Source organism: Triticum urartu, chromosome 4 (genome assembly GCF_003073215.2).
Source record: "Triticum urartu cultivar G1812 chromosome 4, Tu2.1, whole genome shotgun sequence".
NCBI classification, from domain to species: Eukaryota; Viridiplantae; Streptophyta; class Magnoliopsida; order Poales; family Poaceae; genus Triticum; species Triticum urartu.
In genome coordinates this window covers 372,931,938-373,004,026 of record NC_053025.1, presented here as the reverse complement: position 1 = coordinate 373,004,026, position 72,089 = coordinate 372,931,938, and the positions used below count along the sequence as shown (strand labels likewise).

Below are 72,089 nucleotides of genomic sequence, written 5' to 3'. Positions count from 1 at the left end.
TCTCGCTCTCTTTTGCGAACAGGTTAGCCACCATATATGCTAGTCGCTTGCTGCAGCTCCACATATTTTACCTTGCCTTACCTATAAGCTTAAATAGTCTTGATCGCGAGGGTGCGAGATTGCTGAGTCCCTGTGGCTCACAGATTACTTCCAAACCAGATGCAGGGCCTGATGATTCCGCTGCAGGTGACGCGCTTGAGCTCAAGTGGTAGTTCGACAAGGACTCTCAATGTTACTACGTGTCTTTCCCTGATGATCAGTAGTGGTGCCCAGTTGATGGTGATCGGGACCGTGTCGCATGTTGGGTTATCTTTTATTTTGACGCCGTAGTCGGGCCATGAGTGTTTGAATGTTGTAATGCTATTTATGTACTTTGTGTGACGTGGCGAGTGTAAGCCAACTATGTATCTCCCCTTTATTATTTATATTACATGGGATGTTGTGATGATTGCCTAACTTGCGACATTGCTTTCAATGTGGTTATGTCTCTAAGTCGTGCCTCGACACATGGGAGCTATAGCCGCATCGAGGGCGTTACATGCTCCTTGCGTGCTCCTTGGCTCGGGCAAGCTCCACCCGAAGGGTCTCCACGGTGGCAGCTCCATCTGCAGTCATGACACATTAAAGATACTGGCATCATGCTGCTCTTACTATGTGACGATCACCAGAAAAATCACTGACCCTGCGCCTCGTCAAGCCGCTTGTTGACAAGCACGATGTCGGCATCTGCCACATCCAGCTGCCGCCTTAGTTCGGCAAACCCATCGGTCCGGCTGTGTCGGGACCCCGATTCCAAGTCACATCGATCTAACTGGTAACACCTCATATCACTTTGCGGCCTCACGCACGGTATCCCCACGGTGTCGCCTTACCCTGGCCTGGGACCGTTTGCGCCTTTTGGCTCACGTATATGATTATGTCGCTAGCATCCGTATGACAGAGAACCCGGGCCGACATGGCTAGTCGTGAACCCAAAGCGGCACTAACCTATGGGGACAGGCATACATGATTCACATCGAGCGTGTCGGTCAGCAGCGTGTGAATCCAGGCTGTAGCACTGGGCTAACAGGACTCCGGGGAACCCGGGCTGTAGCAGGCTAGGCAGGACTCCAGAAGTCACCGCGTGACATTTCCCCGAAGGAACAGACACAGGAACAAAGTGAAACACATGCCGGCCAGTCAAGTGTCCTGAGCAGTAGTGTTGGGCTAGCAGGACTCCGGTGAACCGGGCTGTAGCGGACTACTATGGCTCAAGGAAACACTAGACTACATTTCCCCATAAGAGAGGCTGCCAAGGATAAACAACTAGATTGTCGGATCCCACACATAGCAATACACGTCACACGTACGCATAACATGCAAGTATGTGATGTACAACATGGCATCACAACATAACGCAAACTCATATAGATAAGGCTCAGAAGAGCCACATAGCATTAAATACAAACAGGGGTCACATGACCCATCTTCAGAGCATACAAGCAACGGAAGCATTACATGTCTGAGTACAGACAACTACAAAATAAAAAGGCTGGGAAGCCTGACTATCTACAAGTCCCTCCCAAGGGTACAAGATCGTAGCTGAGGTAACAAGTTACTCGTCGAAGTCCAAGCGGTACTACTAGTGAGACAGATGTCTCACCTGCAAAACATAAATAAAGCAAACGTGAGTACAAAGGTACTCAGCAAGACTTACATCAGATCCTATCATACATGCATTTGTATCAAGAAGGTAATGTGGGGTTTAGTTGCAGCAAGCCAGCTTTGACTCAGTGGCTATCCTGTTCTACGACAACGAGATACTTCTTTGAGGTGAGGCAGCGCACACAAGTCCACTAATCACCACATCAATACACTACTATGGATTCATCCCCGTCTCCTTACGAGAAGGCCATCCATAGCACTCACACTTGTCTTGAGCATTTTAGAGTATCCACTTTAGGTTGTATATGTACCACGTAAGCATCCAAGAAGTCCATAACCGAGGACACGGCTATTCGAATAGATCATGATAACCCTGCAGGGGTATACTTCTTCACACACGCTCTCACCACTTATCACCATATACACGTCATGTATCTCGGCAACCTTCAAGCGGAAGCCTGGCGAGGGTGTCGGCCACGACCTGACTAACCACACAAGACTCTAGTCCAGGTTTATCGCCTATTCGGGTTCCATCCGCAAGGAGATCCGGCCGGGGTTTCGCTCACGGTGCCAAACGATGTGTACAGGGTTCCCGAGCCCACCATCTGGGTGCCACTCGGTACACCGGGCCACGTGTTCCTAGTCTGTCCCAAGTCCACCCTGCTGGGTGCCACTCGGTAGAAAAATAGCACTACCTACAAACACCAGAAACTATTTGCAACTCCTGGACAGAGATCAAAGCGGTTAATAAGTCAAGAGAGCTTGGAGCGCCCAGAGCCCAATGTGCAGTAGTAGCTAGTCATTGGACAACTTACACAGAACTCAGTTCTTAAGGACGGTCCCAATGAGACAACCCACCATGTACTCCTACATGGCCTCTCATCGCTACCTTTACCAAATCGTGTTCACACGCTTAACTCTCAGCACCGGATCATATCATAACACTCCAATTCATTTCCGATGAATCAGACCTGACATACTCTAAGCAACAGCAGGCAAAACATGGTAGGAACACAACATGGCTCAATCAACTCCTACACATGCTAGTGGGTTTTAACTATTTACTATGGCAATGACAGGTCATGCAGAGGAATGGGTTCAACTACCGCAGCATAAAGTAGCAGTTGAATCGTTGTTGTCCTAATGCAGTAAATGAGAGCAGGAGTGAGAGAGTATGATTGTTTCGGAATGAACAAGGGGGGTTGCTTGCCTGGTGGATCAACAGGAGGTGCACTGCTCCTCAGACAGGTACTCTCGAACACTCTCCGGAGCAGGACCTATCGAGAAGGAACGGTGTCGGAAATCAAACACAAGTATATGCAACAATATGATGCATGATCATGGCATGAATATGTGATGTTGTTTGAGTTAATGCATCTAGCATTTATTTGGTTGAAGTCCATTTGAACCAAGGGTTCAAATACAACTCCAAATTAAGCTCTTAAATATGCCATAAGTGTGTTTTCATATATATAGCATGTATAGGTTGGTTTGTCATGCGTGAAAATGGTACAGATGGATAGATTGAATTTTTCTGATCATTTTTCATATATAAATTATTTCAATCTGAGCTACGGTTGAATTTCTATGAATTTTTGAAGTTTATATCATTTTCTGGAATTTCCAAAATAGAAATAATCCAGAATTCATTTATTGCATCAGCACTGCGTCATGCCTGCGTCAGCAGGTTAACGGCGCTGACTAGGTCAAACCTGACGTGTGGGGTCCACACGTCAGTGTCATAGGTTAAGCAGGGGGTTATTTCTAACTAAACTAAAAGATTAAAGCGCTAGGGCCCACTGTCAGTGTCACAGAGGGGGGTAGTTAGTGCCTAACTAAGATGCCATGTCAACTAACCGGCGATTAGCCGCCGGTGCTAATCAGAACGCAGCGGCGCTCCTCGTCCGGCCATCTCCGGCGACGAGAGCTCGCGTGGCTGGGCTCTACGGACGCGTCGTGGCGAGGCGCGTCATTTGGTAGCAGCGGGAGGTGCTGGGGTGGTCGGAATCAGCAACGGCGGCGAGCGAGGCGGCGGGCGGAGCTCGGGTGGGTGCGGGGTTAGCGCTGCGGCTTGCAAACAAGCTGGCTGTCGCGCTAGCGTTGCTCCACGGGTCGTTGCGAGTGCAACGGACGCACGCGTGGGGCCATTTGGTCACCGGGGTGACGCCGGCGTCGAGCTCGTGCGGCGGAGCGGCTCGGCTCCGGTAGAGGAGGCGGCTAGAGGAAGCGTATGAGCGCGGGGAGCAGGGGAGAAGATGGTGGAGCTCACAGGGAGTCGGATGGGCGGCTCGTTTGGCTCGGGGAAGCGTCGGAGCGAGCGGGCTGCGAAGGGGATCTCCGGCGGACCGAGGTTGAAGAAGAGGTCGGGGGAGCCGCTGCAGGGCGTGTCCGCTCGCGTGGCTTGGCGGAGAGGTTGCGGACGAGGTGGCAGAGCTTTTGGACACATCATCGAGGCGAGGGGAGCACGGTGGACATGGCAACGGCGAGCGGTGGCGACGGAGCCGTTCAAGGGGGGTTGAGAGAGAGAGGTCCAGGGGAGGAGGGAGAGCGAGGGAGAGGAGGAGAGGGTCGAGGGGTTTTCAGGGGGTGCGTGTCTCCCTCGGATGCCTCCAGGGGCGAGCAGGGAAGCAGGAGGTGGCCGGCGTGTGCTCGCGCACGGCGGCCACACGCGCGTCCTCCTGGCGGGAGGAAGACGACAGAGGAGGAGGCGAGCTGGGCCAGCTGGGCCGCACAGCTGCGCCGGTTGGCTACAGTGCTAGGCCAGCAAGTGGCCCAGGTAAGTCCAGGTAGTTCCTCTTTTTTTCTCTATTTTGTTTTTGTTTTATATTTTCTGACATTTGTTTTGATTTAATAAAAAATACCAAATCATTTTATTTAATTCTGTCAAATTTTGCAGGGACCTAAGGAATTAATCCAAAGCCCCTCACCAAAATTCAGAATTATTGGACAATATTTTGTGTATATAAAAATATTTATCCAACGCAAATAAATACTGGATTGATTCCAAATGCCCAAAATAAATACTTATGAGCTCTTTAAAATATTGGTTTGATTTTTATCTGTCCAATATTTTTAGAGAGCAACATGAGCATTTTCTTGGACCCTTTTGGAGCAATTTTTACTTGGGTCATTTTCAGAAATGATTCTGAGGGTTTCACAAATTCCCATTTCAAAATTAAATGGAATTTAAACATGATGCACAAATGACTAGCTGGTCTAGGTCATACCAGAACTAGGGATGTGACAGGCTAGCCACCAGAGCTTCAACCACCTGCACATAAAGGCGGTCTAGTTATTACCTGGGACTATGATCCTCTGTTTGCCGCCATTTTCGACGACAACCAGAGTCTCAGGGGCTACTATCTACACAGGGTACATGTAAAAATGTGTTGTACTGTCAAAAATGTACATCATTTCACGTACCTCAAAACCCGTCAGTAGACTCATAAAGGCTTCATGCAACCCGCTTTCGGCGGACGAAATCCTTTCAATCACCGAACCCATCAACGTGCGGTGCTCTTCTGAGATAGCCACTTTCTCTAGCAGATCCCTCAGTACGTCCGACCGCACACCAAACAGTGTCGGACTCTTTTGGTTGCTCTCTGCAAGAGCCAGATACTGAGGACTTCGGGTGGCCATAGGATTACCTTCTGGCCTTGCCGGATTAGGAGAAACCCTCCGCGACGACACCTCGGGGTCGCCCGCCTCGTGAGGCGGTGTGACAGAGGGAGGCATTTCGCTCTCCATCATCTCTGGAAGAAGATCCCCTGAAGACAAGCTCTGCTGAGAAGGGCTAAGATTCGAACTGCAAGATAAATGCTTCGGTTATTTTCCTCAGAAGTAAAGCGAGATATTTTCATTATTAAGTACCCTTTTACTTACAGCTCGGTGGAGGGCTGATCCCCTTGAGGGAATAGTGCGGCTAGGGTAGCCCCCGAGGCAGGACCCTCCGGCGAAGATTTCTTCCCCTGTTTGGAGACCATTGTCTCCAGGTCCTCAGAGGCGGTCCTCTTCCTTCCCTGGGGAGAGGAAGTTTCAGTCCCTCCTCCCCGGCTAACCTCCTTCGTGGAGGCGCTAACCTCCTTGTTCCCCCCTTTATCTTCTCCCAAGGGCGCTTGATAAGGCGGGGTCTCCAGCATCCTGGTTAGCACGGGATTTGGTGAGGTCTCAGGGAGGGGGACCGGACACCTGATCAACTTTGCCTTCGCTATCCAATCCTGGACCAAGAGCGGTTTTTCTTTTTTAGGGCAATGTTGCTATAAATAAAACGGACAGTGTGTTCGGATGCGGGGCTACTTACTTGGGTATCCGGGCGATTGCAGCTCAGACCTGCATCCTCAGTGATGTCCGGACACATTATTTGTGGTCTGAAGAACAATTTGTACATCTCTTCGTGCGTCATGCCGAGGAAATGTTGGATAGCTCACGGTCCTTCCGGGTTGAATTCCCACATGCGAAGGGGCCGGCGTTTGCAAGGCTGGACTTGAAGGACTAGCATAACTTGCACTACCATAACCAGACTAATATCTCTCTCGAGGAGATCTCGAATACGGCTTTGCAGTATTGGCACGTCCTTGGCTGGACCCCAACTCAGCCCCCTGCTGATCCATGACATCAGTTATGGTGGGGGCCTGAGCGGAAGGCGGGGGCAGCTACCCACTTGGCACTTCGGGGAGCTGTGATGTAGAACCACTCCCGCTGCCACAATCCGGACACCTCTGGGAAGTAACCCTCAGGCCATGAAGCGTCAGCAATTTTGCTTATTGAAGCGCCTCCGCACGCTGCGTGCTGCCCCTCGATCATCTTCGGCTTCACATCGAAGGTCTTGAGCCACAGGCCGAAGTGAGGGGTAATGCGGAGGAAGGCCTCACATACGACAATAAATGTCGAGATGCGAAGACGGGAATTCGGGGCCAGATCGTGAAAATCTAGCCCGTAATAGAACATAAGACCCCTAACAAAGGGATCCAGAGCGAGGCCTAGTCCTCGGAGGAAGTGGGAGATGAACACGACGCTCTCCTTGGGTTCAGGAGTAGGGACGACCTGCCATCGGGCAGGCAGCCGATGCGAAATTTCTGCGGTCGGATATCTGGCCTCTCTCAACTTCTTGATGTCCTCCTCTCTGACGGAGAAAGGCATCCACCGACCTTGAAGGTTGGATTCGGACATAGTTGAAGGTCCGAAGTGCCTAAACCTGAGCTTTGGGTGTTGGAACTCGATGCGAAAGGCGGATTCGATTAGGATCGAGAGGAAAAGGTCATGTTCCCTTTATAAAGAGGGTGAATATCAAGCGTCCTCCTCGTGGCCGTTTGGGACTTGCCTAAGATTTAGGAGTCCTACTAATAGGCACGGTTGGGTTACCCACGTCCGTATTAATGGGAATCCCGTAATAAGGGGACACGATCTCTGCTTCGACAAGACGTGCCAAGGAAACCGCCTCGCGAAACACGCTGAGATAGGTTAGGAAAAACGATTCGAATAAAGACCTGGCTGTGGTGTGATGTCACACTACGGGGTACGTTAGCAGATTAGATTTGTGTAAATATTATTCCCTCTACGGTGGTATGTGGAACTTATTTTGCAGAGCCGGACACGATCCTCGTGTTCAAGATCTTCTATGAAGTATTCGGAGGAGGAACCCGCCTTGCAATGTCAAAGACAATTTGCGCGCCGGACTTATCGTCATTGAAGCCTGGTTCAGGGGCTACTGAGGGAGTCCTGGATTAGGGGGTATCCGGACAGCCGGATTATATCCTTTGGCCGGACTGTTGGACTATGAAGATACAAGATTGAAGACTTTGTCCCGTGTCCGGATGGTACTCTCCTTGGCGTGGAAGGCAAGCTTGGCAATATGGATATGTAGATCTCCTTCCTTGTAACCTACTCTGTGTAACCCTAGCCTCCTCCGGTGTCTATATAAACCGGAGGGTTTTAGTCCGTAGGACAACATACAATCATACCATAGGCTAGCTTCTAGGGTTTAGCCTCTCTGATCTCGCGGTAGATCAACTCTTGTACTACTCATATTATCAAGAATAATCAAGCAGGACGTAGGTTTTACCTCCATCAAGAGGGCCCGAACCTGGGTAAAACATCGTGTCCCCTGCCTCATGTTACCATCCTCCTTAGACGCACAGTTCGGGACCCCCTACCCGAGATCCGCCGATTTTGACACCGACAGTTGTCCTTGCTAATGAAGGAAGGGTGGAGGGGTATATATAGCCTCCACACAAAATCTAACCGTTACACACAATTTACTAAACTCGGTGGGACTGAATCAGAAAACTCGGTCATACCGATTCAATTCATAATGTGACCGTTAGGCATTTCGGTGGGACCAATATGATCCACTCGGTGGGACCAATGTGCTAGGGTTAGGGTAAAACCTCATCTCAATTTGACTGATTACACAAACTCGGTGAGACCGATTTTGGCAATAAGCAAAACAGAGAGTTGGTCAAGCAAACTCGGTGGGACCGAAATAACGCAACAGGCAACAGAGAGTTTGCAAGCCTAGCTCGGTGAGATCGAGATCCCATCAGTGAGACCGAATAGATTAGGGTTTTTGGCAGTGGCTATGTCAACTGAACTCGGTGGCGCCGGATGGATCAAATCGGTGGGGCCGAGTTTGACTTTTGGTTTGGGACATATGTGTATATGGGAAAGTGGTTGAGGGCTTTGGAGCATATCACTAAGCACTTTGAGCAAGCAAGCCATTAAGCAACACCTCATCCCCTTTTAATAGTATTGTCTTTCCTAAGGACTCAATGTGATCTTGGATCACTAAACTGAAAATGTAGAGTCTTGTGCTTGAGCCAATGCTATGTCCTTAGCATCTTGAAGGGGTTCCACATCCTCTTGTCCACGCCACTCCATTTGTTGAACTTATCTGAAGTATACTAGATAAAAACATTAATCCAACAAGAGATATGTTGACATTAATTACCAAAACCACCCAGGGAGCACTTGTGATTTCACTTGGGAATCGTTTTCGTCATCCCTTGCATATTATAGTTCATCACGAAGTTCTAGTAACTTGGCGATAGTGACTAGAGAACTATGTCAATCACTGTCTTATCTGGAAGATTAACTCTCACTTGATTCAAGCGATTGTAGTACTCAGACATTCTAAGCACATGAGCTATTATCCTCCATCTTGTAGGCAAAGTACTTGTCATAGGTCTCATGCCTCTTGACTCGGGCATGAGTCTGAAATAACAATTTCAGCTCTTGGAACATCTTATATGCTTCATGGCGTTCAAAACGTTTTTGAAGTCCTGGTTCTAAGCCGTAAAGCATGGTGCACTAAACTATCAAGTAGTCATCATACCGAGCTTGCCAAACGTTCATAACGTCTGCATCTGCTCCAGCAATAGGTCCGTCACCTAGCAGTGCATCAAGGACATAATTCTTCTGTGCAGCAATGAGGATAATCCTCATATCACGGAGCTAGTCCGCAGCATTGCTACTAACATCTTTCAACATAGTTTTTTCTAGGAACATATCATAAATAAAACGGCGAAGCTATACGCGAGCAATTGATCTACAACATAGATATGCAAATACTATTAGGACTAAGTTCATGATAAATTTAAGTTCAATTAATCATATTACTTAAGAACTCCCACTTAGATAGACATTCTTCTAATCATATAAGTGATCACGTGATCCATATCAACTAAACCATGTCCGATCATCATGTGATATGGAGTAGTTTTCAATGGTGAACATCACTATGTTGATCACATCTACTATATGATTCACGTTCGACCTTTCGGTCTTAGTGTTCCGAGGCCATATATGCATATGCTAGGCTCGACAAGTTTAACCTGAGTATTCTGCGTGTGCAAAACTGGCTTGCACCCGTTGTATGTGAACGTAGAGCTTATCACACCCTATCATCACGTGGTGTCTCGGCACGACGAACTGTAGCAACGGTGCAAACTCAGGAAGAACACTTACACTTTGAAATTTAGTGAGGGGTCATCTTATAATACTACCGCCGTACTAAGCAAAATAAGTGCATAAAAGATAAACATCACGTGCAATCAAAATATGTGACATGATATGGCCATCATCATCTTGTGCCTTTGATCTCCATCTCCAAAGTACCATCATGATTTCCATCGTCACTGGCATAACACCATGATCTCCATCATCTTGATCTTTATCAATGTGTCATCACATGGCCGTCTCGCCAACTATTGCTATCGTATAGCGATAAAGTAAAGCAATTATATGGCGCTTGCATCTTATGCAATAAAGAGACAACCATAAGGCTCCTGCCAGTTGCCGATAACTTTAACAAAACATGATCATCTCATACAACAATTTATATTTCATCATGTCTTGACCATATCACATCACAACATGCCCTGCAAAAACAAGTTAGACGTCCTCTACTTTGTTGTTGCAAGTTTTACGTGGCTGCTACGGGCTTCTAGCAAGAACCGTTCTTACCTACGCATCAAAACTACAACGATTTTTTGTCAAGTGTGTTGTTTTAACCTTCAACAAGGACTAGGCGTAGTCAAACTCGATTCAACTAACGCTGGAGAAACAGACACCCACTAGCCACCTGTGTGCGAAGCACGATGGTAGAACCAGTCTCATGAACGCAGTCATGTAATGTCGGTCTGGGCCGCTTCATCCAACAATACCGCCGAATCAAAGTATGACATGCTGGTAAGCAGTATGACTATTATCGCCCACAACTCTTTGTGTTCTACTCATGCATATAACATCTACGCATAGACCAGGCTCGGATGCCACTGTTGGGGAACATAGTATTTCAAAAAAATTGCCTAGGATCACGCAAGATCTATCTAGGACATGCATAGCAATGAGAGGGGAGAGTGTGTCTATGTACCCTCGTAGACCGAAAGCAGAAGCATTTAGTAATGCGGTTGATGTAGTCGAACGTCTTCGCAATCAACCGATCCAAGTACCGAACTGTAACGCCCCGTATGTAACTTGCCATATTTGTATTCCAACTCTTGCCATTTTCGGCACTAAGTTATGATATTCCTCGTCGTTGGTTTTGTCTCCGTGTTGCTTTTGTATTTGTCATGCATTTCATATCATGTCATCATGTGCATCGCATTTGCATACGTGTTCGTCTCATGCATCCGAGCATTTTCCCCGTTGTCCGTTTTGCATTCCGGCGCTCCTATGTCCTCCGGTGTCCCCTTTTGCCTCTTTTCGTGTGAGGGTGTTAAACGTTCTCCGATTGTACCGAGACTTGCCAAGCGGCCTTGGTATACTACCGGTAGACCGCCTGTCAAGTTTCGTACCATTTGGACTTCGTTTGATACTCCAACGGTTAACCGAGGAACCGAAAAGGCCTCGTGTGTGTTGCAGCCCAACACCTCTTCAAAGTGGCCCAAAACCCACCTAAACCCCCTCCATCATCTCGGTCGTTCGATCACGATCGCGTGGCCGAAAATCATGCTCTACTTTTGCTATAAAATATTCCTGGCAGATTGTTTACATGTTATTCAATTTTGCCGAGGTTGTTGTAGTTGATCCATGCATGCTATGAGAGTGTTCTTGCCATGGTTAGCTTATTTATCATGTCTTCTTGCTGGGTGTATGCTTAGCTTGTCATGCAATGGCTTTTGGTGAATGCATCGAGCTCGCAAACATGCCTATGTAATTTTGTTTTTGCCATGTTCCAGTTTTCTGCCAAGTCTGAATCAGTTAACGAAACTTGCTATGTTTACATGGGTGCCATTGTATTTTCTGATCCCTTTTGGCTTATGGTCAGTAAGGGACTTTTGTTATATGATTTGTGTAGTTTCATGCCATGCCTTGCTTTTCCATGATATGTTCTTGTAGCATGTTGTTAACTTGCTCTAAACATTGCTTCCTGATGTTAAATCCTGACATGTTGCTATTTTCTCTAAGTCTGTGAACCTGTTATCTTTTGCACTTTTGCCATGCTTATTTGAACCTTCTATTCTGTGAATTAGCCGCAGCTCAGTGTTCATATTTTGTTAAGCATCTTGAGTGTATCACTTCCATGTGATTTGTTGCTATGTTAGAGTGCAGTAGCTTATTTTTCTTGATGCATTTAGATGGCCTCGTGCTGTTAATCGCAGCTTTGTACCATTATTGTTTTGCTTGCCATTTGCAAACCGTGCATCCGATTCCGGTGATCTTTATATCAATTTCGACCGAAATCAACTCATCTTTCCAGCGGCACTCTTGGTTTTCCAAGTTGAGGCCTGGTTCAATCTTTCCTTTCCGAAACACGCATATGCATTGCATATCACATCCCGCATGTCATCCCATGTTTTGCATCATGTTGCTTGCGCATTGCACCGTGGTTGATTGTGTCTCCCTTTGCTTGTGTTCTTGCTTTGTGTAGAGCCGGGAGACGAGTACGTGATCGAGGAACCCGTTGAGAACGTTTACGAGGATCAAGCTTACGTCAACTCGGAGAACTTTGCAGGCAAGATGACCATACCCTCGAAATCACTTCTATCTTTGCTTGCTAGTTGCTCGCTCTATTGCTATGCCTATGCTACGATACCTACCACTTGCTTATCATGCCTCCCATATTGCCATGTCAGACCTCTAACCCACCTCGTCCTAGCAAATCGTTGTTTGGCTATGTTACCGCTTTGCTCAGCCCCTCTTATAGTGTTTCTAGTTGCAGGTGAAGATTGGAGTTTGTTCCATGTTGGAACATGTTTATTGTTGGGATATCATTATTATATCTTGTCTACTTTAATGCATCTATATACTTGTTAAAGGGTGGAAGGCTCGGCCTTATGCATGGTGTTTTGTTCCATTCTTGCCGCCCTAGTTTCCGTCATACCGGTGTAATGTTCCTTAATTTTGCGTTCCTTACATGGTTGGGTTATAATGGGAACCCCTTGACAGTTCGCCTTGAATAAAACTCCTTCAGTAAGGCCCAACATTGGTTTTACCATTTGCCACCTAGCCTCTTTTCCCTTGGGTTCTGCGAACTCAAGGGTCATCTTTATTTTAAACCCCGGGCCAGTGCTCCTCTGAGTGTTGGTCCAACCTGTCAGCTGCCGGTGGCCACCAGGGGTAACTCTGGGCTGGCCTACCGGAACCTTGGACAATCCGGTGTGCCCTGAGAACGAGATATGTGCAGCTCCTATGGGGATTTGTCGGGACATTCGGGTGGCTTTGCTGGTATGGTTTTACCATTGTCGAGATGTCTTGTAACCGGGATTCCGAGTCTGATCGGGCCGTCCTGGGAGAAGGAATATCCTTCGTTGACCGTGAGAGCTTGTGATGGGCTAAGTTGGGACACCCCTGCATGGATTTGAACTTTCGAAAGCCGTGCCCGCGGTTATGGGCAGATGGGAATTTGTTAATGTCCGGTTGTAGAAAACCTGAAACTAAACTTAATTAAAATGGATCAACAGCGTGTGTAGCCGTGATGGTCTCTTTTCGGTGGAGTCCGGGAAGAGAACACGGTCTCGTGTTATGCTTGGACGTAAGTAGTCTTGGATCACTTCTTCATCATAGATTCTCGAACGTGCTTTGCCTTCTCTTCTCGCTCCCATTTGTGTATGTTAGCCACCATATATGCTAGTGCTTGCTGCAGCTCCACCTCATGCCTTTTTCCCTACCTATAAGCTTAAATAGTCTTGATCGCGAGGGTGTGAGATTGCTGAGTCCCCGTGACTCACATATTACTTCCAAAACCAGATGCAGGGACCGATGATACCATTCTAGGAGATGCGACTGAGCTCAAGTGGGAGTTCGATGAGGACTCGGGACGATACTATGTTTCCTTTCCAGATGATCAATAGTGGAGCCTAGTTGGGGCAATCGGGGACATTATGCATTTGGGGTTGTCTTTATTTTGGTTTCGTAGTCGGACCTTGATTGTATCTGGATGATTGTAATGTTACATTTATGTTATTGTGTGAAGTGGCGATTGTAAGCCAACTATGTATCTCTTTTCTATTTCAGTACATGGGATGTGTAAAGATTACCCCTCTTGCGACATTGCCTACAATGCGGTTATGCCTCTAAGTCATGCTCCGACACGTGGGAGATATAGCCGCATCGTGGGTGTTACAAGTTGGTAATCAGAGCCTTCCCCGACTTAGGAGCCCCCTGCTTGATCGAATCATTGGCGTTGTTGAGTCTAGAAAAATGTTTTGAGTCTTTTAGGATTTATATATATCGGAGAGTAGGATTCTTTTTACTCCTCAGTCCCTTCGTCGCTCTAGTGAGGCATCCTGACATAGAGTTTTGACTCTTCTCTTCTCAAATTTCACTAAAAAAATTTAGGATCACGCGGGTATCTTGGAATCGTTTTGATGGTTTTGTGACGAGAACATTGTTCTTGGTGCCTCCTGACATTTAGGGACTATGGCAGTGTCCCGGGGAGTTGAGCTCCGAGGTGTTGTCGTCACAATTTTATCGTTGCAATTCTGGAATACCTGAGTTTCGCCGACATCTAAAATCTCTTTTATGCAGTTGTTGGTGAGATAACCTCGACGCCACCCAGTACTGGGGCAGGAGTTCGGGAGTATTGCCATAACTCGTATAACGGATGCTTTTCGAAGGTTGAGGTAAATGATTTCCAAAGGTTTCTTGGTTATGTGTTGAAGGATGGATACAGCTGGATGTAGGATTTGCTAGCTTTGGGTGAGATATTATGCTTCCCCTGTATCCCCAACACCTGATTGCATAACCGGGATAATTTCAGGAGTTTCATAGCTGGGAATTCATGTAGCTCTAGTATTTCTTCCACAGATATTTGGTTTGTGATTGGGTAGCCCTAGAATTTGCTTGTCATTAGTTGCCTTAAAGCATCCATGCATCATGTTTATTTTTTCAATTAAAGTTGAAATCAGGATGACAAACCCTAGCACCAAAATTAAATCAAATAGGTTCAACTTAAAAACATTTTCAAGAACCCAGAATGCTCTTTAGAAAAGTTCGTCATTTTTGAATTGGTCTAGAACCTCTGACAAAAATGGTGCACACCTTTCTAGGTAATTTATGGATTTTTGAACATTTAAGTCCTATAAATAATTTTAAATGTCCAGATAATCTTGAAAGTATTTTAAGGTTGTTGGAAATAACCCAAACATATGCCACAATCATTTTCAAGATTTTTCAAAATGAATTAGTATTTTTACTAATTTAAAACAGAATAAAAGTAATAGAAAAACTGAAACAGAAATAAGAGAGAGAGAGAGAGAGAAGAATAACCTGGCCCACCTACCTATAGCCGGCCCAGCCCACCTGGCGCCTCCTGTCGCCTCCCTCCTCGCGCCAGTAGGCAGGGGCACGTGCCCGGCGCGTGCAGCCACACGCCGGCCACCTCCACCCTGCCTGCGTGCTCCCTCGTCGCCCTGGACCTCCCTCGCTACGCCACGCACCCCCTGGACCTCCCTCACTCTCTCCCGTGTTTCTCCCCCCTCCTCGGCTCTCTCCCGCGCCACACCCGAGCGCGCCTGTCGCCGCTGTTCGCCATAGCCGCAGCCACAGCCATCCCCGAGCCTCTCCGACGTGTCCACGAGCATCGCCACGCCTCCCTCGTCCTCTCCGTCCAGCCACGCTTCACCGGAAGCACTGCATCACCGTCCCGCCATCGTCTTCCTCCTCGGGCCGCCGGAGATCCCTCTCGCCGCCCCGCTCGCTCCGGTGCTTCCCCGAGCACGCCGAGGCCACCGCTGCACTCGCCGTGAGCCCCTGCTTCGAACCCCTCTTCTACCCCACGCATTCGCACCCTCTAGGCCGTAGTTCCACCATGGCCGAAGCTCGCCTCCGCTCGAGCTTGTCGCCGGTATCGCTCCGGCGACCATTTGGTCATCCCGTGCTGCGTAACATGTTTGCCGCCCCGCGCTGAGCCTCGCTAGCGCCTCCCCTTGCCCGCTTGCACCCCGCAGCGCCACCCGCGCACATCACCGAGCTCCGGCCGCCGCTAACCTCGCTGCTGCCATCGCAACAGGCCATCCCCGGCGGCCCTGCGGCCTCCCCTAGACGCGCACGGGCCTGGGCTTCCTCCTAGTGCCCTCGCCTGCCATCCCCGTGGCCTGCCGTGCGGGCTCCGCCGCGACTTGAGGTCGCCGGCGACTAATCGCCGGCAGTGCTGACATGGCAAGTCATTAGCCACTAATGACGCTCTAACTAACCCCTGGAGCCACTGCCATGTGGGCCCCTATATCTGTTTAGGTTAGTTTTATTTTCGGTTTAGTTTAGTTCATAAACAGTGGGACCCACCCATCAGCATTGACTCTGCTGACGTGGCCGTTGACCAGGCCCACCAGTCAGCGACACTAACTAGCCCTGTGTCACTGACGTGTGGACCCCACATGTCAGGTTTGACCTGGGGTAGCCCTGTTGACCTGTTGACGCCAACATGACGCAATGATAACGCAGTTAATCATTTTCTTGATTTAAAATAATTCAGAAATTCCAGAAAATGCCCAAAACTTCCAAAATTCATAGAAATTAAACCGTAACTCCAAATGAAATAAATTATATATGAAAAATGATAAGAAAAATCCAAAGAATCTGTTTATGGCATTTTCATGCATGTTAGAGCAACTTATATCCTCTGTTTGGGACAATTCAATTAAATGGTATTTAAGAAAGCACATATGGAGTTTGAATTTGAACCTAGTGTTCAAACCAACTCCATTTAACTTGTTGCTAGTTGCATTAGGCCAATCAACAGCATATTGCCATGTCACATTCATGCATCATATTGTTGCATTGCATTGATTGTGTCCTTCTCTGTTTGCCGGTAACCATCCCCTCTCAGTCGATGATGTTTCCGACGACGTGATCGATGACACCGATGAAGAACTATATTATCTTCAGAAGTGCCAGGCAAGCAAAAACCCCTTGTTCATTCTGATACAAACCCACTCTCTCGCTCCTGCTCTCTTTTACTGCATTAGGACAACAACGATTCAACTGTTACATGCTGCGGTAGTTGAACCCCTTTCCTTTGCATGACCTGTCATTGCCACAGTAAATAGATGAAACCCACTAGCATGAGTAGGAGTTGTTTGAGCCCTGATGTGCCTACTCATTCATGTTTGCTTGTCATGCCTGCTATTGCTTAGAGTTGTGTCAGGTCTGATTCATCGGGAATGAATAGGAAAGTTGTGAACATGCCCTACTTTGTGTGAGCTAAGTGTGTGAACACGATTTGGTGAAGGTAGCGGTGAGAGGCCATGTAGGAGTACATGGTGGGTTGTCTCATTGAAACCGTTCTCAGGAACTGATTTCTGTGTTTGTGATCCATGAAAAAGCTACTACCACACATTGGGCCCTGAAATATGACCCCGCTCGACTTACTGACCCCTCTCGTCCTCTGTCCAGGAGTTGCAACTAGTTTCTGGTGTTTATAGGATATGTGTTGGCGGCCGTGCGTAGCGCTGACCCTAGGGGTGGGCTATGATGCGGTAGATACACCATGGAACGGTGTACCGGGCGACCTTTTGGTGTCTCGGGAACCCTGCACACATCGTTTGGGGCTGTGAGCGAAACTCCGGTCGAATCTCCTCGTGGATGGAACCCGAATAGGCGATAAACCTGGACTAGAGACTTGTGCGGTTAGTCAAGTCGTGGTCTACACCCACGTCGGCTTTCGCTTGAAGTCTGCCGAGCACATGTCGTGTGCAGGCGCTAAGTGGTGGAAACATGTGTGACGAAGTACACCCCTGCAGGGTATAAAACTATTCGAATAGCCGCATCCGCGGTAAAGGACTTCTGGGTTGCCTATAATAGTTCATAGACAAGTAAAAGTGGATATTCTAAAATGCGCAAGATAAGCGTGAGTGCTATGGATGGCGTTCTCGTAGGTAGACGGGAGCGGATCCATAGTGGTGTATTGATTGGTGAATATGTGGACTCGTGTGCGCCACCTCAAAAGAGTTGCTTGCAGTCATAGTTCAGGTTAGCCACTGAGTCAAAGCTGGCTTGCTGCAGTTAAACTCCACCACCCCCTTTATTGATACCGATGAATATGTGGACTCGTGTGCGCCACCTCAAAAGAGTTGCTTGCAGTCGTAGTTCAGGTTAGCCACTGAGTTAAAGCTGGCTTGCTGCAGTTAAACTCCACCACCCCCTTTATTGATACCGATGCATATGTAGATAGTTCTAATGTAAGTCTTGCTGGGTACATTTGTACTCACTTTGCCTATTTTATGTTTTGCAGAGAGACGTCAGTCTCGCTAGTAGTTCTGTGTGGACTTCGACGTTTAGCTTGATACCTCAGCTATGATCTTGTGCCCTCGGCAGGATCTGGTAGATAGTCAGGCTTCTTAGCCTTTTTCATTTGTAGATGTCTGTACTCAGACATGTTAAGCTTCCGCGTGTGCTTGATTTGTATGCTATGATTGTTGGGTCATGAGACCCATGTTTGTAATATCTCGCTCCTCGGAGCCTAATGAATAAATACTTGAGTTGTAGAGTTATGTTGTGATGCCATGTTGTATTTACACATATCGAGCATATTGTGTGTATGATTGAAATGCTTGGTATGTGTGGGATCCAACAATCTAGTTGTTTATCCTTGGCAGCCTCTCTTATGGGGAAATGTAGTCTAGTGCTTCCATGAGCCATAGTAGTCCGCTACAGCCCGGTTCACCGGAGTCCTGTTAGCCCAGCACTACTGCTCAGGACACTTGACTGGCCGGCATGTGTTTCACTTCGTTCCTGTGTCTGTCCCTTCGGGGAAATGTCACGCGGTGACATCCGGAGTCCTGCCTAGCCTGCTACAGCCCGGATTCCCAGAGTCCTGTTAGCCCAGTGCTACAGCCCGAATTCACACGCTGCTGACCGACACGCTCGATGTGATTCATGTATGACTGTCCCCATAGGTTAGTGCCGCTTTGGGTTCACGACTAGCCATGTCGGCCCGGGTTCTCTGTCATATGGATGCTAGCGACACTATCATATACATGAGCCAAAAGGCGCAAACAGTCTTGGGCCATGGTAAGGGGACACCCGTGGGAATACCATGCGTGATGTCGCAAAGTGATATGAGGTGTTACCGGCTAGATCAATGTGACTTGGAATCGGGGTCCTGACATCAGAATCCGGAACCGCCGCCACCACCTCCACCTCCGGAGGCATGGCAAGCTGTGATGGCCGCTACCAACGCAAACACGCAGCTGATTATGCAACTCTTGCAAGAGTGCAACCAAGGAAATCAAGGCCATGGCAACAATCAGAATCAGTTTGCTACACTCAAGCAGTTCCTCGCAAACCAGCCAAAGACCTTCAGTAACTGTGTCGAGGCAACAGACGCTGATGATTAGCTCGTGGATATCTGCAAACATTTCGAGTACAGCAACGTCAGGCCTGAGGACTTTGTCAAGTTTGCTTCGTTCCAACTCAAAGACCAAGCTGCAGAGTGGTATCAGGAATACAAAGATTCTAGAGGAGGTCGTGTGATTACCTGGGATGAATTCCGCCAAGACTTCAAAGCTCACCACATTCCTCAGAGTGTTGTTGGGAGCAAGCATGAGGAGTTCCGCAATCTGAAGCAAGGCAGCTTGTCTGTTTACCAGTACAACATCATGTTCCAGAAGCTCGCTCGCTTCGCCAAGCAAGACGTCCCTGATGAGAAGAGCATGATTTATCAGTTCAGAGGTGGCCTCAGAGAAGATTTGCAACTAGCCCTTGTGCTTTTTGAGCAGAAGAAGTACGATGAATTCTACAACATGGCACTGAAGCAAGAGACTGCTCAGCTCAAGTGCGATGCTTCCAAGAAGAGAGTCAGGGATGCAACTCCTTCCTCAACTCAAGTGGCAGCTAAGCAGCAAAAGTATTGGTTGCCCCCTCCTCCGTTCGGTTAGCCTTATCAGCAGAAGAGCAAAGGTGGCAATGGATCTTCCCCCCCCCCCAACCCAGGCTTTCAGAACAAGACTTCGTCTCATGCTCCAAGATCAAGTGCTTCGTATCACCATCCGCTTTCAGAGGTCACGTGCAACAAGTTTCAGCAGAAGGGTCACTATGCAAACAAATGCTTCAACCAGAGGCTTCCTCCTCCTCCTCCTGTGAGATCTGCTAGCACTGCAGTGGTCAAGCATAATCCCAAGTTTGCAAAGGTCAACATGATGAACGCAGCTCAGGCAGAGGACTCGTCAGAAGTTATCATGGGTAACCTTCCTGTTAACGATATTCCTGCAAAAGTTTTCTTTGACACTGGTGCATCGCATTGTTTCATCTCGAGACCATTTGCATCTAAGCATGAGTTGGCTTCCCAAGCTTTGCCTAGTCCCTTAGCAGTTGTCTCTCCGGGTAAACGCATGAATGCTAACTCCATGGTTCCGGATGTTACCATCACGATGGGCAACTATAAGTTTATGTCTTCTCCTAATGTTCTTGGTGACTCGGATATTGATCTTATTCTCGGAATGGATTGGCTTTCTAAGCACAAGGCTCAGCTTGATTGTGTTGCCAGGCAGATTCAATTGACATATTCGTCTGAGGATGTAATCGTCTTTGCCGCTCGTGATGATACCATTCGACTGTTTTCTCTCAATGAGAAGGGCGAGTTGGATGCCATCTCTCAGATTCCAGTCGTTTGTGAATATCAAGACGTCTTTCCAGAAGAGCTTCCAGGAATGCCTCCTCACCGGCCAGTTGAATTCGTCATCGATCATGAGCCTGGCATGGAACCTGTTTGCAAACGTCCTTACAAGCTTGGACCTGAAGAGTTGAAGGAGCTGAAGAAACAACTCGATATTCAAGAGCGTATGGGTCTCATCCGACCAAGTTCTTCTCCATGGGGTTGTGGTGTTCTTTTTGTCAAGAAGAAGGATGGAACGGACCGACTTTGTGTCGACTATCGTCCATTGAACAAGAAGACCATAAAGAACAAGTACCCACTTCCCAACATCAATGAGCTTTTCAAACAACTCAAAGGTGCTCAAGTATTCTCCAAGCTTGACCTCCGTATGGGCTATCATCAGATTCGCATTCGTGAAGAAGATATCTCCGTATGGGCTGTCATGTCTTTCGGCCTTGTCAATGCTCCTCCAACATTCTCTCGCATGATGAACTTCATCTTCAACCCCTACACAAATGACTTCGTTTTGGTCTATCTCGATGACATTCTGGTCTTTTCCAAGAACAAAGAGGATCATGCCAAGCACTTGAGATCGGTGCTGGACAAACTCAGAGAACATCAGTTCTATGCAAAGTTTTCAAAGTGCGAGTTTTGGCTCAATGAGGTTCTCTACCTTGGGCATATCATCTCTGCCAAGGACATAGCTGTTAACCCTAAGAAGGTGTCTGCAATTGTGAATTGGGAACCACCTCAGAACGTGAAGCAACTCCGCACCTTCCTTGGGCTCGCAAGCTATTATCGAAGGTTCATGGAGAATTTCTCAAAGATCGCGAAGCCTCTTTCCAACCTCCTCCAGAAGCATGTGAAGTATGTCTGGTCGCCTGAATGTGGCATCGCTTTCAACACCCTCAAAGAGAAGTTAGTCACTGCTCTAGTTCTGACTCCTCCTGATGAATCCAAACCGTTTGAGGTTTTCTGTGATGCTTCCCTTCAAGGTCTCGGTGCAGTGTTGATGCAAGAGAAGAAAGTTGTGGCCTATAACTCTCGCCAGTTGAACCCCAACGAAAAGAACTACCCCACTCATGACCTCGAGTTGGCGGCAGTTTTCCATGCTCTTTTAACATGGAGACATCTCTTGTTGGGAAGAAAAGTGGACATCTTCACTGATCATAAGAGTCTCAAGTACATCTTCACTCGGCCCAACCTCAACCTCAGGCAGACTCGTTGGGTCGAAATGATTCAAGAGTATAATCCGAGTATTGAATACACTCCAGGCAAGGCCAATGTAATTGCTGACGCATTGAGCAGGAAGGCTTACTGCAACAGTTTGATTCTCAAGCCCTACCAACCGGAGCTTTGTGAAGCTTTCCGCAAACTTAATCTCCAAGTTGTTCCTCAAGGATTCCTTGCCAACCTCCAAGTCTCTCCTACTTTGGAAGATCAGATTCGCAAGGCTCAACTTCTTGATCCTATGGTGAAGAAGGTGAAGATTGGGATTGCCAAGAGCCAACCCAAGTACAAGTGCTATCGTCTTGATGACAAGGATACTCTTTTCTTTGAGGATCGAATTGTTGTTCCTAAGGGTGACCTTCGTAAAGTCATTATGAACGAGGCTCACAATTCACTACTCTCTATTCACCCTGGAAGTACAAAGATGTACCATGACCTCAAGCAGTCGTATTGGTGGACTCGAATGAAGCGCGAGATTGCTCAGTTCGTGAATGAATGTGATGTCTGCAGAAGAGTGAAAGCAGAACACCAACGACCAGCTGGTCTGCTCCAACCTCTTGCCATTCTAGAATGGAAGTTTGACCATATTGAGATGGACTTCATGACTGGATTTCCCAAGTCCAAGCATGGCAATGATGCTATCTTCGTTTTCATCGACAAGCTCACTAAAGTGGCTCATTTTCTTCCTATCAAAGAATCTATCACCGCAGCTCAGTTGGCAGAACTATATACCTCCAGGATTGTCTCTCTGCACGGCATTCCACAGTTGATATCTTCAGATCGTGGTAGCATCTTTACCTCCAAGTTTTGGGATTCTTTTCAGAAGGCCATGGGCACCAACATTCATTTCAGCACAGCTTTTCATCCTCAAACTAGTGGCCAAGTCGAGCGAGTCAATCAAATTCTTGAAGATATGCTCAGTCATGTGTCATTTCTTTCGGTATGAAGTGGGAAGATTGTCTTCCATATGTAGAGTTCTCCTACAACAACAGCTTCCAAGCGAGTTCGGGCAAGGCCCCATTCGAGATTCTCTATGGCAGAAAGTGTCGTACTCCTCTTAACTGGTCACAGACTGGCGAACGCCAACTTCTTGGAAATGACTTGATCACAGAGGCTGAAGAAATGTGCAAAGTCATTCATGAAAATCTCAAAGCTGCGCAATCGCGCCAGAAGAGTTACTATGATAGCAAGCATCATGACTTGGCTTTCGAGATCGGAGACCATGTCTACCTCCGCGTCTCTCCAATGAAAGGTACTCGTCGCTTCGGTATCAAAGGGAAGCTTGCCCCTAGATACGTGGGTCCTTTCAAGATCATTGGCAAAAGAGGAGATCTAGCCTATCAACTTGAGCTTCCATCCAACTTTGCAAACGTGCACGACGTGTTTCACGTGTCTCAGCTCCGCAAGTGTTTCAAGACTCCTGACCGCACCATCAACTTTGAAGAGATTAATCTCCAAGAAGACATGTCTTATCATGAGCATCCCTTTGCTATCCTTGAAGAAACTGAGCGTAAGACTCGCAACAAGTCTATCAAATTCCTGAAAGTGAAGTAGTCACATCATTCTGACCGTGAAGCCACCTAGGAACGCGAGGACCACCTCTGTTCCGAATACCCGGAGTTTTTCTAGTCCTAGATCTCGGGACGAGATCCTTTCATAGTGGTGGAGTGTTGTAACGCCCCGTATGTAACTTTCCATATTTGTATTCCAACTCTTGCCATTTTCGGCACTAAGTTATGATATTCCTCGTTGTTGGCTTTTGTCTCCGTGTTGCTTTTTTATTTGTCATGCATTTCATATCATGTCATCATGTGCATCGCATTTGCATACGTGTTCGTCTCATGCATCCAAGCATTTTCCCCGTTGTCCATTTTGCATTACGGCGCTCCTATGTCCTCCGGTGTCCCCTTTTGCCTCTTTTCGTGTGCGGGTGTTAAACGTTCTCCGATTGTAACGAGACTTGCCAAGCGGCCTTGTATACTACCGGTAGACCGCCTGTCAAGTTTCGTACCATTTGGACTTCGTTTGATACTCCAACGGTTAACCGAGGAACCGAAAAGGCCTTGTGTGTGTTGCAGCCCAACACCTCTTCAAAGTGGCCCAAAACCCACCTAAACCCCCTTCATCATCTTGGTCGTTCGATCACGATCGCGTGGCCGAAAATCGTGCTCTACTTTTGCTATAAAATGTTCCTGGCAGATTGTTTACATGTTATTCAATTTTGCCGAGGTTGTTGTAGTTGATCCATGCATGCTATGAGAGTGTTCTTGCCATGGTTAGCTTATTTATCATGTCTTCTTGCTAGGTGTATGCTTAGCTTGTCATGCAATGCCTTGTGGTGAGTGCATCGAGCTCGCAAACATGCCTATGTAATTCTATTTTTGCCATGTTCCAGTTGTCTGCTAAGTCTGAATCTGTTAAAGAAACTTGCTATGTTTACCTGGGTGCCATTGTATTTTCCGATCCCTTTTGGCTTATGGTCAGTAAGGGACTTTTGTTATATGCTTTGTGTAGTTTCATGCCATGCCTTTCTTTGCCATGATATGTTCCTGTAGCTTGTTGTTAACTTGCTCTAAACATTGCTTCCTGATGTTAAATCATGACATGTTGCTATTTTCTCTAAGTCTGTGAACCTGTTATCTTTTGCACTTTTTCCATGCTTGTTTGAACCTGCTATTGTGTGAATTAGCCGTAGCTCAGTGTTCATATTTTGTTAAGAATCTTGAGTGGATCACTGCCATGTGCTTTGTTGCTATGTTAGAGTGCAGCAGCTTAATTTTCTTGATGCATTTAGATGGCCTCGTGCTGTTAATCGCAGCTTTGTGCCATTATTGTTTTACTTGCCATTTGCAAACCGTGCATCCGATTCCGTTGATCTTTATATCGATTTCGACCGAAATCAACTCATCTTTCCAGCGGCACTCTTGGTTTTCCAAGTTGAGGCCTGGTTCAATCTTTCCTTTCCGAAGCACGCATATGTTTGCGCATTGCACCGTGGTTGATTGTGTCTCCCTTTGCTTGTGTTCTTGCTTTGGGTAGAGCCGGGAGACGAGTACGTGATCGAGGAACCCGTTGAGAACGTTTACGAGGATCAAGCTTACGTCAACTCGGAGAACTTTGCAGGCAAGATGACCATACCCTCGAAATCACTTCTATCTTTGCTTTCTAGTTGCTCGCTCTATTGCTATGCCTATGCTATGATACCTACCACTTGCTTATCATGCCTACCATATTGCCATGTCAAACCTCTAACCCACCTTGTCCTAGAAAACCGTTGTTTGGCTATCTTACCGCTTTGCTCAGCCCCTCTTATAGCGTTGCTAGTTGCAGGTGAAGATTGGAGTTTGTTCCTTGTTGGAACATGTTTATTGTTGGGATATCATTATTATATCTTGTGTACTTTAATGCATCTATATACTTGGTAAAGGGTGGAAGGCTCGGCCTTATGCTTGGTGTTTTGTTCCACTCTTGCCGCCCTAGTTTCCGTCATACCGGTGTTACGTTCCTTGATTTTGCGTTCCTTACACGGTTGGGTTATAATGGGAACTCCTTGACAGTTCGCCTTGAATAAAACTCCTCCAGCAAGGACCAACATTGGTTTTACCATTTGCCACCTAGCCTCTTTTCCCTTGGGTTCCACGGACTGAAGGGTCATCTTTATTTTAAACCCCCGGGCCAGTGTTCCTCTGAGTGTTGGTCCAACCTGTCAGCTGCCGGTGGCCACCAGGGGCAACTCTGGGCTGGCCAACCGGAACCTTGGACAATCCGGTGTGCCCTGAGAACGAGATATGTGCAGCTCCTATCGGGATTAGTCGGCACATTCGGGTGGCTTTGCTGGTATAGTTTTACCATTGTCGAGATGTCTTGTAACCGGGATTCCGAGTCTGATCGGGCCGTCCTGGGAGAAGGAATATCCTTCGTTGACCGTGAGAGCTTGTGATGGGCTAAGTTGGGACACCCCTGCAGGGATTTGAACTTTTGAAAGCCGGCCCGCGGTTATGGGCAGATGGGAATTTGTTAATGTCCGATTGTAGAAAACCTGAAACTAAACTTAATTAAAATGGATCAACAGCGTGTGTAGCCGTGATGGTCTCTTTTCGGCGGAGTCTGGGAAGAGAACACGGTCTCGTGTTATGCTTGGACGTAAGTAGTCTTGGATCACTTCTTGATCATAGATTCTCGAACGTGCTTTGCCTTCTCTTCTCGCTCCCATTTGCGTATGTTAGCCACCATATATGCTAGTGCTTGCTGCAGCTCCACCTCATACCTTTTTTCCTACCTATAAGCTTAAATAGTCTTGATCGCGAGGGTGTGAGATTGCTGAGTCCCCGTGACTCACAGATTACTTCCAAAACCAGATGCAGGGACTGATGATACCATTCCAGGAGATGCGACTGAGCTCAAGTGGGAGTTCGATGAGGACTCAGGACGATAGTACGTTTCCTTTCCAGACGATCAGTAGTGGAGCCTAGTTGGGGCGATCGGGGACATTATGCATTTGGGGTTGTCTTTATTTTGGTTCCGTAGTCGGACCTTGATTGTATCTGGACGATTGTAATGTTACATTTATGTTATTTTGTGAAGTGGCGATTGTAAGCCAACTATGTATCTCTTTTCTATTTTAGTACATGGGATGTGTAAAGATTACCCCTCTTGCGATCCAACCGATCCAAGTACCGAACGTACGGCACCTCCGCGATCAGCACACGTTCAGCTCGATGACGTCCCTCAAACTCTTGATCCAGTTGAGGCCGAGGGAGAGTGCCGTCAGCACGACGGCATGGAGACGATGATGATGAGATTACCGGCGCAGGGCTTCGCCTAAGCACTATGATGATATGACCGAGGTGTGTATCTGTGGAGGGGGGCACCGCACATGGCTAAGAGAAGACTTGGTGTGCCTTTGGGGTGCCCCCTCCCACGTATATAAAGGAGGGGGAAAGAGGAGGCCGGCCCTAGAGGGGGCGCGCCAAAGGGGGGAGTCCTACTTGGACTCCTGGTCCAAGTAGAATTCGGTCCCCCCCTTTCCTATTCCAACTAGGAGAAGAAGGGAAGGAGGAAGAGGGGAGAAGGAAGGAGGGGGGCGCCGCCCCCTCCTAGTACAATTCGGACCAGCCCATGGGGGGGCGCATGGCCTCCCCTTGTGGCCCTTCTCTCCTTTCCGCTAAGGCCCATGAAGGCCCAATACTTCCCCCTGCGAATTCCCGTAACTCTCCGTGCTCCAAAAAATACCCAAACCACTCAGAACCTTTCCGATGTCCGAATATAGCCTTCCAATATATCGATCTTTACCTATCAACCATTTCTAGACTCCTCGTCATGTCTGTGATGTCATCCGGGACTCCGAACAAACTTCATTCATCAAAACACATAACTCATAATACAAATCGTCATCTAACATTAAGCATGCGGACCCTACGGGTTCGAGAACTATGTAGACATGGCCGAGACACATCTCCGGCCAATAACCAATAGTGGAACCTGGATGCTCATATTGGCTCCTACATATTCTACGAAGATCTTTATCGGTCAAACCGCATAACAACATACGTTGTTCCCTTTGTCATCGGTATGTTACTTGCCCGAGATTCGATCGTCGGTATCATCATACCTAGTTCAATCTCGTTACCGGCAAGTCTCTTTACTCGTTCCGTAATGCATCATCCTGTAACTAACTCATTAGTCACATTGCTTGCAAGGCTTATAGTGATGTGCATTACCGAAAGGCCGCAGAGATCTTCGATACACGGAGTGACAAATCCTAATCTCGATATATGCCAACTCAACAAACACCATCTGAGACACCTGTAGAGCATCTTTATAATCAACCAGTTATGTTGTGACGTTTGATAGCACATAAGGTGTTCCTCCGGTATTCAGGAGTTGCATAATCTCATAGTCATAGGAACATGTATAAGTCATGAAGAATGCAATAGCAATAAAACTAAACGATCATTATGTTAAGCTAACAGATGGGTCTTGTCCATCACATCATTCTCTAATGATGTGATCACGTTCATCAAATGACAACGCATGTCTATGGTCAGGAAACATAACCATCTTTGATTAACGAGCTAGTCAAGTAGAGGCATACTAGGGAAACTATGTTTTGTCTATGTATTCACACATGTACTAAGTTTCCGGTTAATACAATTCTAGCATGAGTAATAAACATTTATCATGATATAAGGAGATATAAATAACAACTTTATTATTGGCTCTAGGGCATATTTCCTTCACCCGCACCCCCGGGTTGTTTGCCCCGGTCCACTCCGGGCACCCGCACCTCCCACCCCGGGGTGCCCGCACCCCCCCCCCCCCCCCCCCCCCCCCCCCCCCCCCCCCCCGGGTTTTTTCCCCCGGCCCCCCCCGGGCCCCCCCCCCCCCCCCCCCGGGGGGCCCCCCCCCCCCCCCCCCCCGATTCAGCCCAACTACACCACCGTTTCGACCATAACTTCCAACTCCCAAGTCCGTTTTTCGTGTTTTTTAGCTCGTTTGGAAGCTCTTGACATCCGCCATCCACATATATCATTACCACCACCATTAGCCTCCATCAAAAAATTCATCATAAAAGCACTCACCTTCCGCATTTGACCGATTTTGAGTTGCGGTTTCCGTTTCCTAAGGTGTTTCGGCTACTTAGGAACGTGTGACATCGACATCACTGCCATTCATCATTGCCTCAGAGTCATCTTCGCCAATGATCTTCACTGTTTACACTGCTAACCGTAAGAAAGGACGGTAACCTCGATGAAACTTACTTCATACACTTGCTTTTTCATTGATAACCCGAGCCATTTTGCGTCACTTACCCATCGAAACTAGTGTAACACCCACAATGCGGCTATATCTCCCACGTGTCGGGGCATGACTTAGAGGCATAGCCGCATGGTAGGTTTGTCACAAGAGGGGTAATCTCCATGTACTGAATAAGAAAGGGATAAAGAGTTGGCTTACAATCGCCACTTCACACAAATACAAGTTAAACATACATCATCCAGAATACAATCAGGGTCCGACTACGGAACCAAAATAAATGAAGACAACCCCAAATGCTAGATCCCCGATCGTCCCAACTGGGCTCCACTACTAATCAACAAGGAACAAAACAAAACAACGAACACAATCTTCATCGAGCTCCCACTTGAGCTTGGTTGCGTCATCTGCACTGGTATCATCGGCACCTGCAACTGTTTGGAAGTATCTGTGACTCACGAGGACTCAGCAATCTCACACCCGCGAGATCAAGGCTATTAAGCTTATGGGTAGGATAGGGCGATGAGGTGGAGCTGCAGCAGGCACTAAGCAAAAATGGTGGCTAACATACGCAAATAAGAGCGAGAAGAGAAGCAACGCAACGGTCGTGAAGCTAGAAGTGATCAAGAAGTGATCCTGAAACTACCTACTTTCAAGCATAACACAAGAACCGTGTCACTTCCCGGACTCCGCCGAGAAGAGACCATCACGGCTACACACGCGGTTGATGTATTTTAAATTAAGTAAAGTGTCAAGTTATCTACAACCGGACATTAACAAATTCCCATCTGCCACGTAACCGCGCGCATGGCTTTCGAAAGTTCAAACCCTGCAGGGGTGTCCCAACTTAGCCCATCAGAAGCTCTCACGGTCAACGAAGGATATTCCTTCTCCCAGGAAGACCCGATCAGTCTCGGAATCTCGGTTACAAGACATTTCGACAATGGTAAAACAAGACCAGCAAGACCGCCCGATGCGCTGACATCCCGATAGGAGTTGCACATATCTCGTTCTCAGGGCAACACCAGATGAACACTACGTGCAGCTAAAACTAGCCCTCAAGTTTCCCCGAGGTGGCGCCGCAAGTGGCTCTGGTTCGGACCAACACTTAGAGAAGAATTGGCCCGAAGGGGTTAAAATAAAGATGACCCTCGGGTTAATTACTCCCAAGGGAAAGGTATAGGTTGTTAGGCAAATGTAAAATCAAGGTTAGGCCTTGCTGGAGGAGTTTTATTCAAAGCGAACTGTCAAGGGGTTCCCATAACACCCAACCACGTAAGGGACGCAAAATCAAGGAACATAACACCGGTATGACGGAAACTAGGGCGGCAAGAGTGGAACAAAACACCAGGCATAAGGCCAAGCCTTCCACCCTTTACCAAGTATATAGATGCATTAATTAAATAAGATATATTTTGATACCCCAACATATCCATGTTCCAACATGGAACAAACTTCAGCTTCACCTGCAACTAACAACGCTATAAGAGGGGCTGAGCAAAGCGGTAACTTAGCCAAACAATGGGTGCTTGGGCACTTTGGCCCGGAGGCCCGCCACCCCATGGCGCTGCTCCCAGCCGGCCCTGGGTGCCCGGCCACCCACCTGGGCACAGGCAGCCGGCCCGGGTGCCCAGTCCCCCTCGCTTGGGCGCCAGCAGCCACCCCCGGGTGATCGGGCTGTCAACCCCCGGTTGCCCGGCCCCTATAGCCAACTGCCGGGCAGCGGCCCTAACCGATCCGGGTGCCCGGACCCCTCCGAGAGTGCCCGCGTGGAAGTTGGGGTTTTGACCCTTGTATCTCCCTTCCCTCCCCTCTATTTCGTCCCTGACTATATATACTCCTTCCCTAGCTCATTTGAGAGCATAGCAAAGTATTAGAAACACAAAGAGAGAGCTTTGCTCATCTTCCTCCTATAGGAGATCTAGACCTCCTCTTGGAGATCAAACCCTCCTCTTGGAAAAGATCCACTTGGATAACAAGACCTCACCTAGTGGGAAGAACTTTTACCCTAGTGACATTTTCCTTGAATTGTTCATGTATGCTTGTGGATCTCTTGTATGCTACTCTTGTGGATGTGTTATTTGGGTTTGTTAGAGTGATTTCCTCCTTATGATCTTGTGTGTTCTTGCTCTTTCCCCCTCCAAGTGTGAAAAGATACCCTCTAGGGTTTCACCCTACAACAAATCATGATGCCTTCGTTCGACTAGTAGTTTAGGTTAGGATTTTTTTTAGTCCTCGCAGGTGCGATGCTCGAACTGATGGTGGCGCTTCTTCTTCGAGTTTGACTTCAACGCTTCGATCATCCTTGAGTTTGTCCGACATGGATTCATGTCGTCTCCTTGGGGCGACGATGTTAGGTTTTCTCGATGTGCGTCTGTTATGAGGAGATTTGGTGTTAGCTGCTTCAGATATATTCAAGGGTTCAACGGCAACGACTATGGCTCCACAACATTGACCGTTAGGGCACGTGCACAAAGACTTCTCGGATGTCATCGACAAGATCAAGCCGGCTCCGATAGGGGAGTAGTTATGCGTCGGTGGCTCGTTCTGGTGACAGTGGTGGTCGTTCTGTGGTCGGGGGACCTTGGTATGATTTTTTTATTATGTGATGAGGTGTTTTATACTTCGGGTGAACTTTTATAATAGATTCGTATCATTTTCGAAAAAAAGAACACATATCCTTGCCAAATCACTATTTTACCTTGCTAATGAAGTTAAACACAAAATGACCCTACTTGGGAAGTATTTCATCGTCATACTTTTTTCTTATACGCCACTCACCTTGGTGTATTGGTTTACATGAAAAAGCTGAACTAGGGACCCTGGAGTCCCCTCCTTTGCAAAAAACGACGTGATCTTGTAGTGTTTACATCCCACGTCTACAAGGGATGTAAACGGTGTTTTCTTGGGACGGGAGAAACGCCACGGTACTCAGTGTTTCCCTCCCTGAATGAATAAGAAATGGACAGCTGACGTCGGGCTTACATGAAAAAAAAAGATGATAAGTTAGATTTTTTTTAGCATTAAACCAAACTTTATTACTCAATTGTCAGGTTTACATGAATTACAAAAGGGTCGTGGGGTGTCCCCAGCCACACATGATGTCCTTCTTATAAGGATGTAGAGAACTTCACTAAATTATGGGCATCAACATTCATTGCCCGACCTTCAAAAACAAACTTGCAGCTAGTAAGTTCCCTTGCCCTTGCAACAATCTCCTTAATGATCATACCATATTTCCCATCCGAACATTTCTCTATCTCATCCACTAGTGTTTTACAGTCACATGCAATAATAACTCGATTCAAAGATAAATCGAGTGCAAGAGACAGAGCTTCTCTACAAGCAAGCGCTTCCAGCGTAGGAGGGTCCGTAATTAGGTCGAAGACCATAGCCGACGAACCAAGGTATTTGCTAGTATGATCCCAACAAATCGAGGCTGCCGCCCCCTGTCTCCCATTCCTTGCGAGTCCTCCATCCACATGGATCTTTGCGATGCCTTCGGCTGGCGCGTGCCATCCTCCCCTGCCTCCCGTTCTTGTGACAGTTGCTGCCCGAGGCTTGTCGCGAATGACACAGGCGCCCTCAAAACTTCAAGCTCCGAGATGAAGCTCTTAACAAAAGAGAAAATGGCATGTGGGCTCTGAAAGATTGCTTCATGGATAGCCTTCCGACCTGCTGTCCAAATTGCCCATAAAGTAACAACATAGTTTATTAACTGGGCATGTGGCAGATTATCAAACAAAGTGAATAACCATTTCTTCGCACCCGGCTCGCTTGTTGCATGTAGATGTTTAGCGAGATCGCCATCAACGAGGGCCTAAACGCAACGAGCCATTGAACAATCCAGGAGGGAATGCCTCCATGAATCTTGTGCTCCGCACAAGTGACAACAATCAACATCGGACATATTTCTTACATGGCGCACATCCTCAGTCGGGAGAGAATGTTTGGCAAGTCACCATAGAAAGTTTTTTACCTTGCCCGGGACCTGAACCGACCATAGAGAAGTCCAAGATTTCCCTTCGGCTGCCAAGTCAGATGATCCTGTAATTCCTTCGAGCCAATCCTCTCTTCGTCTTTTTGTATCTATCAGCATCCTGTACGCCGATCGTACTGTAAAAATCCCATTCTTCTCATGAGACCAAGCCCACTGATCGTTCATATGCCGTGTGCAAAGTGGGATACCATAGATCACATTTGAGTCTGCTGCTACAAAGACTTGCTCAACAATGTTTTTCCGCCAGGTTGCGGATGTATGATCAATTAACTCACTCACAAACTCTGGCGGATTAGATGACAAACATGCAATAAGTCTCATAGTGGCACTCCTAGGAATCCAATTATGTTCCCAAATTTTGGTTGAAGACCTGTCTCCAAATCTTCTTATCAAGCCTTGACAAAGTACATCACGTCCCTCCAAAATAGCCCTCCATATCTGTGATGGACGCTTACCCACTTCAGCAGCAAAAATTGAAGCATTAGGATAATAAACTACCTTTAACAATCATGCACAAAGTGATTCTAGGTGCTGTAACAGTCTCCACGACTGACTAGCCAAAAGTGCAAGATTAAAAATCTCAAAATCCTGAAAGCCTAAACCACCCATAACATTGGGCTGTGTCATAGAGTTCCAAGAGACCCAGCTGGGTTTTCGTTTTCCATCCTTACTCCCCCACCAAAACTGCCTGATGAGCTTGTTGAGGTGTTCGCATAAATCTCTAGGAAACTTGAAACAAGATGTTGAGTACACAGGTATAACTTGGGCCACTGACTTAACTAACACCTCCTTCCCTGCATATGAAACTATTTTTTCAATATAACCTTTTACCTTGTTCCACAGTCTATCCTTGAGATACTTGAAAGCTCCAGATTTTGAATTACCAATATCAGATGGCATGCCCAGGTACTTGTCATTCAATGTTTCATTAGGAACATTCAGCATACCCTGGATCTGATAACTCCAACAGGTTTGACACCATCGTCGCCCCTTCATCATTAGATAATAAGTTAGATGTACACACCTAAAGTTGGTAAGAACTAATGGGCAATACCCCCCTCACTAGGCCCATCAAAGAAAGCAACTGCTACTTAATCGTAGGTTTGCTTTCGTGCAAGGCCCCCCTCCTGGAGCACGCAGTTGTCATTTTCAAGTAAACGACCCGCCCCCTTTCTTTGCCCGCTAGCCACTAGGATCTCATGAACCAGGAGCGCCAGCACCACTTCCTCGATCTTCCTATTGGAGGCATGATCGTGGTTTTCATTTCATTCATTTCGAAGGAAGTTTCATAGAGATAAGTGTGGGAAAATCCCTTCACTTTGTAAACATAAGCTGTTTTTGTATAGTGATCTCAGGTCATGGAGATCTCGAGGCATGTGGGGATTTATCACATAGTTTCTTTCGAAAAGTGATGATGGAAAAGTGAAAACTGGACTTCGACTTGGAAACGCCCACGTAGACCATGACGCTTTAGAAAAGGGTTGGATTATGGGCTCATCGTATTTAGTGTCAAACTTTGACCATAAAATTAACTAGTAAAATACAAATTAGTTCATAAAAATTATATGATGGAAACTATCTTTTTCGAATATCAAAAGCTTTGCACATGTAAGTTTGGAATCCAATGAACGAATAAGTTTTGGACTGCCATTTTAGAAGCTGGCAGTACGTACCTACACACTAACATTTATATGACTGGAAATCCAATCGTGTCAATCCAAGGAGCCAATGTCTCAGTAGGCTCAGCGTCTAAGTACGTAACATGTAATCCTTGAGCTTGACAAAACTACAACACCTAGCTGCGCATCCATGTACTATGTTCAGCAGAATGGACATCGAATCAAAAGTAGAATGTTTTGGAATAAACAACACTGACAGAGCAACACCATGTCACCCATTTAAGCATCTCCATTGCTGATTGTATGAAAAGGTGCTATTACATAGTAGACCATCCAGCTAAGTTAAGTTCTCTCACAAATTGAGCCCAAAAAAAAGCTATGTTCTCTCCAGGGTACTAGGGAGGTCTCTCAATTGCAGCCTGAAACAAGATAGGAAATGAACATGTAAGCATAAGCCTGAAGCACAAGACATTTCGAAACAACATAGAAGACGAGATGCTGAGATTGCTCAAGAAAAAGCACTGAATGAACAATGTATAAGCATAAGCCTGAATGAACAATGTATTAAGTTGCAGTTATTCACATTTGTCTACCAAGGAATATGAGCCTTACCTTGAGAAATTCATAGGCTTACATCTTGATGTTGAAATACTCAGGATCAAAATGGTGTAGCCTCACATATCCATCCTCACCACCACTCGAAAAGCTAAGGACATTATATGGAAAAATACGGGTCATTAAAACTGGAATCATAAGAGATGAGATAACAAGAACTGAAGCTCAAAGAAGGAAGCTGAAAAACCCTATTTCTCAAAAGCATTTGGATAAACATATATGAGAGATCACAAAAGAAATATAATAGAAGTATCAAAAAAAAGGATTGGCAGCTCTCATAAGTTTATTTTACAACATATTCAGAATAGCGTATATGACAAAAGTATTGGACTGAAATCACTGAGCTGCCAAACCAGCTGGTAGAATAGAACAGAATGCACAAGAAAGCATGATCAAGCAATTACAGGTTAGATCTGCCAAAATAAATTATGGGGACAACATAGCTCTCATATCCAACTTTTCATCAAAACAAGGCCAGCGTAGCGTATATTGACAATGTAATTGGCTATAGTCACTGAGCAACATTATTACTAAACATGACAAAAGAGAATTCACAAGATAAAAGGTGTGAAGATAAGGCACCAAAATACTAAGGAGACAACATGTGCTCAAACAGATGGAAATGGCAAGTATAATGTGACATAGGATTACTTCATGTAGCTCTCATATAAACTTTTCATCAAAATATGATCAGTATAGAGTATATTGCCAATGTAATTGGCTCTAATCACTGAGCTACATGTTGAGGAAAAAACATAACAGAAAAAGGTAGGAAGCCAGGGCACTGGAACAAAGGAAACAAAATATGTCACAAACAGATAGCAAAGACGAGCAATGTGTGACAAGCCATAAGTCAATGCCCATGTAGAATTTAAGATACAGAGGATGACTTAAGACTTAGGATGGGAGACAATAAAATGGTGATTGAGGATTACTTCACCATGATCTTCTCTCACTGAAGATAAAAAAATATGAATAGAAAACAATAAAAAGATATGTTCTCATAATACGTGATGACATCCTAAAGACTCAGAATAGCGTATATCACCATGAATCTACATGGCTTAATCATTGAGCAGATTTTAGCATACTCAGTGCAACAGAGGCATATTGCAAACCCAACGTGAGAAGCAAAATGTAAATATAAGAGATCAACATGAAATAGTAAACAGGGTTACTGAACACATATAATATTCAAAATCAAGCTCTGATTTCATAAGATTTGACGACATTCTAAAGACTCAGAATAGTGTATATCGCCATGAATCTAAATGGAACAGAGGCATATCACAAACCCAAGCGCAGAGGCAAAATACAAACATAAGAAATCAAAATACAAACAGAGTATGAACTAACCTCCTCCCATCAGGATTAAATGCTAATGCATTGATAGGTCCAAAATGTCCTTTAACACCACCAATCTCTTCTTCTAAAATCTGAGATTGACAACAAAATCTTGTTACAGAAGTTGACAACATATACACATACAGAAAGTAACTCCCCATAGGAAGTCAAGAGCCAACTGTGTAAATATATGCAAAGGAATATAGTTCACCTTGTGGAAAAATTTGGCCTCAAATTTACCAGCACGACGATCTGTCATAGTAACATTCATAGCATCTTGGCCACCTCCAATAACCACCTAAGGATAGCAAAAAAGTATGATGTTCAAAAAATACAAATACACATACAAATGAGTTTCCGTAGAATAAATAACAAATAGACCATTATAATGTACTCCCTCCGTTCGGAATTACTTGTCGCAGAAATGGATGTATCTAGATGTATTTTAGTTCTAGATACATCCATATCCGAGACAAGTAATTCCGAACGGAGGGAGTACCAATTTAGTTTAGAATCATGAATGCATGGGATGAGCATTAAACACAGATGCAGAAAAACTAAGATAACAAATATGCAAAGGAATCATGGTTTACACAGTTTGACAAACTTGGCCTTAATTAATGAGAACAAGAAATCAAAGTTAGGAAATAGATGGGCACGACAAAAATATGTGACACTCAAGACCAGAGCACATACACGGTAATCCTATCCAACTTCATTAATTACCAAAAGGGCTAGACTGCAAGGAAGCACATTCTGGACCAAATTCATAGTCAATCCAAACTTCATAATTGACCGCGGAAATATACACTTAGCTTGTAAAAAGACCAAGAGTTCAAGAGACAACCCCATGTGCTTTGAGAGAGCTTATATATTCAAATGCTTGCAGCAACTTAAGAACAATGGCAGATAAGGTGACAGATACAGGAGCATACATGATCAAGAGTAGGAGATATGTCAACAGCATTAACCGGTCGCTCTGTGACATATGTCTTTATCAGGGTCAGTGTTCTTGCATCCCATAGCTGCGACATAGCAGATATGTCAGAAAAATCCATATGTTAAAAAATAAAGTATAAACAGGTTATCAGGGCAGCAATACCAAAAGTATCACCTTAGCAGATTTATCCAAGGAACCTGTGAGGAAATGAGACCAATCTAAGGATTTTGACAGTGAGCTAATTGCCTTCTGATGTCCAACCTCCTTGTCTGACTCCTTCAGCAGCTTTCCGGTCTACAAGCCCAGAGAAAATAAAACATAAATGCACAACATCATACAAAAATGGGAAAGCGACATCGTACATACTGATTGAATTAAACACCTGGCATGTACAACAAACATTGAATGACGAGAGATAGTGGCATGTAAACTTTGCAGGAGATAACTTATTGGTTCCTTCATTCTTTCTAATGAAAGACCCACGGAAAGAAAATTGCATTCTAGTGGGGGGGGGGGGGGGGAATCTCTAGGGGTGGGGGGGGGGGGGGGGGGGGGGATACTCTAGTAAGGTGGACTACATACTAAGCATCCACCATGGCCAGATTTACAGATATTAACTGTTTGCTGTGTTAATTCAAGGAGTTGGTGGCTATAAGAAACTCACGGAATCAGACCACGTGACAAGGAAATTCAGGGCGTGTGTGAAATATAAAGCACTGAGCTCAAGTAACATTTTACATTACAACCAATACATCGACAATCATGCAACAATAGTTGCAAGCTCCTACCAAGAGCAAATTGCCACAGGTAGATGGCACCAGACACCCTAATAGGCCACAGAACTGATCGCCAGCATGACTCAACAAGACTACTTGCAAGCTTGGGGTGCTAACCTCAGAGTCCCAGATGCGGATGGTGGCATCCTCACCGGCGGTGATGATGGTCCGGTTGCCGGGCCCCCACACGGCCCTGTTAATCCTCCCCGTGATGCCGGAGATCACAAGAGCTGACTCCTCCGTTTCTGCAAACCACAAACACATTATAAAATCCACATTCACGTCACAACTAGACATCTAGAAACTTCCAGGAGAAGAGTAAACCGTACGGTCTTGCAGGTCGTCGGCGATGCGCTTGACCTGCGCGGTGGGCATATTCCCCATGAAACTGTCGGTGGTGATGACCGCCAGGTGGTCGCCGATGGCTAAGTCGACGGAGCGCGCGGGGGCGTCGAACCTGAAGGTGAAGAGCTCCTTCCCCGTCTTGACGTCCCAGAGCTTGGCAGTCTGGTCGGCGCTCCCCGTGATGAGACGCGCGGAGTGGCGGGAGACATCGCAGGACCATACCGCGCCGTTGTGGCCGCGGTAGGTGCCGAGGCGGTCGCCGTTGTCGGCGTACCAGACGGTGGGGGTGTGGTCCTTGGCGCATGAGAACAGCAGGTCGCCGTCCCGGTTGTACTTCAGGAACGTGAGCGGGCGCTCGTGCCCCTTCATGAGAATAGGCCTCATCTTGCCGCTGACTGCTGCTCGCCGCCGGGAGGTGCAGGGTTGGGTAGGGTTAGGGAAGTGTAGGAATCTGGATCGTGCGTTGCGGCGGAGCAAAACCCTAGCTGCGGTTGGACAAGAGGCTTTGTGTGAGAAATCTACGCCGTTAGGCGGCTGTATTAAGCACGAAGGCTGGGCTGGGTTTCGGCCCAACAAGAACTACGGGCTGAAACAAAATGCGCCCAACGTTCGCACGAGGACTATTTAACAAGCGCTCCTTCAACAGAACGGCAACAATCAGCGTCACTTGGCGCGCTCTCAACCATTCGCCACGTGTCGCATTCTGAATGCTTCCTTCAGATTTTGTTTCTTTTTATCTTTCTGCACGCGTTTTCGGCTTTTTAAACGAGTTTTTTTGAGATTTTTTCGACATTTTAGTTTTTCACTGTTCCTTCTTAGCTTTTTAAAAAAAATGAAAAAAATTTACATGAAAAAATGTGTTTTTCCCTTTCATAAGAGTTACGGTTTTTGCTTCCGCGAGAGGCACGGTTTTGCTTTCGTGAGACTCACGGCCGTGCCTCTCAAAAACGAGAAAAACACGTTTTTTTTCTTTCATGAGAATCACAGTTTTGTTTCCGTGAGATACACGGGTGTGCTTCCGCAAAAGTCACGGTCGTGCCTCTCGGAAATGAAAAAAGAACGCGTTTTTTTTCACGAGTCACGGTTTTGCTTCCGGGAGAAGTATGATTATGCTTTCGCGAGAGTCATGGTCGTGCCTCTCGGAAAGGAAAAAAACTTGGTTTTTTGTTTTTCTTTCTTTCGCGAGAGTCACGGATTTGCTTCCACAAGAGTCGTGGTTGTGCTTTCACGAGAGTCATGGTCGTGCCCCCTCAGAAACGAAAAAAACGCGTTTTTTTTCTTCCGCGAGAGTCATGAGTTTGCTTCCGCGAGAGGCACGGTTGTGATTTCGTGAGAGGCATGGGCGTGCCTCTATTAGAAAGAAAAAAACATGTGCTCCCGGTTTGTTTTTTCGTCCGATGTTTTTTCATGAAAAAAAGTTCGTCAAACTCTATCAACATGGGATCTAGTTTTGAAGATCTCGACGCGAGGAATGCAACGGTGAAAACTGTTCAAGATTTGGATGCACGGTTTAAGAGATAAACGTTTTGAATAAACGGATCTACGAAAATAGCAAAAACTCCCAGGTTGCGACAAGTGGCGCGCTGCATGTACGCCACTTGTCGCAACTAGGAGAATTGGAGTGATCTTTGCAACGAGTACTTCTTAATTAGTGATTCTGCACATTCAGCGATCTCTAAGATTTCTCTCGCTGAAGCATTTAGACAAGGGGAGCGCCTATAGGGCGCATCACGCGCTGCGAAGGAAGCCGACGCGCACCCCCGCTCCTCTGGGCCGGCCCATGTGTGGCCGGGACGCCGCCTATTTTTTTTGCGAATGTTTCCTTTCTATTTTTGTCCTTTTCTTTTTTTCAATAATTTGGGATACCAAAACGTCCTAAATTTCAGAAAAGTTGCTAATTTTGACTAAAACAATCATGATTTAAAAAAAATCATGACTTCCAAAAAGATACTCGGTAATTCAAAAAATGTTCATGAATTAGGCAAAAAATGTTCACAAATTTAAAAAATGTTCATCAATTTAAAACAATGTTCATGATTTCAAAAAATGTTCGTGAAATTGAAAAATGTTCACAAAATAAGTAATCATGATTACAGAAAAATGCTCTGGAATTCAAAAACTGCTCACGAATTTGTAAAAAAATTGTTCACAAACTTAAAAAATGTTCATAATTAAAAAAATTCAAACAAATATTCGCTAATTTGAAAAATGTTCGCGAATTTAGAAAAAATGTTTACGATTCAAAATAATGTTCACAAATTCGGAAAAATGTTCAGGATTCAAAAAATGTTCGCTAATTCTAAAAAATGTTCATGAATTTGAAAAAATATTCACGTTTTTGAAAAAGTAGCCTTTAATTTTAAATTATTCACTATTTCAAAAACAAATGTTCATGATTTGAAAAACTTGTTGATGACGTAAGAGAATTTTCACAAATTTCTAAAAAAATTGTTCATGATTTCGAAAAAAATGTTTGTGAGTTTTTAAAAAATATTCACAGTTTCCAAAAAAAATGTTCATGATTTAAGAGTAACGATTTAGTAGAAATAAAACCATGATTTTGGAAAAAAAAATCATCATTCGAAAAAAATACCATTTTAGAAACAAAATCGCGAATTAATACATTTTCGGAAATTGGAAAACAAGAATAAAAATGAAAACATAAAAGTAAACAAAAAATGAAAAAAAAACAGAAAAAGGAAAAGAAAAAACGAAAAAGGAAAAAGGAAAAAGAAAACCCGAAAGAAAAACATAAAAAACCGGTTCAGGGAAGGTTCTAGAACCTTCCAAAACCGGCTGGGGTTAAACCCGGAAATGGTACGCGCTGTATAGGACCTTCGTTTAGACAAATCGGACCGGCGCACTAGCCGCATAGAGAAATAGGCTGAAGCATTTAGACCAATCGGGCCGGCCCAATAGCCGCATAGAGAAATAGAAAAACTATCAGAATATTAGGTCGCAAGGGAATTCGAACCTAGGACGTTTTGATAATAGGTAGAGGTGCTTGCCAATGCGGCAATGTTGACTTCGTGGCCACGTAGGAGTCGGAGTCTCCTTTAGGTAAAAGACTGGGTTCTTAAAAAAGGTAAAATATCGGAGTTTTTTTTTTACTTTTCCGTTTTTTTCTTTTTCCGTGTCTTTCGTTCTTTGTTTGGTTTTCTTATTATTTTCCTCCATATTTCTTTTTTCATTATTATAATTCATTTTATTTTTCTCATTTTATGGTTTTTTATTCAGCATTCTTTGTTTTTCTTCTGGTTCCATTCTTTTTTTTCATTCAACATTTTTCAAATAAGTGTTCAACATTTTTTCTAATACTTGTCCAATAGTTTTTGAAATACTTGTTCAACAATTTGTTATAGATGATCAACATTCTTTCAAATACTTGTTCAAAAATTTTCAACTACTTGTTCAGCATTTTTATATACATGATCAACATTTTCTCAGATACTTGTTCAACATTTTTCAAAATATTTGTTCAACATTCTTTAAATACCGATTCAACATTTTTAAATACATGATCAACATTTTTTCCAAAATACATGTTCAATATATTCCTTTCTTTTTTTCATTCTACATTTTCGTATATGTGAAAAACATTTTTTTAATAAGTGATCAACATTTTTTTATACATGTTCAACATTGTCCCAACGATTATTCAACATTTTTCAAATACTTGTTCAACATTTAATACTTATGTCAACATTTTTGAAATACATGTTCAACATGTTTTAAATACGCTTTCTACATTTTTTTAATAATTATTCACATTTTTAATACTTATTCGAAATATTTCAAATACTTGGTCAATATTTTTCAAATACTCATTAATATTTTTTTTATACTTATTCAACATTTTTCAAATACTTGTTCAACATTTTTAATACTTATTCAACAATTTCACATACTTGTTCAACCTTTTCAAATACTTGTTCAATATTTTTTAATACTTATTCAACATTTTTTCAAATATTTATTTAACATTTTTCAAATGTGTTTTGAAGAGTGTTTTTCGTAACACACTCACACACACACACACACACACACACACACACACACACACACACACACACACACACACATATATATATATATATATATATATATATATATTTTGCGGGGGTAGCCTCTCAGCCACAACCAAGTTTACAATGAAGTCTAACCCCGAGTACAACCACAGTGCGGTTCGGGGGTACTACGGCCATAAGCAGCAAGTTCATGGCTAACCTTATTCTGCGAACGACGACAAAGAGTAAAAGAAATCTCCCTATCTTCAGTTGAGGCCAAACTTTTAATCTCCTGTATCACGAAGCGATGTACTGATCTATCATCGGAATTTGCTATGATCAGCGACACTGCCTCAGAACTATCTAGTTCTACCAAAATTGGCAGCGTCGTCCGGTGGAGGGCTAGCTCCAGCCCCTCCCTACACGCCGCGAGCTCGCCGCCCAGCGTGTTACCACAAGTACGGAGTTCACGGCAAGCGCTAAAAATGATGTTTCCCTGAGTGTCCCGGAGGATCATCCCACCTCCTGCCATACTTGTAGCCGGTATGAAGCTTCCGTCCATGTTCAACTTGGTCCATCCTGTAGTAGGAGTGACCCAGCTCAGCTCCTCTTTAGCTAGGGCGCTAGTTGTATGTGATGGTGGCGCAGCATTGATCATCATTTCCCCCTTCATAACATCACTATTGGGGTATTGCTTGAGGCATAATAAAGAACTGATATATCCATGTAAGAACCGCCATATAATGTACAAAATTCTTGCATGGATTAAAAAATAGTTCATGAAGTGAGTATTTTACGGCCAACATAGTTCATGTCTCCTTAATCTATTAGTATAGCATGTTTCCAACCGCAAAAAAAGTATAGTATGTTGCCCTTGGTGAAGCAGCCAAGGAACTGTATTTTTTATTTTTCGGTTTTTTGTGTATACATTTACGTTGTATAACATCTCGCGGACCGGCCCACTTGCAGGTTTCCTTCAGCGATGAATCAATGAGAATTCGCGTGAAGCGACATATATCAGTGCCCCAACATTCGCACGTACATTTCCGCCAGCATAATCACGATGGGTCTTTTTTATGTACGAAAAATATAGAGCTTCATAACCGAGGTGCCTAAGAGCACATATCTGAAACGCCCACGATGCGGCTATAGCTCCCACGTGTCGAGGCACGATTTAGAGTCATAACCACATAATGGTTTTGTTGCAAGAAGGGTCATCTTCACAACATCTCATGTAATGAACAAGAAAGAGATAAATAGAGTTGGCTTACAATCACCACTTCACACAAAACTTAAATAATTCATACATCATCCAAAATACACACATAGACCGACTGCAGTCAAATCCAAAAGAAAGGAAGATAACCCCAAATGCTAGATCCCTGATCGTCCCAACTGGGCTCCACTACTGATCATCAGGAAACGAAACATAGTAACGACCAAGGTCCTCATCGAACTCCCACTTGAGTTCGGTAGCATCACCTGCACTGGCATCATCGGCAACTGCAACTGTTTTGGTAGTATCTGTGAGTCACGAGGACTCAGCAATCTCAAAACCCGTGAGATCAAGACTATTTAAGCTTATGGGTAGGATAAGATGATGAGGTGGAGTTGTGGCAAGCGCTAAGCAAATATGGTGGCTAACATACGCAAAAAGAGTAAGATGAGAAGCTACGCAACAGTCGTGAAGCTACAAGTGATTAAGAAGTGATCCTGAAGCTACTTACGTTCAAACATAACCCAAACCGTGTTCACTTCCCGGGCTCCGCCGAAAAGAGACCATCACGGCTACACACTCGGTTGATTCATTTTGATTAAGTCAAGTGTCAAGTTCTCTACAACCGGATATTAACAAATTCCCATCTGCCACATAACCACGAGCACGGCTCTCGAAAGTTTATGCCCTGCATGGGTGTCCCAACTTAGCCTATCACAATCTCTCACGATCAACGAAAGATATTCCTTCTCCCGGAAAGACCCGATCAGTCTCGGAATCCCGGTTACAAGACATTTCGACAATGCTAAAACAAGACTAGCAAGACCGCCTAATGTGCCGACAAATCCTGATAGGAGTCGCACGTATCTCGTTCTCAGGGCACACCAGATGGGCCAGACGTCGGGTTGGCTGAGACCCTGGTTGCCGAGGGGGCGCCGGACATCGCCTAGTTCGGACCAACACTCAGAGGAGCACTGTCCCGGGGGGGGGGGGGGGGGGTATAAATAAAGATGACCTCGGGTTTGAATCCCAAGGGAAAAAGGCTTAACTTGTTAGGCAAATGTACAACCAAGGTTGGGCCTTGATGAAGGAGTTTTATTCAAAGCGAACTGTCAAGGGGGTCCCATAATCCCAACCGCATAAGGAACACAAAATCAAGGAACATAACACCGGTATGAAGGAAACTAAGACGGCAAGAGTAGAACAAAACACTGAGCAAAAGGCCAAGCCTTCCACCCTTTGCCAAGTATATAGATGCATTAATTAAAATAAGAGATATTGTGATATCCCAACATATCCATGTTCCAACATAGAACAAACATGCAAGGCACCTGCACCTAGCAACGCTATAAGAAGGGCTGAGCAAAAGCGGTAACTTAGCCAAACATCGGTTTGCTAGGAAGGTGGGTTAGAGGCTTGACATGGCAATATGGGAGGCATGATAAACAAGTGGTAGATAGCGCGACATAGCGATAGAATGAACAACTAGCAAGCAAAGATAGAAGTGATATCGAGGGTAATGGTCATCTTGCCTTCAAAGTTCTCAGAGTTGTTGAAAGCTTGATCCTCGTTAGCGTACTCAATAGGTTCCTCATTCATGTACTCGTCTCCCGGCTCTACCCAAAGCAAGAACACAAGCAATGGAACAACAATCAATCTTGGTGCAATGCACAAGCAACATGATGCAATACATGGCATGATATGCAAGATATGATATGCAATGCATATGTGTGCTCCAGAAGGGAAAGAATGATCAAGGCATCAACTTGGCAAACCAAGTATGACGTTGGAAAGATGAGGTGATTTCGGTCGAAATCGATATAAGGATCACCGGAAACGGATGCACGGTTTGCAAATGGCAAGCAATACAAGGATGATGCAAATCTGCGTTTAACAGCATGATAGCACTTAGAATGCAACAAGAAACTAAGCTACTGCACTCCAACATAGCAACAAAGCATATGGCAGTGATGTACAAGAGATACTTGACAAAACATGAACACTGAGCTATGGCTAAATCACACTAGAACAAGTTCAAACAAGCATGGAAAAAGTGCAAAAGATATCGGCTTCACCGACTTGGTGAAAATACTAACATGTCGAAAACAACATCAGGAAGCAATGTTTAGAGCAAGCAAACGACATGCTAAAGAACATATCATGGCAAAAAAGGCATGGCATGCTTCTACTAAAAGCACTTAACAAAATGCCTTTACTGAACATGAGACAAAAAAGCACAGAAGATATGATGGCACCCACGTAAACATAGCAAGTTTTATAAACAGATTCAGACAGTGAAATTCAGGACATGGCAGAAATAGATTCATGATAGCAAATTTGCAAGCTCATTCCAGTCACCACAAAGCATTACATGACAACACAAACATAGAAAAAGTAATAAGACATGTTCAAGATGCTAAGAATGGCAATAGCAAGTTCATAGGATGCATGGATCACTAGCAAAACACATGACAATATTGATTAACATGTTAATAATCTGCCAGGAATAATATATTGCAAGAGTAGAGCAAGAAAATGACATGCTGGAGTTCTCCATAATTGCCACCAGAGGCATGAATGAATAAATCATAACCATATGTTCAAAACATACTTACTGAAGTATCTCAAAATAAGCATGGATCTCATGGTAACAACAAGTTTACATAGCATCAAAATATATCAGGAAAAGGACTTAGCAAAACTACTAAGTGCCTGAAAACAACAACATTATGAAGCCTACTTTGCATGCTTGTGCAAGTCACCACATAGATCACAAAAATACAAGCCTTGCTCCCCTGTAAAGATGGCATGATGGAGATCATAACACATGTAGACATCATGCCCAAAGGATGCACACAAAAAATGCAACAAAATGACAAATCACCATGTACTGTTAAGAACCAGCAGTTAACATTTTATAGCACCCTTGCAACGCTGATAATGGCATCAATATGGACAGTAACATGCATGGAAATACCACAAACACGAAGAGCTTAACGAGACAAACATTTCAACATATCATATGCATGATTTGGCGACACGGTCACAGAGATACGACATGATGAAGGAGGCATAAAAATATCAGGGAAAAAGACTTGGAGAAAATTTTACCCCACGAAAAACTGGACGAGGATGTCCCGGGACGGAGGGATCCGGGCGCGCGCGGTGGTGTTTGGTTGGGGAACCCGGTGGATCTGGTCCACCCGACCAGATCCGGACAGGGACGGGTCCGGCGGCAGCGGGCTCGCCGGAGGCCGGCGGCGACGGTGGTGCGGCGGCCGGAGCGAGGTGGCGCGTTGGCAAGGTGGTGGCCGGAGCGGCGACCGAGGAGGCAGCGGCGAGGCGGTCAGTGGCGGGGGTGCGGCGCCGGGCGGCACGGTGAGGCGGTCGGCGGCGGCGGCGTGGGAGGCCGGAGCCTCGGGCGGCGGCGGCGGATGGATGGGCCCGCGGGGGCTAGGGACGGGTCGAGCGGGCTGGCGTGGTGGGCGGTGGCGGCGTGCCACGTGGCAGGCGCAGGTTGGACCGTGTGGCGGCGGCGCGGTTGTCCGGCGCGGACGAACACGTCCGGCGGCGGAGTGGGAAGTTTGCTATGGTTTCATCTGCGCGAATTTCGGGGGGGGGTGCACAAATTTATAGGTAGAGGGAGCTAGGAGTGTCCAAATGAGGTGCGGTTTTCGCCCACACGATCGTGATCCAACGACGGAGAGCATGGAGGGGGTTTAGATGGGTTATTGGGCTTTTTTGGAGGGGTGTTGGGCTGCAACACTAAAGAGCCTTTTGCGGTTACCCGGCTAACCGTTGGGGCATCAAACAACCTCCAAATGGAATGGAATTTGACATGCGGTCTACTGGTGATGTACCAAGGCCACTTGACAAATCTCGGTCCATTCCGAGAACGTTTTTCTCCCGCTCATGAACAAGACAAGAGGGGTGCGCCGGGTGCATGTGGGAGTGTCAGATTGCAAAATGGACAATGGGGAAAATGCTCGGATGCATGAGACGAACACAAATACAAATGAGATGCACATGATGACATGATATGAAATGCATGACATGAACACAATACAAAACGGAAGACAAAAACCCAACCACGAAGGAAATCTCATATCACATAGCCAAAAATGGTAAGAGTCGGAGTTACAAATATGAAAAGTTACATCCGGGGTGCTACAACACTCCACCACTACAAGAGGATCTCGCCTCGAGATCTAGGACTGAAAGAACTCCGGATATTCAGAACGGAGGTGATCCTCGCGTTCCCAGGTGGCTTCTCGGTCGGAATGGTGTGACCACTTCACTTTCAGGAATTTGATTGACTTGTTGCGAGTCTTGCACTCGGTTTCTTCAAGAATAGCAACGGGATGCTCATGATAAGACAAATCTTCTTGGAGATCAATCTCTTCGAAGTTGATAGTGCGCTCCGGAGTCTTGAAGCAATTGTGAAGCTGTGACACATGAAACACATCGTGCACGTTTGCGAAGTTAGACGGAAGCTCAAGTTGATAGGCGAGGTCGCCTCTTTTGCCAATGATCTTGAAAGGACCCATGTATATCGGGGCAAGCTTCCCTTTGATACCGAAGCGACGAGTGCCTTTCATTGGAGAGACGTGGAGGTAGACATGGTCTCCGATCTCGAAAGCCAAGTCACGGTGCTTGCTATCATAGTAACTCTTCTGGCGTGCTTGCACGACTTTGACATTTTCACGGATTACTTTACACATTTCTTCAGCTTCTGTGATCAAGTCATTTCCAAGAAGTTCGCATTCACCAGTCTCTGACTAATTGAGAGAAGTATGACACTTTCTGCCATAGAGAATCTCGAATGGGGCCTTGCCCAAACTCGCTTGGAAGCTATTGTTGTAGGAGAACTCGGCATATGGAAGACAATCTTCCCACTTCATACCGAAAGAGATGACACAAGCCCTGAGCATATCTTCGAGGATTTGATTTACTCGCCCGACTTGGCCACTTGTTTGAGGATGGAAAGCTGTGCTGAAGCGAATGTTGGTGCCCATGGCCTTCTGGAAGGAGTCCCAGAACTTAGAAGTGAAAATGCTTCTGCGGTCTGAGAGATCAATTGCGGAATACCGTGCAAGGTGACAATCCTGGAGGTGTATAGCTCTGCCAACTGAGTTGCTGTGATAGATTCTTTGATTGGAAGGAAATGAGCCACTTTTGTAAGCTTGTCAATGACAACGAAGATAACATCATTCCACTCTTGGACTTAGGAAATCCAGTAATGAAGTCCATTTCAATATGGTCAAACTTCTATTCTGGAATAGCAAGAGGTTGGAGGAGACCAATTAGTCATTGGTGTTCTTCTTTCACCCTTCGGCAGACATCACATTCATTCATGAATTAAGCAATCTCTCGCTTCATTCGAGTCCACCAGTACGACTGCTTGAGGTCATGGTACATCTTCGTACTTCCAGGATGAATAGACAGAAGAGAATTGTGTGCTTCGTTCATTATGACCTTCCTTAGATCACCTTTAGGAACCACAATCCGGTCCTCGAAGAATAAAGTATCTTTGTCATCAATGCGATAACACTTGTATTTGGGTTGGCTCTTGGCAATACCATGTTTCACTCTCTTCACCATGGTATCAAGGAGTTGTGCCTCACGAATTTGGTCTTCCAAAGTAGGAGTGACTTGAAGGTTGGCAAGAAAACCTTGAGGAACAACTTGGAGATTGAGTTTGCGGAAAGCTTCACAAAGATCCGGTTGGAAGGTCTTGAGAATTAAGCTATTGCAGTAAGCCTTCCTTCTCAAAGCATCTGCAATGACATTGGCCTTGCCTGGAGTATATTCAATACTCGAATTGTACTCTTGAATCATTTCGACCCATCGAGTTTTCCTGATGTTGAGGTTGGGTTGAGTGAAAATATACTTGAGGCTCTTGTGATCTGTGAAAATGTCCACTTGCCTTCCCAACAAGAGATGTCTCCACGTTATTAATGCATGGACAACTGCCGCCAACTCAAGATCATGAGTGGGGTAGTTCTTTTCGTTGGGCTTCAACTGACGAGAGGTATAAGCCACAACTTTCTTCTCTTGCATGAACACAACGCCGAGACCTTGCAAAGAGGCATCACAGAAAACTTCGAATGGCTTGGATTCATCAGGAGGAGTCAAGACATGAGTTGTGACTAGCTTCTCTTTGAGGGTGTTGAAAGCAACGTCACACTTAGGTGTCCAGACATACTTGACATGCTTTTGGAGGAGGTTGGAAAGAGGCTTTGCAATCTTTGAGAAATTCTCAACGAATCTTCGGCAATAGCTCGCGAGTCCAAGAAAACTATGGAGCTGCTTGACATTCTGAGGAGGTTCTCAGTTCACAATAGTGGACACCTTCTTGGGATTAACAGCGATGCCCTTGGCGGAGATGATATGACCAAGGTAAAGAACTTCATCAAGCCAAAACTCACATTTGGAAAACTTCGCATAGAATTGATGCTCTCTGAGCTTGTCGAGCACCAATCTCAGATGCTTGGCATGATCCTCCTTATTCTTGGAGAAGACCAAGATATCATCGAGATACACTAGGATGAATTCATTTGTGTAAAGGTTGAAGATGAAGTTCATCATGCGAGAGAACGTTGGAGGAGCATTGACAAGGCCGAAAGACATGACAGTATATTCATAAGAACCATAGCTTGTTCTGAATGCTGTCTTGGGAATATCTTGTTCACGAATGCGAATCTGATGATAACCCATATGGAGGTCAAGCTTGGAGAATACTTTGGCACCTTTAAGTTGCTCGAATAGCTCATTGATGTTGGGAAGTGGATACTTGTTCTTAATTGTCTTCTTGTTCAATGGACGGTAGTCGACACAAAGTTGGTCCGTGCCATCCTTCTTCTGGACAAAAAGAACACCACAACCCCACGGAGATGAACTCGGCATGATCAGACCCAGACGCTCTTGTTCATTGAGCTGTTTCTTCAATTCCTTCAGCTCCTTTGGTCCAAGCTTGTATGGATGCTTGCAAACTTGTTCCGTACTAGGCTCAAGATCGATAACGAATTCAACTGGTCGGCGAGGAGGCATTCCCGGAAGCTCTTCTGGAAAGACGTCTTGGTACTCACAAATGACTAGAATCTGCGAGATGGCATCCAACTCGCCCTTCTCATTGAGAGAAAACAGTTGAATGGTTTCGTCACAAGCAGCATAGATGATCACATTCTCAGAAGAGTGTGTCAATTGAATTTCCATGGCAGCACAATCAAGCTGAGCCTTGTGCTTAGAAAGCCAGTCCATCCCGAGAATCAGATCAATATCCGAGTCACCAAGAACAATTGGAGAAGACAGAAATTTATAGTTTCCCATCTTGATAACGGAATCCCGAACGAATACTCGAGAAGTCATCTGCCGAGCCGGAGAAACAATAGACAATGGTGTCGACAATACTTGAGTAACCAAATCATGCATAGCCACAAAAGGTCTTGAAATGAAAGAATGCGTTGCACCAGAATTGAATAAGACTTTTGTAGGAATGTCATTAACTGAGAGATTACCCATTATCACATCAGTAGATTCCTCTGCTTGAGCTGCATTCATCATGTTCACCTTAGCATGCTTGGGATTATTCTTGACCACTGAATTGCTTGAAGATCTCACAGGAGGAGGAGGCGGAAGGCGCCTTTGGTTGAAGCACTTGTTTGCATAGTGATCTTTCTGCTGACACTTGTTGCAGATCACCTCTGAGAGCGGACGATGATAAGGAGCACTTGACCTTGGAGCTTGAGTTTGAGACTTGTTTTGATAGCCTGGGTTGGGTGGGTGGGAAGATCATGGCCACCTTTCGTCTTCTGCTAGTAGGGATGACGAAACGGAGGAGCAGGAAGCCAGAAATTCTGTTGCTTAGCTGCCACTTGCGAGGAAGAAGAAGACTGAACTGTATCCCTGATTCTCTTCTTAGAAGCCTGACACTTGAGCTGAGCAGCTTCTTGCTTGAGGGCCATGTCATAGAATTGATCGAACTCAGTCGGCTCAAGAAGCACGAGAGCTAACTGCAGATCTTCTCCGAGGCCACCTCTGAATTGATAGATCATACTCTTTTCATCAGGAACGTCTTGTTTAGCGAAGCGAGCAAGTTTCTGAAACTGGATATTGTATTGATACATGGACATGCTGCCTTGCTTGAGATTGCGGAACTCCTCACGCTTGCTCTCAGCAACACTTGTTGGAATATGATGAGCTTTGAAGTCTCGGGGAAATCATCCCAGGTAATAACACGACTTCCTCTGGAATCTTTGTATTGTTGATACCAATCAGCAGCTTGGTCCTTAAGTTGAAACGAAGCAAACTTGACAAAGTCCTCAGGCCTGACATTGCTACATTCAAAATGCTTGCAGATGTCCACGAGCCAATCATCGGCGTCTGTGGCCTCGACACAGTTGCTGAAAGACTTCAGCTGGTTTGCAAGGAACTGGTTGAGGGTAGCAAACTGAGGCTGATTGTTGAAATTCCCTTGGTGTTGATTTCCTTGGTTGCCTTGACCTTGGTTGCGCTCTTGCAAGAGTTGCAAAAGCATCTAGGTGTTGGCGTTGGTGGCTGCCATGACAGCTTGCCATGCCTCCGGAGGCGGAGGAGGAGGTGGAGGGTTTTGACGCGTTAGAGGAGCCATCCTGAAGAGGGTGACATCCGTTAGAAACTTGAAAGACATATAGACAAGCTGAATAAATGGATAGAAATTGCAACATATAGTCTTCACAATAAACATTCGAACAAGGATTGAATGAATGAATTCCAAAGTTAACATCACACGTCCATTAAGTTGAGAAGACACTTAGATAAAGGTTGATGAATGAAACAACAAGGTACGATTAGGAACAAATAAGTGGTAAGGATTACCCAATCACAGACCAAATATCTGCGGGAAGAAATACTAGAGCTACTTGAATTCCCACCTATAAACTCCCGAAACTTTCAGGTGTTGGGGATACATGGGAAGCATAATATCTCACCCAAACTAACAATCCCTACATCCATCTGTATGCATCCTTCAACACATAACCAAGAAACCTTCAGAAATCATGTACCTCAACCTTCGAAAAGCATACGTTATACGACTTACGGCAATACTCCCAAACTCCCGCCCCAGTACTGGGTGGTGTCGAGGTTATCTCACCAACAACTGCATAAAAAATACTTTCGATGTCGGTGAACTCATGTATTCCAAAACTGCAACGATAAAATTGTGATGACAACACCTCAGAGCTCAACTCCCTGGGACACTGCCACAACGCCTAAATGTCAGGAGGCACCAAGAACAATGTTCTCGTCACAAGAATATCGGAACGATTCCAAGATACCCGCGAGATCCTAATTTTTTAGTGAAATTTGAGGAGAGGAAAGTCAAAATATCTATGTCAGGAGACCTCACCAGAGCGACGAAGGGACTGAGGAGTAAAAAGAATCCTACTCTCCGATATATATAATCCTAAGACTCAAAACATTTTGTTCTAGACTCAACAACGTCAGCGATTCGATCAAGCAGGGGTCTCCTAAGTCGGGGATGGCTCTGATTACCAACTTGTAACGCCCACGATGCGGCTATATCTCCCACGTGCCGAGGCACGACTTAGAGGCATAACCGCATGGTGGTTTTGTCGCAAGAGGGATAATCTTCACACAATCCCATGTACTGAATAAGAAAGGGATAAAGAAGTGGCTTACAATCGCCACTTCACACAAGATAACAAGTTAAACATACATCATCCAGAGTACAATCAAGGTCCGACTATGGAACCAAAATAAAAGAAGACAACCCCAAATGCTAGATCCCCGATCGTCCCAACTGGGCTCCACTACTGATCATCGGGAAACGAAACATAGTAACGACCAAGGTCCTTGTCGAACTCCCACTTGAGTTCGGTAGCATCACCTGCACTAGTATCATCGCACCTACAACTGTTTGGAAGTATCCGTGAGTCACGAGGACTCAACAATCTCACACCCGCGAGATCAAGACTATTTAAGCTTATAGGTAGGATGTGGTAAAGAGGTGGAGCTGCAACAAGCACTAAGCAAATATGGTGGCTAACATACGCAAATAAGAGTAAGATGAGAAGCTACGCAATGGTCGTGAAGCTACAAGTGATCAAGAAGTGATCCTGAAGCTACTTACGTTCAAACATGACCCAAACCATGTTCACTTCCCGGACTCTGCCGAAAAGAGACCATCACGACTACACACTCGGTTGATTCATTTTAATTAAGTCAAGTGTCAAGTTCTTTACAACCGAATGTTAACAAATTCCCATCCGCCACATAACCACGGGCACAGCTCTCGAAAGTTTATACCCTGCAGGGGTGTCCCAACTTAGCCCATCACAAGCTCTCACGATCAACGAAGCATATTCCTTCTCCCGGAAAGACCCGATCAGTCTCGGAATCCCGGTTACAAGACATTTCGGCAATGGTAAAACAAGACCAGCAAGACTGAGGGAGTCCTGGATTAGGGGGTGTCCGGATGGCTGGACTATACCTTCAGCCGGACTCCTGGACTATGAAGATACAAGATTGAAGACTTCGTCCCGTGTCCGGAAGGGACTTTCCTTGGTGTGGAAGGCAAGCTTGGCGATATGGATATGTAGATCTCCTACCATTGTAACCGACTTTGTGTAACCCTAACCCTCTCCGATGTCTATATAAACCGGAGGGTTTTAGTCCGTAGGACAACATACACAACAACAATCATACCATAGGCTAGCTTCTAGGGTTTAGCCTCTCCGATCTCGTGGTAGATCTACTCTTGTACTACCCATATCATCAATATTAATCAACCAGGACGTAGGGTTTTACCTCCATCCAGAGGGCCTGAACCTGGGTAAAACTTCGTGTCCCTTGTCCCCTGTTACCATCCGGCCTAGACGCACAGTTCGGGACCCCTACCCGAGATCCGCCGGTTTTGACACCGACATTGGTGATTTCATTGAGAGTTCCTCTGTGTCGTCGCCGTCAGGCTCGATGGCTCCTACGATCATCAATAGCGATGCAGTCTAGGGTGAGACCTTCCTTCCCGGACAGATCTTCGTCTTCGGTGGCTTCACACTGCAGGCCAATTCACTTGGCCATCTGGAGCAGATCGAAAGCTACGCCCCTGGCCGTCAGGTCAGATCTGGAAGTTTAAACTACACGGCCGACATCCGTGGGGACTTGATCTTCGACGGATTTGAGCCACTGCCGAGCGCGCCGCACTGTCTCGACGAGCATGATCTAGCTCTGCCGCCGAACAGTGCCCTGGAGGCCGCACCCGCATCGGCTTCGACCCTTAATTCGGAGCCAACTGCGCCGATCGAGGATGGGCGGTTGGACGCCGCCTCGAGGGCTGCGATCCCAACGGCGATCGAGCCGAACACCAGCCCCGCACTCCGCGAGACTCGTGATTCCAAGGAGCCGGACTCCTCTCCGGACTCCGAACCATTCGCGCCTCTGCCGATCGAATCCGATTGGGCGCCGATCATGGAGTTTACTGCCGCGAACATCTTTCAGCACTCGCCCTTCGGCGATATTATGAAATCACTAAAGTCTCTCTCTTTATCAGGAGAGCCCTGGCCGGACTACAGTCAGCAAGAGTGGGATACTGACGATGAAGAAATTCAAAGCCCACCCACCACCCACTAGCCACTGTCGATGATTTAACCGACATGCTCGACTTCGACTCCGAAGACATCGACGGTATGGACGCCGATGAAGGAGACGATGAAGAACCAGCGCCTATTGGGCCCTGGAACGCCACCTCGTCATATGACGTATACATGGTGGATGCACCAAAAGATGACGACGGAGAGCGGAAGGACGCACCGAAGGCTTGTTCCCTCAAAAAGCAGTCAAAGCGGCGACGCAAGCGCCGCCCCAAATCCCGCCTCGACAGAAATAGAGATCACACAGACCCAACGCTGGAGCAGGGCGAACCGCTGCCGGACAATGACAATCCGGATAATCAAACCGAACAAACAAATTCTATTAAGGATAATGGTCCGGACGACATAACGCCGGACAGGCACCCGGAGCAGCAGAATACCCGTAAAAGGCTTGTTGCCACCGCGAGGAGTCTGAAAAAGCAGAAGCAAAGGCTCAAGGCTGCGCAAGACACACTCCAAATCAGATGGAGTAAAATACTCAACACAGCAGCGATGTACGGCGACAATCACCACTCCAAGAGCTACCCAAAGCGGAAGCTGCTACCTGAATTCGATGAGGAGGCCTCAGACCCCCCACAACCAAATATCAAAGCAGCCACCTAGTCGGATAGACGACCCCTCTATCAACACAGAGCGGCATACAACGCCACTCACAATACAACACGCGACCCATGCGAGGGCTCGCACCCAAAGGACGGCGCAATAAGATCCATCTATGGACCACGCAAGCGCGCCCCAGCATACAATGCAACACAACAAACATCCGAACAACGCGATACACCCAGATACAGGGGTGCCGCACACCCCTTATGTTTCACCGATGAGGTGCTGGACCATGAATTTCCAGAGGGATTCAAACCCGTAAACATAGAGACATACGACGGAACAACAGACCCTGGGGTCTGGATTGAGGACTACATCCTTCATATCCATATGGCTCGAGGAGATGATCTCCACGCCATCAAGTACTTACCCCTCAAGCTCAAAGGGCCAGCTCATCATTGGCTCAAAGGCCTCCCCGAAAGCTCCATTGGAAGTTGGGAAGGGCTCGAAGACGCCTTTCGGGAAAATTTTCAAGGGACTTATGTCCGACCCCCGGATGCGGACGATTTGAGTCATATAACTCAACAGCCCGGAGAGTCAGCCCGAAAGCTTTGGAACAGGTTTCTTACTAAAAAGAACCAGATTGTCGACTGTCCGGACGCTGAAGCCTTGGCAGCTTTTAAGCATAGCGTCCGTGACGAATGGCTCACCAGACACCTCGGCCAAAATAAGCCGAGAACAATGGCCGCATTAACAAACCTCATGACCCGCTTTTGCGCGGGTGAGGACAGCTGGCTAGCCAGATGCAACACCAGCGACCCCAGTACATCTGAAGTTATAGATGGAAACGGGAAATCACGGCGCAACAGCAATAACAAATGCCGGAATAAAGAAGATAGCACGAAGGGCACGACAGTAAATGCCGGATTCAAAAGCTCTCGGCTAGGTCAGCAAAAGCCGCCCTCTAAAGGCACCAGGGATGAACTGTCCAGCCTCAACAAAATTCTGGACCAAGTATGTCAGATCCATAGTACCCCTGGTAAACCAGCTAATCATACCCACAGAGAATGTTGGGTCTTCAAGCAGTCCAGCAAGCTCAACGCCGTACACAAGGGGGAGGATACACCAAGTGAAGACGAGGACGAGCCTCCCAAGCAAGACACTGGGGAACAAAAGAAATTTCCACCAGAAGTCAAAACAGTAAACATGTTACACGTGATCAAGGGAAAAAACAACGCGGCACTCCCAGGAAAATATACCCAAGTGCTTGTCACCGAGAAGTCCTGCCACTGGTCGTCTCAACCGATCACTTTCGACCATCGTGATTACTCAGCAAGTATCCGACACGCAGGATGGGCCGTCCTTGTATTAGACCCAATAATTGGCGGACATCACTTCACACGAGTCTTGATGGACAGTGGCAGCAGTCTAAACCTAGTATATCAGGATACAATCCGTGGGATGGGGTTAGACCCAACAAAAATTCGCCATAGCAATACTACCTTCAAAGGAGTAACGCCAGGCCCAGGGGCTCGTTGTACGGGCTCCCTCCTATTACAAGTTATATTCGACTCCCCCGATAACTTCCGTCGCGAGCATTTAACCTTCCACATCGCTCCGTTCCAAAGTGGCTATCAAGCACTGCTCGGACGCGAAGCTTTTGCTCGCTTTAATGCAATACCACACTACGCCTCCCTCACACTCAAGATGCCCCATCCACGTGGCATCATTTTAGTGAAAGGAAATATCAAGCGACCTCTGCGCGCCGAAGAGAGTGCGGCGGCATTGGCAGTCGCACACTAAAGGCGCCCGGACTAGCGAAAGCATCCAATAGGTCGTCAAGATCTCAGACACAATTAATCAAGTCCAGCGCCGCTATTTATATCGAATAATTGGTCACACCCCTAGTTGTCAATACAAGGGGCTCAACGCGCGCAGACAAGTGGCAATTTTTTCTCATCTTGAATTATACATGGTTTCTTTAAAAACTATCTTTTTGCACGACAACTTTTTCACCTAAATTCCTCTCTTTTACAGACGATCATCGTGCTACACCCATCCAGGATACGGCACAACAGAGACACAGGCGCAGACGTGCAGCAGGGACCCGCTCCAAGGATTATTTTTAGATTAAGACCCTGCGTAAACCTTTTTTACCGTCTCTTGTTGATACATATCCACCATTGAGAAGGATGCTGACGTCTTGGCATGTGGCCACACCAGAACAATGCATGTACCTGGACACAGGGGGCTTCTTACAAAGGCCATTACTTAGGCCCGGTTTATACCACAAAGACCGAATACCTTAGGGAGTGTTTGGCGTCGCGAGTTTGGCCCTATATGCATCAGCTCCGAATCATTGTCTTTGGTCAAAATGTTGGGTTTGCCCGGCTCCTGTGTTTTGGTGCCTTACGTTCTGCTTTACCGGCTAAGGTAGCACCAGGAGAACTACTGCGATTGTGCCCTGGTTCATCCGGACGAGCACCTCAGTAGAGAAAGCCGAAAACTGACTGTCATGATATAGCGTGAGACTGATCAACCACTCGATGTCCTGTTGGAATGTTAGAATTCCTCCGCCTTAACGAAGGGCCGTTTTCCGGCCAGGCATGTACGCACCCCGGGATCGGGAGAGTGCGAAGCCACCAGGGGCTATCTAGTAGCCCCACTGTCAAACTCCTATGGCTAAGTGAAAGTGCTAAAGCATTATAGTCCGGTTGCCTCGCTCGCTCCGCTATCACCTCCTTAATAGGACCAAGACGTTGGGTTAAGTGTGAACGCGTGTTTTTGCAAGCACCTCCGCATTATATGCGTGGGGGTTGAAGCCGACGACTACAATCTTTCAGGTTATACACATGTATACATAAACGGCCGCCCAGGAGGCATCATACTACTTTCAGGCAAAAGTATAAAAATAGCCTTATAAAAATCTGTAAAAGCATTTCGCTTACACTGAGATTACATATCACTCAAACATAATATTTTTTGAGCACTGGGTCTCTATCAAATGAGCACCCTCAAGAACTTCTTCAAAGTAGTGCTCAGCAGCCCTTCGACCTATGGCTGAATCCTGCGCTGCAACAGTGGTAGCATCCATCTCCGCCCAGTAATGTTTAACACAGGCAAAGGCCATCCATGCGCCCTGCATGCATGCCGACCTCTTCATCGCATTAATGCGCGGCACCACGTCAAGGAACTGTTGCACCAAGATGAAATAGTTGTTCGGTTTTGACCTTTCCGGCCATAGCTGATCCACAACAGACCTCATGGAGAGTCCGGACAACCTATTTAGTTCGGCCCATTTGGCTAATTGGCCAGTCAATGAAAGCGGACGCTCGGGAGAATGGAATTGTCTCCAAAACAGCTGGTCTACTTCACGGTCCGTCTGACCCTGGAAGTACTTGGCCGCATCAGCAGCGCTCGCTGCCAAATCCATATACACATCCTTCGAACTCCACAGCCGATCCATAGGGGCATACCGTGGATCTCCGAACTTCCTCCGCAACATAAAGGATTTCCCAGCTACAATATCCCCGGCTTCCTGCAGCTCCTCCTTCTTTTCCCTCATAGCAGAGTGGAGGTCTTTTTTCGTCGCAGCAACCTTCTCAAGGTCCGATGCCTTCGCCTGGTTTTCCTTTTCAAGAACCCGGCAACGGTCGGCGGCGGCTTTTAATTCTATGGCCATCTTGGCCATCTTATCTCGGCTCTCGCCGTGCGCGGCCTTCGCGGCTTGCAACTCTTCGGCCGCCTTCAAAGTAGCCGCATTACCCGACCTCGCTTGTTCCTTGGCTCGGGCAAGTTCTGCCCGCAAGGCTTGTAACGCCCCAAGACCGGAGATTCAGATGCCATCCATGGATTCTGGGTTTCGTCAGGTGTTTTGTTTGCTTGCTGCTTTCCCCTTTGCATCATGTGCCTTGCATCATGTCATCATGTCATATGCAACCCGTCTTAAAACCCACTAAATAATTTGTGTGGATCTTCAATCCATTTAAATCGAGGGAAGGGTGACTTCTCTTTATAACATTATCCTCCTAATATTTATGGAGCTATTATAAATATTTCCATTCTTTTGGAATCACCCATAACACACTTGCAAATAATCACATGCCTTTTCTCGCTTCAAGTTTGGTCCCCAAACTTTGTCCATAATTTCTTTCATCGCTTTCCCGGGGCTCCTCCAAAAATCCGAACATTTTTGGACCTTCCTAACCCTCACTTCCTATTCAAACCATTTGATTTTAAATCAAATGAGTTTGAATTTAAAACTTTCAAAAATGCCCACTCCATTTTTCTTGGAACATGCGCATTTTTGCGAGTCCGGGAATATTATTCGCATGCCCAAATTCTTCCTCTAACCTTCTTTTATCTCTTTTCCTTTCTCTTTATTTCTCTATTTTTTTAAAGAAAAGGAAATAGGAGAGAGAGGAGAGAGACCAGCAGGCCGGCCTCTAGGGCCATCCCTAGGCCCAACCAGCCGCCGGCCGGCCCTTTCTTCCAGCGTAGCCTCTAAGGCCCAGCCTCTCCCCTCGCTAACCCTAGCCCTACGCCATCTCGCTCCCTTTCCCCGGTCCCTCTCGCGCCGCCAGGGACAGAGCGCCCGCTCTCAATCCCTCCTCTTTCCCTCGTCTCCTCCCTCAGGCCGTCACCACGCACAGAAGACGGAGCCCGATCCCCATGGCCACGCACCCCCACGCCCGGTCCCTCTGTCCGCTACCTCCACCGCCTTGAAGCCTCTACTTCTCCTTGCTGGAAAGACTCCTGCGCCTCCTCCATGGCCCTCCTCCTCCGGCCTCCTCGTCGTCCTGCCATGGACGCCGAGCTCGAAGCTCCGGCCGACCCTGCCTCCATGACCTTTGCCGAGCAGTCCCTCTCCTGGAGCCGCTCGCTGCTGTTGCTTTCCATCGAGGCGCCAAGTTCTGTTGAGCTGCAGTCATCTCCCTCGCGCCTTTCCTCCTCGCCGGCGTTCTGCTGGAGGACCAACCCCGCGCACCCCTGTGCTCGCGGGTAGGGGACCCCAAGAGCACCGCGCCGTCTCCCTGCCTCATCTACGGTGCCGGCGTCAACAACAGAAGTGGACCGGAGCCCCTACCTTGATCCACCACGTCGCCGACCTCTTGCCGTGGCCTCCTCCTCGCTTCAAGTCCTTGCTGTCAAGCATCATGTCGCCGCCCTGCTATGTTCGTCACCGGAGATCGCCAGATCCGGTCGCGTTGGGTCGGATCCTCCCGTCCCTGCCTTGCTGCTGCCCACCAGAGGCCTTCCGTCTCGCGTGTGTTTTGGATCAGCAAGGATGAGACACCAAGAACCCAAGAACCCTACCCGGACCGGCAAGCACCTTCTCCGAGGATTTTGCCAAGTACCGTGACATGAACGACCCTCGAACGCGTCAAGTACCACTACCGTCAAGTACCTCTTCGCAAGACCAAGTTCCTCTACGATGCATGTACGACTACACGATGAACCGCCAAGACCCAAGTACCACGACGACCTTCGACTTGTACCCCTACATCGCACCGAAATGCTGAGTTCCTCACCGAGACCCCGAACATTTACGGAACCTTGTGTGACTATGGATGTGAACGACCACCGTTGAACCCAACTTACTCGGATTCGTCAAGTCCCTCTACGAAAATGTTGTACGACTACTTCCATGGCCGAAGGCCCGTGTACAACGACCGTCGCCATGGACGACTACTTCCTCTACTTCCTCTATGAACCCGAACCCCTCCGAGAATGCACCTGGAAGGTATAACCGCCGAGACGATGACCCGTGGACGAAAGCATGTGTGTATGAGATGCATGTTTAGTTGTTGTTTTCGCCCGTGTACGTTAGTCGTTCCTCCTCGGTTGCCATGCCGTCGACCCATGGGAAAACTGGTATCTGGGATCACCCCACCATCCTCGCATGATCCGTTCATCCACATTTTCTCTTGCACCGACATCTCAATGAGTTGCGTGACACCCCTTTTGTTCTGCCATGGTGACCAAATGCTTCTTAATATGCTCTTGTCAACTTTTCTTAAAATTGCATAAAACTTGAGCATGTCATCCGCATCATGTTAACAACATTAAGATGGCTTAAATTATTGTTGCATCAAATTACTAATGCATATGGGGATTTACCGGATTTGTTGTTTGCTATATCCGGCCCCATTTAAATTGTTTAGATAGATAATCCCTTTATGTTTCACCTCTTGACATGCTTAACAACATTTAATATTGTTGGGTACATAACCGAGAGAGAACTAAATAAGTCATGTGGTGTTTTCTTCAATATACAACTCCGTTGCATATTGTGCTCCACTTAACTTTTAGTGTTGTTTGTTGCACTTTGCCATGCCATGCATATTTTAACCGGACATGCATCATACCTGTTTGCGCATCATGCCATGCCATGTTATGTGTTGGTTGTTTACTATGTTGTGTGCTTCTTTCCGGTGTTGCTTCTTCGGGTTGGTTCCGATAACGTCGCGTTTGTGAGGACCCGTTCGTCTACGTCCGTTTGTCTTCTTCATGGACTCGCTCTTCTTCCTTGCGGGATCTCAGGCAAGATGACCATACCCTCGAAATCACTTCTATCTTTGCTTGCTAGTTGCTCGCTCTTTTGCTCTGCCTATGCCGCGATACCTACCACTTGCTTATCATGCCTCCCACATTGTTGAACCAAGCCTCTAACCCACCTTGTCCTAGCAAACCGTTGTTTGGCTATGTTACCGCTTTGCTCAGCCCCTCTTATAGCGTTGTTAGTTGCAGGTGAAGATTGAAGTTTGTTCCCTGTTGGAACATGGAGATGTTGTTCCTTGTTGGAACTTGTTTACTTGTTGGGATATCACTATATGTCTTATTTAATTAATGCATCTATATACTTGGTAAAGGGTGGAAGGCTCGGCCTTATGCCTGGTGTTTTGTTCCACTCTTGTCTCCCTAGTTTCCATCATATCGGTGTTATGTTCCCGGATTTTGCGTTCCTTACGCGGTTGGGTAATTATGGGAACCCCTTGACAGTTCGCCTTAAGTAAAGCTCTTCCAGCAATGCCCAACATTGGTTTTACCATTTGCCACCTAGCCTTTTCTATTCCCTTGGGAGTCGCGCTCCTGAGGGTCATCATTATTTTACCCCCCCGGGCCAGTGCTCCTCTGAGTGTTGGTCCGACTGAGCGATGTCCGAGGCTACCAGGGGCAACTCTGGGCTGGCTTACCCGACGTCTTGCTCATCCGGTGTGCCCTGAGAACGAGATATGTGCAGCTCCTATCGGGATTTGTCGGCACATCTGGGTGGTGTTGCTAGTTTAGTTTTACCCTATCAAAATGTCTTGTAGAACCAGGATACCGGGTCTTATCGGAATGTCTTGGGTGGAGGTCTATTCCTTCGTTGACCGGGAGAGCTTGTGATGGGCTAAGTTGGGACACCCCTGCAGGGATTTGAACTTTCGAAAGCCATGCCCGCGGTTATGGGCAGATGGGAATTTGTTAACGTCCGGTTGTAGAAAACCTGAAGTTGACCTTAATTAAAATGAATCGACCGCATGTGTAACCGTGATGGTCTCTTTTCGGCGGAGTCCGGGAAGTGAACACGGTTGTTGGAGTTATACTTGACATAGGTTGTTTTAGGATCACTTCTTGATCATACTTTTATCGACCGTGCTTTGCTTTCTCTTCTCGCTCTCATTTGCGTATGTAAGCCACCATATATGCTAGTCGCTTGCTGCAGCTCCACCTCATACCTTTACCTTACCCATAAGCTTAAATAGTCTTGATCGCGAGGGTGCGAGATTGCTGAGTCCCCGTGACTCACAGATACTTCCAAAACCAGCTTGCAGGTGCCGATGAGTCCGTGCAGATGACGCAACCAAGCTCAGGTGGAGCTCGATGGAGATCTTGTCCTTTGTGTTGTTCCGTTCTAGTAGATCAGTAGTGGAGCCCAGTTGGGGTCGATCGGGGACCTTTGTCGCACTTGGGGTTATTCTTTTATTTTGGTTCCGTAGTCGGACCTTGATTGTATTTGGATGATGTAATGCTTTATTCATGTAATTGTGTGAAGTGGCGATTGTAAGCCAACTATGTATCTCTTTCCCTTATGTATTACATGGGTTGTGTGAAGATTATCTCACTTGCGACATTGCTTTCAATGCAGTTATGCCTCTAAGTCGTGCTTCGACACGTAGGAGATATAGCCGCATCGAGGGCGTGACAAGGCTTCAATAGTGGCAGCTCCATCTGCAGTCACAACATATTAAAGATACTGGCATCATGCTGCTCTTGCTATGTGGCATTTACCAGATAATGACACTTACCCTGTGCCTCGTCAAGCCTTTTGTTAACAAGCTCGATGTCGGCGTCTGCCGCATCCAACTGCCGTTCTAAATGGGCAAACTCGCTAGTCCGGCTAGCCACCGGAGCTTCCATCACCTGCACATAGAGGCAGTATGGTTATTACCTGGGAATATGATCCTCTGTTCATCGTCGTTTCCGACGACAACCAGAGTCTCAGGGGCTACTACCTACACAGGGCACACCTAGCATGTGCAGGACTATCATACATTATTTTACGTACCTCAAAGCCTGTCAGTAGACTCATAAAAGCTTCATGCAATCCGCTTTCGGCGGATGCGATTCTCTCCACCACCGTATTCATCATAATACGGTGTTCATCTGAGATGGCCGCTCGCCCCACCAACTCCCTCAGAACATCCGATCGCACACTAGACGGTGCCGGACTCTTTTGTCTGCTCTCTTCGAGATCCGGACACTGGGAGCTCCAGGGGTTAATGGGATTATCTTCTGGCCTCACCGTATTCAGAGAGGCCCTCCGCGATGACACTTCGGGGTTGCCCGCTTCCGGAGCTGAGGAGTCCGGAGGAGGCGTTTCGCTCTCCATTATCTCTGGAAGAAGATCCCCCGAAGACGAGCTCATTTGAGAGGGGCTAAGGCCCGAACTGCAAAAGATATATGTGGTGGTTATTTCCTCAGAATAAAAGATGGCATACCTGTGCTATTACAGTATTTCGGGTCACTTACGACTCGCTGGAGAATTGATCCCCCCGCGTACTTTGTGCGGCAAAAGCACCCCCCAAGGTAGGACCCTCTGTGGGAGACTTCTTCTCCCCTTTGGAAGCTTCGTCTTCCGAATCCCCGGGCGCAGTCCTTTTCCTCCTCCGGTCGTATTCCTTCATGGAGATGCTCGCTCCCTCGGTTAGAATGGGCAGTGTTGGGGGCCCGCGTCCGCCCGTATTATCCTCCCCGGTATCTTCGTTCAAGGGCTCCGGGCAGGGTGCGACTTGGAGCATCTTTTCCAGTACCGGATTTTCCAAACCCTCAGGGAGGGGGGCCGAACACCGAATCAACTTCGCCTTTGTTAGCCAGTCCTGGTCAAAAAGCGAACTCTCAGAGATAACTTCGTAACAAATGAGAGATAGTATGTTCGGCCGGAAGATTCCTTACCTGTTCGGCGGCGCGGTTACTGCTTAGGCCCACATCCTCGGTGATTTCCGGACACTCTACCTGAGGTCCGAAGAATGACTTGTACATCTCCTCGTGCGTTAGGCCGAGGAAATTTTGAATGACACGCGGTCCCTCGGGATTGAACTCCCACAAGCAAAGGGGCCGGCGTTTGCAAGGCTGGACTTGACGGACCATCATAACTTGTATTACCGCAACCGAACTGAAATCTCCATTAAAGAGATCTCGAATGCGGCTTTGCAGTATAGGCACGTCCTTGGCTGGACCCCAGCTCAGTCCTCTGCTAATCCATGACATCAGTTGTGGTGGAGGGCCCGAGCGGAAAACGGGGGTGGCCGCCCACTTGGCACTTCTAGGAGCCGTGATGTAGAACCACTCCTGTTGCCACAATTCAGACACCTCTGGAATGGAACCTTTGGGCCATGAAGCTCTCGTCATCTTGCGTATTGAGGCACCTCTGCACGCCGCATGTTGCCCCTCGATCATCTTCGGCTTTACTTCAAAGGTCTTGAGCCATAGGCCAAAGTGAGGGGTAACCCGGAGGAAGGCCTCGCACACGACAATAAATGTCGTGATATGAAGAAAGGAGTCCGAAGCTAGATCATGGTAAAACATCAAGCCCCTGACGAAAGGATCCAGAGCAAGGCCTAGACCTCGGAGGAAGTGGGAGACGAACACAACGCTCTCGTTGGGTTCGGGGGAGGGGACGGCCTGCCCCCAGGGAGGCAGCCGATGCAAAATCTCGGCGGTCAGATATCTGGCCTCCCTCAACTTTTTGATGTCTTCTTCCGTGACGGAGGAAGGCACCCATCAGCCTTGAAGGCTAGATCCAGACATGATTGAAGGTTCGGAGCACCTGACCTGAACTTTGGTCATTTGAGCTTGAGGTGGGGGAGGGATTCGATTGAGCACGAGATGGAAAAATAAAAGCCTTGTCCCTTTATAAAGAGGGTGAATATCAAGCATCCTCTCCATGTCCGTTTGGACTTGCTTATAATCTAGGAGTCCCAGAAGTGGTTGGGTTACCCACGCCCGTATTGATGAGAATCCCGGAATAAGGGGACACGATCTCTGCTTTAACAAGACGTGCCAAGGAAACCGCCTTGCATGGCGCGCTGAGGTGGGATAATGAAACGACTCGGATAAAGGCTTGGCCGTGGTGTGTCACACTACGGAATACGTCAGCAGATTAGATTTGTGTAAATATTATTCTCTCTATGGCAATATGTGGAAACTTATTTTGCAGAGCCAGACACTATCTTTGTGTTCAAAATCTTCTATGAAGTACTTGGAGGAGGAACCCGCCTTGCAATGCCGAAGACAATCTGCGCGCAGGACTCGTCATCATTGAAGCCTGGTTCAGGGGCTACTGAGGGAGTCCTGGATTAGGGGGTGCCCGGATGGCTGGACTATACCTTCAGCCGGACTCCTGGACTATGAAGATACAAGATTGAAGACTTCGTCCCGTGTCCGGAAGGGACTTTCCTTGGCGTGGAAGGCAAGCTTGGCGATATGGTTATGTAGATCTCCTACCATTGTAACCGACTTTGTGTAACCCTAACCCTCTCTGGTGTCTATATAAACCGGAGGGTTTTAGTCCGTAGGATAACATACACAACAACAATCATACCATAGGCTAGCTTCTAGGGTTTAGCCTCTCCGATCTCGTGGTAGATCTACTCTTGTACTACCCATATCATCAATATTAATCAAGCAGGACGTAGGGTTTTACCTCCATCGAGAGGGCCCGAACCTGGGTAAAACTTCGTGTCCCTTGTCTCCTGTTACCATCTGGCCTAGACGCACAGTTCGGGACCCCCTACCCGAGATCCGCTGGTTTTGACACCGACAAAGACCACCCGACTGTGCCGACAAATCCCGATAGGAGCTGCACATATCTTGTTCTCAGGGCACACCGGATGAGAAATCCGTACAACTAAAACCAGCCCTCAAGTTTCCCTGAGGTGACACTACAAAGGGCTCTAGTTTGGACCAACACCTACAGGATCACAGGCCCGGGGGGGGGGGTTAAAATAAAGATGACCCTCGGGCTCGTGAAAACCCAAGGGAAAAGGCTTAGGTGGCAAATGTTAAAACCAAGGTTGGGCCTTGGTGGAGGACTTTTATTCAAAGCGAATTGTCAAGGGGGTCCCATAACCCCAACCGCGTAAGGAACGCAAAAATCAAGGAACATAACACTGGTATGACGAAAACTAGGGCGACAAGAGTGGAACAAAATGCTAGGAAAAAGGCCGAGCCTTCCACCCTTTACCAAGTATATATATGCATTAAATTAAATAAGAGATATTGTGATATCCCAACATAAACATGTTCCAACATGGAACAAACTTCAACTTCACCTAGAACTAACAACGCTATAAGAGGGGCTGAGCAAAAGCGGTAACATAGCCAAACAACGGTTTGCTAGGAAGGTGGGTTAGAGGCTTGACATGGCAATATGGGAGGCATGATATAACAAGTGGTAGGTAGCGTGACATAGCGATAGAACGAACAACTAGCAAGCAAAGATAGAAGTGATATCGAGGGTATGGTCATCTTGCTTGCAATGTTCTCAGAATTGTCGAAAGCTTCATCCTCGTTAGCATACTCAACATGTTCCTCATTCACGTACTCATCTCCCGGCTCTACCCAAAGCAACAACACAAGCAATGGAACAACAATCAATCACGGTGAAATGCACCAGCAACATGATGCAATACATGGCATGATATGCAAGATATGATATGCAATGCATATGCGTGCTCTGGAAGGGAAAGAATGATAAAGGCATCAACTTGGCAAACCAAGTATGCCTCTGGAAAGATGAGGTTATTTTGGTCGAAATCGATATAAGGATCACCGGAAACGGATGCATGGTTTGCAAATGGCAAGTAATACAAGGATGATGCAAATCTGCGTTTAACAGCATGATAGCACTTAGAATTCAACAAGAAACTAAGCTACTGCACTCCAACATAGCAACAAAGCATATTTCAGTGATGTACAAGAGATGCTTGACAAAACATGGACACGGAGATACGGCTAAATCACACTAGAACAGGTTCAAACAAGCATGGCAAAAGTGCAAAAGATATCAGCTTCACAGACTTGGTGAAAATGCCAACATGTCAAAAACAACACCAGGAAGCAATGTTTAGAGCAAGCAAACAACATGCTACATGAACATATCACAGAAAACAAGGGGCAGGCATGCTTCTACTAGAAGCACTTAACAAAACTCCCTTACTGAACATGAGCCAAAAAGGCATAGAAAATATGATGGCACCCATGTAAACATAGCAAGTTTTATAAACAGATTCAGACTTGGTGAAATGCTCGGATGCATGAGACGAACACGAATGCAAATGAGATGCACATGATGACATGATATGAAATGCATGACATGAACAAAATACAAAACGGAAGACAAAAACCCAACCATGAAGGAAATCTCATATCACATAGCCAAAAATGGCAAGAGTCAGAGTTACAAATATGGAATGTTAAATCTAGGGTGTTACATAGGGCAGCGCTTATTTCATGGGGGGGTCGGTGATTTGGATGGAAGGTGTCGCGCCGGTGGTCGGGCATGTGGGATGTGGAATGAGGAGGAGGATGGGGGTCAGGTGTGGATTACCTGCCTGGATAGGCGAGGCCGAGCAGCGTGAAGGAGGGTCGCCGGCGAGGAGGAGGCACTACAAGCAAGGAGTGAAGGTTTGAACTTGGAAAGGAAGGCGGAAACATGGGAAATGTGGCTTTTGGAAAGGGGGAGGTGGCGGGGAGGTAGATATTTCCGCGAAAGCTGAAATTTTGAAATCACTTCAGCGAAAAACTGGTCGCAAAGTGTCGTCAGACATGGTCCCTTATTTAGCACTGTGTACGATATGTGAACATCACAAACGATTCAGATAGCTTAACCCGTGTGTGATGAGTTTGAACGTAAAAAAATCTGGCTCGAATTTCCCTGGTTACAGTGGTCATCCAAGTCATTGCATAATTTGGGTACACAAAGGAGACTACAACACACCCACACTTCTTAGTCGACCAAGTTCAGCAATTAAATAAACCTAGCTGACCTAAACATTACTCTAAAAAATTAAAGACCGGCACTCTTAATTAAACAAAACAAAGAGTACTACTATGGCTGGTGCTCGTCGATCTCCATTGCCGCCTCCATGTCCAGCTCGCGCCCGATGGTCTCCTGGGGAAGGGGCTCCATGGCATCAATTGCACTATACTCGGCAAGCATCTCGCATCCGCGTCCGCCATATCTTTGGAATAGGCCGCCATGAGATGGGCGTGGGCAGCAATGACCTGGGCTTTTGCGGGCTTCGTCGTGGCAAGGTATGCCGTGCAGGAACATACGGCTGCTCGAACTCTCTCAGCGATTGCCAACTCTTGGGTCGTGGGATGCCGACCGTTGTCGGAGAAGCTTCGTTTCATTTATGCGGTGACCACCATGAGCTGGGCGTGGACAGCCTCGACATGGTGGTAGGCGGCCTCCATCAGGGCTAAGGCCGCCGCTGCGGAACAGACAACTGATGTGCCGCTCTCGCCAGTTGCTATCCCCGAGGCAGGTGCTGCTGCCGCCGCTTGAGAAGCAACAACGGCCGTTTGTGTTGCCTTGGCCGCCCGGACGCAGATTGCGGTCGCCCTCACGAAGCTTGTTAGCATGCGCCTGACGGCTACGGCCGCGCTCTCGCTGGAGTGGGTCACCAAAGTTGCCCTCATGACGCGCCCACGTCCCCACCTTTCACCGGCGATGATTGAACAGTGAAATGCTATTTGAGGAGCGGGCTAGTGTGCTTGACACTCCGACGGTGCTCCAAGATATTTTGTGCTGCATCTCACACGATTGTGATAATAAACTGTGTGTGATCTAATTGATTTTTTGTCTAAATTTGAATTACATAATGGGGTCACAGTTGCAAAGGATGGTGTTTGAATTGCTACAACTTTTATCTGCAGTGAACATGCAACTATATGTGTGTCGTTAAAACAATTGGAATTATTCAGGGTTCGTTTGGACGTTTTTATATATTTACTTGATTTTGTAGGCATTTCAGGTGCATAATTCTAGTTTGAACAACATGCACACCTCTAGTGCATATAAACGGGTTGAACAATCAAATATGTGTCCTTGGTAGCATGCTTATGTCCCATGCAGGAAATGGGAATGAATGTCAAACACCCTGCCACCGTCACTCGGCTGCAAACATTGAGATACCTAGTTTTTAAATTCTAGTAAATCCAAAACTCGTCTGAAATTCATGAAACTTGGCATGCTATGATGGAGCGGCATCAACAAGCCGTGGTAAATTTTTTGTTCCATTTGGGGCAGGTTTGGGTATAAGCTTCTCCCAAACCAGAGCTTCTCACCACAAGCGTGATGGTTTCGGTAGGGACCGTGCCACCTTTGGGGACGAAATGATATCCGTTGCCTCTTATTGCGTTCAAATTTTTTCTAGTGACAACATAGAGCAACAGGAGTGTTGTGTTTAATTTTGGAATTTTTCGGGGTTCGTTCGGACATTTTTATACATTAACCGGGTTTTCCAGGCATTTTATGTGCATAATTCAAATTTGAACTAAATGCACATGCTCTAGTGCATATAAATTGGTTGAATAATTTGTGTCCTTCGGTGCATGCTTAAGTCCCATGCAAGAAATGGGAATGAATTTCAAACACCCCGCCACCATCACTCGGGTGCAAACATTGAGATACTTGGTTTTTCAATTCTAGTAAATCCAAAACCCGTCTGAAATTCATGAAACTTGGCATGCTATCATGGAGCGGCATCAACATGCCGTGGTAAAATTTTTGTCCCATTTGGGGCAGGTTTGGGTATAAGCTTCTCAAAACCAGAGCTTCTCACAACAAGCGTGATGGCTTCGGTAGGGAACGTGGCACCTTTGGGGACGAAACGATATCCGTTGCCTCTTATTGCTTTCAAAAAATTTCTAGTGTCAACATAGAACAACAGGAAAGTTGTGTTTAATTTTGGAATTTTTCAGGGTTCGTTTGGACATTTTTATACATTAACTAGGATTTCTAGGCATTTTATGTGCATAATTCAAATTTGAACTACATGCACATGGTACAGTGCATATAAATTGGTTGAAAAATCAAATTTGTGTCATTCGGTGCATGCTTAGGTCCCATGCAAGCAATGGGAATGAATTTCAAACACCCTGCCACCGTCACTCGGTCGCAAACATTGAGATACTTGATTTTAAAATTCTAGTAAATCCAAAACTCGTCTGAAATTCATGAAACTTGGCATGCTATCATGGAGAGGCATCAACATGCCATGGTAAAAAATTTGTCCCATTTGTGGCAAGTTTGGGTATCAACTTCTCACAAAATAGAGCTTCTCACAACAAGCGTGATGGTTTCGATAGGGAACGTGCCACCATTGGGGACGGAATGATATCCGTTGCCTCTTATTGCTTTCAAAATTTTCAAGTGTCAACATAGAACAACAGGAGTGTTGTGTTTAATTTTGGAATATTTCGGTGTTCGTTTGGACATTTTTATACATTAACTAGGATTTCCAGGAATTTTATGTGCATAATTCAAATTTGAACTACATGCACAAGCTCAAGTGCATATAAATTGGTTGAAAAATCAAATTTGTGTCCTTCGGTGCATGCTTAGGTCCCATGCAAGAAATGGGAATAAATTTCAAACACCCTACCACCATCACTCGGTCGCAGACATTGAGATACTTGGTTTTAAAATTCTAGTAAATCGAAAACTCGATTGAAATTCATGAAACTTGGCATGCTAACATGTAGCGGCATCATCACGTCGTGGTAACATGATGACATGAGACGAATACGAATGCAAATGAGATGCACATGATGACATGATGTGAAATGCATGACATGAAGAAAATACAAAACGGAAGACAAAAACCCAACCACGAAGGAAATCTCATATCACATAGCCAAAAATGGCAAGATTCAGAGTTACAAATATGGAAAGTTAAATCCGGGGTGTTACATATGGCAGTGCTTATTTCATGGGGGGGGGGTCGGTGATTTGGGTGGAAGGTGTCACGCCGGTGGTCGGGCATGTGGGATGTGGAAGGAGGAGGAGGATGGAGGTCGGGTGTGGATTACCTGCTTGGATAGGCGAGGCCGAGCAGCGTGAAGGAGGGTCACCGGCGAGGAGGAGGCACTACAATCAAGGAGTGAAGGTTTGAACTTGGAAAGGAAGGCGGAAACAGGGGAAATGTGGCTTTTGGCAAGGGGGAGGTGGTGGGGAGGTAGATATTTCCGCGGAAGCTGAAATTTTGGAATCACTTCAGCGAAAAACTGGCCGCAAAGTATCGTCAGACACGGTCCCTTATTTAGCACCGTGTACGATATGTGAACATCACAAACGATTCAGATAGCTTAACCCGTGTGTG

General features: G+C 46.4%; 1 protein-coding gene and 4 non-coding genes across 5 annotated transcripts; all 5 read right to left on the bottom strand.

Moving 5' to 3' along the window:
- Nucleotides 1–34,052: 34,052 nt before the first annotated feature.
- Nucleotides 34,053–38,319, bottom strand: LOC125551697 (eukaryotic translation initiation factor 3 subunit I-like). The gene is made up of 8 exons (XM_048714988.1): nt 37,786–38,319; nt 37,574–37,701; nt 36,855–36,974; nt 36,676–36,765; nt 35,952–36,038; nt 35,753–35,832; nt 34,394–34,487; nt 34,053–34,200 (listed from the first exon to the last, which is right to left on the bottom strand). The coding sequence occupies exons 1-7, from the start codon at nt 38,183–38,185 to the stop codon at nt 34,412–34,414; spliced, it is 981 nt and encodes a 326-aa protein (XP_048570945.1). The 5' UTR covers nt 38,186–38,319; the 3' UTR covers nt 34,053–34,200; nt 34,394–34,411.
- Nucleotides 34,667–34,742, bottom strand: LOC125555098. Its single transcript, XR_007304540.1, has one exon. It is a non-coding gene; the product is annotated as a small nucleolar RNA U54 (small nucleolar RNA).
- Nucleotides 34,838–34,917, bottom strand: LOC125555099. The gene has a single exon (XR_007304541.1). It is a non-coding gene; the product is annotated as a small nucleolar RNA U54 (small nucleolar RNA).
- On the bottom strand, nt 35,055–35,133 carry LOC125555097. The gene has a single exon (XR_007304539.1). It is a non-coding gene; the product is annotated as a small nucleolar RNA U54 (small nucleolar RNA).
- LOC125555100 lies at nt 35,393–35,474 on the bottom strand. The gene has a single exon (XR_007304542.1). It is a non-coding gene; the product is annotated as a small nucleolar RNA U54 (small nucleolar RNA).
- Nucleotides 38,320–72,089: the final 33,770 nt, after the last annotated feature.

Bases quoted from the DNA above. Each gene is read 5' to 3' on its own strand.
- LOC125551697 (XM_048714988.1), bottom strand. From the start codon at position 38,185: ATGAGGCCTATTCTCATGAAGGGGCACGAGCGCCCGCTCACGTTCCTG. The intron at 37,702-37,785 runs GTACGGTTTACT...TGTGGTTTGCAG, and splicing joins CGCCGACGACCTGCAAGACC to AAACGGAGGAGTCAGCTCTT. The intron at 34,488-35,752 runs GTTAGTTCATAC...TAATGTCCTTAG, and splicing joins TTTAATCCTGATGGGAGGAG to CTTTTCGAGTGGTGGTGAGG.